Source organism: Enhydra lutris, unplaced genomic scaffold (assembly GCF_002288905.1).
Source record: "Enhydra lutris kenyoni isolate GAN:26980312 unplaced genomic scaffold, ASM228890v2 scaffoldscaffold54, whole genome shotgun sequence".
In the NCBI taxonomy this organism is placed as follows: Eukaryota; Metazoa; Chordata; class Mammalia; order Carnivora; family Mustelidae; genus Enhydra; species Enhydra lutris.
In genome coordinates this window covers 3,316,625-3,388,552 of record NW_019154138.1, presented here as the reverse complement: position 1 = coordinate 3,388,552, position 71,928 = coordinate 3,316,625, and the positions used below count along the sequence as shown (strand labels likewise).

Below are 71,928 nucleotides of genomic sequence, written 5' to 3'. Positions count from 1 at the left end.
TATTTATTTATTTGACAGAGAGAGATCACAAGCAGGCAGAGAGGCAGGTAGAGAGAGAGGAGGAAGCAGGCTCCCTGCTGAGCAGAGAGCCCGATGCGGGGCTCGATCCCAGGACCCTGAGATCATGACCCGAGCCGAAGGCAGCGGCTTAACCCACTGAGCCACCCAGGCGCCCCAGAAGAGAGCATTTCTATTTAGCTTTTTAAATCATAATTAGGGCTGTGTGTGTGTGTGTATGTGTGTGTGTGTATGTAAAACGTTATAATCTCACGGGTGACACTAAGGTTGCATCAGCTTGATGAATCTGTTCAAGCCACACATCTTGCCACCGTGGCTCCAAGGTCATGACTTTGACTCCTATGAAGATCAAAAGCAGAACTCATCCTCTTGGCCAAAATAACATCCTTCCCAGGAAACATTTGGATGCTTAACCAGCTGGAGTCTTTGCCATTCATTCATACATTCGTTCATTCATTCCACCATCATTTAATACTGGGGCACAGAGGGGATTAAGTAAGGGGACCTGGTCACAATCCAGTGGTCCATGGCTGTGTGCTTGTGTTTCTAGTTAATATATGTCATCATGGTCAAATCTTTTTCCCTCTGGCTGAAATGCAAGCACCTGGAGGACAGGCTGGAAGGATGTATAACTCAAATGGTGCACCTGGGACCCCCTAGAGCAGAGTGTCCTGGTGGCACATCTTTGGACTTCCAACTGGTAAGAGGGAGGAACGAAGAATGATCTGGGAGAATCTAGCTCAACAGATTTCAAGAAACAAAGTGCGCAATCCCCTCCTTTCCCTACTTATAATGGTGCTGTGGACACATGTGCTAAGCACCCCTGTTCTAAAATTGTTCAAATCCATTTTATTGTGACCAAGCAGTTGAGAAAATTTGACTGTAGTAGAAGACTGTGTTCATCTAGAATACTGTATCACCCATGGCTCATTTCCCCAAATCACTTTGAATTAAATATCTATCAAGTATGAGAGACCCCAAAATAATGTTCTCTTATTTTCATTTCTTTTGTAGCCCTTCCAACTCATAAAACATGCAAGAAGCACAAAAATATGGAAAGTACACAAGAAAATTTCTTGAGGGGCGCCTGGGTGGCTCAGTCAAGTGGCTGACTCTTGATTTTGGCTCAGGGTTGTGAGACTGAGTCCCACATTGGGCTCCATGCTGGGCGCGGAGCCAGCTTAAGATTCTCTCTCTCCCTCTGCCTCTGCCCCCCACCCCTAAAAAGAAAAAGAAAGAACGTTTCTTGAAAGGTCCCTGTGGAGTTGGACCAGCTTTTTTTCTTTTTTAAGATTTTATTTATTTATTTATTTGACAGAGATCACAAGTGGGCAGAGGGGCAGGCAGGGAGAGAGAGGGGGAAGCAGGCTCCCGCTGAGCAGAGATCCCAGTGTGGGGCTCGATCCCAGGACCATGGGATCATGACCTGAGGCAGAGGCTTTAACCCACTGAACCACCCAGGCGCCCCTTGGACCAGCTTTTATGTAATACTGAATAATGGGCTTTCAGGGATGGAGAAGGAAGATAAAAAATCCACTCATTAAAAGTCACACACACATTTGGAAAAAATCTCAACATCAAGCGTCCATTTGAATTATAATACACTAAAATCTGTGTTTCTCAGACTGATAAATGTGAAACAGTATAATGATCCCCGGTCCTGGTGAGGGAATGAGAGAAACTAGTCTTGTTCACGGTCTATGGAAGGATAAAGCAGAGAAAAAGCTTTGGAGGACTATTTTGGTCCTATCTACCAAACTTATGTGTATATCCTTTGACCCAGTATATTAGTCAGCTCCAGCTGTCATAACAGAAAACCACAGACTCCGTGGCTTGCACAACAGAAATGTAATCTCGTTCTGGAGGCTAGAAGTCCAAGACCAAGGCACAATCAAGTTTGGTTTCCGATGAAACCTCTCTTCCTGGCTTGAAGGGGCATCTTTTTCCTGTGTGCTTACATGTGCACATGCAGAAAGAGAAATCAGGTGTCTCTTCCCCTTCTTATAAGAACAGCAGTCATAGGGGCACCTGGGTGGCTTAGACGGTTAAGCCTCTGCCTTTGGGCTCGGGTCATGATCTCAGAGTCCTAGGATTGAGCCCGCATCAGGCTCTCTGCACAGCGGGGAGCCTGCTTCTCCTCCCACTCCCTCTGCTTGTGTTCCCTTTCTCTCTGTCTCTCTATCAAATAAATAAATAACATCTTAAAAAAAAAAGTATTTAAAGTTGCTTTGTCTATAGTAGCCAACATAAGCACCCACCCAGAAGGAGGCAGTTACACAAATTAAGGTACCTTCCTTCGGTCAATAAAATACTACTATGCACCTGTTAAAATGAATGAACCAGCACTAAACATGTTGACATAGAGAAATCACTAAAATGTTATCATTAAGTGGAAAAAGCAAGGTGAAGAGAAGTGTGTGGGATATGATCCAATTTCTATTAAAAAAAAAAAAAAAACTTAAGTACCAGTATTTTCTCTAACGGTTTGTAAGAAACCATTGACAGTCATTAGCTCAGAGGAGTGGACTGGGAGCACGGAGGAAGCATTTGTTTCCTCCAGCCTTCCCCACTGTCTGTACTTAGGCCGCCCTCCCTGCTGTGTGGAGGCATGTTACTTTTGTTTAAAAGTTGAGGTAAATTTCACAGAGCAAAAACTTCACCATTGTAACCATTGGAAAGTGTATGATTAGCGGTACTTAGCACTTTCACAGTGTTACCCAAGGATCTATCTCTATAGAGTTGCAAACATTTTCATCACCCCAGGTGGGCAGCTCAGTCCTCATTCTCCTCTCCCACAGCCCTTGACAACCACTAATCTGCTTTCTGTTTCTACAGATTTACCTATCGGGATGTTTTATAGAAATAGAATCATATAATACGTGGGATTTGTTTCTGGCTTCTTCTGCTTAGGGTAATGTTTTCTTTTCCTTTTTTTTTTTTTTTTTTTTAGATTTATTTATTTGGGGCGCCTGGGTGGCTCAGTGGGTTAAGCCTCTGCCTTTGGCTCAGGTCATGATCTCAGGGTCCTGGGATCGAGCCCCACATCAGGCTCTCTGCTCAGCAGGGAGCCTGTTCCCCCTCTCTCTCTGCCTGCCTCTCTGCCAACTTGTGCTCTCTTTCTCTCTCTGTCAAATAAATAAATATCTTTTTATTTTATTTTATTTGAGAGAGAGCACATGAGTGAATGAGGGGCAGAGAGAAAGGGAGAGTGAGAATCTCAAGCAGACTCCCTGCCGAGCACAGAACCTGGGGTTGATCCCATGACCCCAAGATCACAACCCTGAGATCACGACCTGAGCCGAAACCTGAGTCAGATGCTCAACTGACTGAGCCACCCAGGCCCCCCACCTTTTTTTTTTTAAGTAGTCTCCATGCCCAACTTGGGGATTAAACACAGGACCCTGAGATCAAGAGTCTAACTCTACGAACGGAGTCAGCCAGATTTGATGTTCATCTGTGTTGTAGCATGTAACCCTTTCTATGGCTGTATGAATAGATCACATTTAGTTTTTTCATTCATCCGTTAATGAACATTTGGGTTGTTTCCTTGGGGCTATCGTGAATAATGCTGCTCGGAACATTCATGTACAAGTTATTTATTTATTTATTTATTTTTAAAGATTTTTTTTTTTTAATTTATTTGACAGACAGAGAGATCACAAGTAGGCAGAGAGGCAGGCAGAGAGAGAGAGGAGGAGGAGGCAGGCTCCCTGCCGAGCAGAGAGCCTGATGTGAGGCTCCATCCCAGGACCCTGGGATCATGACCTGAGCCGAAGGCAGAGGCCCCAACCACTGAGCCACCCAGGCGCCCCTTTATTTATTTATTTAATTTTAAATATTTTATTTATTTGTCAGAGAGACAGAAAGAGAGCACAAGCCGGGGGAGTGTCAGGCAGAGGGAGATGGAGAAGCAGACTCCCTGTCAAACAGGGAGCCTGATGTGGGACTCGATCCCAGGACCCTGGGATCATGACCTGAGCCAAAGGCAGACACCTAACCAACTGAGCCACCCAGGCGTTCTCATGTACAAGTTTTCAAATACCTGTTTTTGGTTTTTCTGGGTATATACCTGGGAGTGGAATTGCTGGCTTGTTGGGTAATTCTATGTGTAATTTTTTGAGGATGAGTGTTGGTTTTTCCTGTGTAAATATTTAATTTCATGCCATAAAGGAAATGGTATGGGAAAGGATCTTGAAAGATCTTTTAGTACATCTTAGAATTAATGGACATTGACAATGGACATTATATTATCTAAATTAAAATAGTAACTTGGATTTAACAATATATTTTGCTTTAGGGCCTGTTAGATGTCTTGTAGAAAGTGGACACTCGAGTGTTCTTGCTATTGAAAACAGTGTATCTCAAAAGCATATAAGCATTCTTTGATAACACTAGTATCCTTAGACAAAATACAATGCAATAAATAGTAATTATTCTAATTTTAGCAATACTGTTGATTCATTAAAAAAATGACTGTTGGGCGCCTGGGTGGCTCAGTGGGTTAAGCCGCTGCCTTCGGCTCAGGTCATGATCTCAGGGTCCTGGGATCGAGTCCCGCATCGGGCTCTCTGCTCGGCAGGGAGCCTGCTTCCCTCCCTCTCTCTCTCTCTCTCTCTCTCTCTGCCTGCCTGTCTACTTGTGATCTCTCTCTGTCAAATAAATAAATAAAATCTTAAAAAAAAAAATGACTGTTGACCAGTTCTCACCCATTAGGATCACTATTATAAAGAACACTGAAGATAACAAAATGTCAAGGATGTGAAGAGATTGCAACTTTTGTGCACTGCTGGTGGGAACAGGATGCTGAGCTGCTGTGGAAAACAGTATGGTAGTTCCTCAAGAAATTAAAAATAGAACTACCATAGATCCTGCAGTCCCATTTCTGGGTATCTACCCAAAAGAATTGCAATCAGAGATTTGATGATACATATATGTGTTCATAGCACCATAATTCACAGCCAAGAGGTAGAAGCAACCCAAGTGTCCATCAACAGGTGAATCAATAAACAAAATATGGTATGTATCTCTCTATAGATAGATAGAGATTGAGATAGTTATATGGGAAAATATACATTCACACACACACACACACACACACACACACACACACACACACACACAGTGGAATAATATTCTGCCTTAAAAAGGAAGGAAACTCTGGGGTGCCTGGGTGGCTCAGCTGGTTAAGCATCTGACTCTTGTTTTTGGCGCAGATCATGATCTCAGGATCATGAGATCAAAGCCCGTGACCAGCTGCACACTCACTGGGGAGTCTGTTTTGGATTCTCTTCCATTCCCTCCGCCCCTCCCACTGTGCTCTCTCTTTCCCCCCCACCCCACCGTCTCTAAAATAAATAAATAAATTTAAAAAAAAAAAAAGGGAAGGAAACTCTGATCCATGCTAAGACATGAATGAACCTTGAAGACATGATGTTAAATGAAATAAGCCAGTCACAAAAACAACAATATTATATAACTATATGATTCCACTTATACGAGATACCTGGAGTAGTTAAATTCATAGAGACAGAGAATAGAATGGTAGTTGCCAGGGGTGGGGGGGTGAGGGGAGGAGGCAGGTAATGTTTAATGGGGACAGAGTTTCGATGGATGATGGGGACGCACAACAGCGTGAATTTCCTTGATGCCATTGGACCATACACTTTAAAAAGGTTAAAATGGCAAATCTATGTTATGTATATTTCACTACAGAGAAAGGAACATACACACAAAAGTAAATAAAAATAACTATTGAAAAAAATTAACTACTAAGCCTCTGTATAGCAATGAACAAAACATAGAAAACATAGTCTCTTTATAGAGCTTACTATCTAGTAGGGGAGACAATGACAAATAAAAATTCAATACACGGCGGCTCCCAGGTGACTCAGTCAGTTGAGCGATGGACTCCTGATTTCAGCTCAGGTCATGATCTCGAGGTCGTGAGATCGAGCCCTGCGTGGGGCTTTGCACTCAGCATGGAGTCTGCTTCTCCCTCTCCCTCTGCTCCTCCTCACTGCTTGTGCTCTCTCTCTCTCAAATAAATAAAATGTTTTAAAAAATCAATACATACACACACACACATATACACACTTAGATTCACATACATATGTATCTTTATAAAATCAGTTTCTTTCTGAAATATAGATGTGCATTTTTTTCTGTAACTTTTCTTTTCACTCCACCATCTTAGACATCTCTCAGTGTTAGTCCATGCAACTACTTGCCTCCCGTTTCAACTCTGTAGAGAATTGCACACGAAACCACACCGTAGTGACTTAGCCACACCGCAGTGAGAGGGACATTTATGTGCTTTGCAATCTTTTGCTGGTATAAACACTGCTCTGAGCAAGATCTTCAGAAAAGCTCACGTCATTCTACCTCTTAAAAGGTCTTCTCAGTTATCATATGATCTCCCTGACACGGAGAAGTTGAGAGGCAACATGGGGATTTGGGGGGTAGGAAAAGAATAAATGAAACAAGATGGGATGGGGGGAGACAAACCGTAAGAGACTCTTAATCTCACAAAACAAACTGAGGGTTGCCGGGGGGAGGGGGGTAGGGAGAGGTGGTGGGGTTATGGACATTGGGGAAAGTATGTGCTATGGTGAGTGCTGTGAAGTGTGTAAACCTGGCGATTCACAGACCTGTACCCCTGGGGCTAATAACACATAGTGTGTTAATTTAAAAAATTTTAAAGAATAAATAAATTTAAAATAAATTTTAAAATTTAATAAAGAGAAGTAAGTTTAAAAAAAAAAGGCAGGTCTTTTGATAACAACTCTATTTCTACTTTTTAAATTAACTCCCAGACCTATCCAAGCATTCATCAAGGTGATCCCCCTCCACAGATAGAAATGGGGGCACAGTTTGGATAAGAGAGTTCTTATATATATATTTTTTAAATGCCTGTTGTCGCTCCTAAATGAATACATTGTTTTTCAAGGCAAGGTGTATTACTCTGATTTTCCAGTGTCTCATTTCATCTCATTCCTCTTCAGTAAGAACTTAGCAATTCCCTTATCAGCTGCACTTTCACACTTGCTTCAGCAAGAATTTTCATCCACACACCCACAGATTAGATCTTGAAACTTAGCCTTGAAGATGCCCGGGCATCTGCAAGTTTTGAGTTTTAGGGTGAAAGACCTCCCTCTTGAATTCACTTCCCATGTAACCAGCAATGACATGGCAAAGGGGGGGGATTTTCCCAATAGAAATTTTTTAACATGTCGCTTTCCAAGTTCAAACAACTGTATGGTTCCGATCCTGAGGAGACCGAAATATCATTTAATCTAGCATCAAATTAATTTCTCCTAAATAGACATGTAAACTGACTTAAGCAATTTTTGATATCTGCAGACGGAAATTGGTTTGATAAATGGAAATGAGAATTCTCTTCTATCCTAAGGCGAGAAATCGAAGATAATCGCCTTGCCCATTAACTAACAGTATTCCACCAGTATGGCTAATGCACAAAGCTATTGTACACCCAGAATATAAATTTATGAATTTACAAATCTTACGCACATGCACAATCCCCTCCTCCTTCCCAAAACACAACTCTAATACGTCTTGTGTTGCTTTGGGTTCTCAGGGAAGCAGACACTGAGCCAAGGTGTCAAGGACAAGCAGTTTATGTCAGTGATCCCAGGAGATGCCAGTGGGGGAGGGGAAATCAGATAGGGAGGGGAGGACAGCAACAAAGGTTTTCTTCAAGCAGGGTCCCAGCATGATTAACTAAGACTTAATCCTGCTGGAGAACTCTGGGACCTCAGAGGCTCCCCATGGATGGGGTAAGAGAGCTGGGTATTTCTTTCTTCCTATTTCTTCTTCCTGCCAGTCTTTGATGGAGGGATTTTGGTGGGGTGGGGTTGGAGGATCATTTCATCCATTCCTTATATTTCTGAGCTGTCATGCTAGGGCCAATGGGGACCTAGGGGTCAAAGAGAGTCCTCAGGCAAGGAAATTTGGGGATTGGCAGCTGGAAGTCCGGCTGACATGCACTGAAGTGGTGAGAATGAGGGTAGATCGCCACATCTTTCGTCCTGAAACTTACAATAAAATGAATAGCATCTCTTCTCTTCCCCCCAGAATTTATTCGGCTGTGCGTGTCATTACACATATCACAGACACTCACAGGTCTTCCATTGTTGGCAGGGACTCTGCAAGCCCCCCTCTCCCCCCCAATACACATACACACCTCCCACACACAGTGAGTCCCTCACCTGTCATCTCCTGCAGGAAAGAGCATGGTGAGCACTACAGATGCCCGGTTCTTTCGAAAGCCCTCTTCAAAAATCTAGAATGCAGGAGGTTTCTCAGGTTTCTGGTTGTCATCTTTCTTTCCAAATGTTAAGAGAAGAAATCTGGGCCAATTTATGGAATTAAAAATACAATGTTCTAAATGTATATGTCAAATGGTGTTAAGTACCAAAGAAGAAAAATACAGCAGAGAAAGGGGATATATATATATATACACATTTATGTGTGTATATATATATATATATATATATATATACACATTTATGTGTGTATATATATATATATATATATATATATATATATTTCTTCCTTTTTACCCTTTAGTGATTCAGACTCTAGCTAGGGTCTTGTGCACAGTCACACAAGTCCTCAAATATTCAAATTTGCCTGTAGCAGAAAAAGACTAGCAACATTCTAGACATCCGTTTACATAAGAAACATCTGTGTGTCTCATAAACATTAACTCACGTTAAGACTCAACAACACACTTGCCAGTGGCATGGTCATTATTCATGATTCCCTTTTTCAGATACGAAACCGAGGCATAGAAATTAAGTCATTTGTCCAAGTTTATGCAGTGAGGAAGGGGGGAGCGTCAGGATTTGAACCCGCACTATCTGGCTCTAGGGGAAAACTAATCGAATTATGGTTCCAGCCCTTCAATGGAATTCTATGGAGTTGATTTAGAGAATGGGGGTAGTTCTGTGGATGTGGGTATGGAAAGACTCCTAAGATATTAACTACCAACATCAAGGTATAGAACAGTACAGAGAGTAAACAATCATTTGCATCCCAGATGGGAGAAGAACACATATATGTGCTTTGTTATGAAAAGAGCATTGCTGGAAGGACGCATGCAAAACCAGTAGGGGTACTTTTCCGGGAGGAAAGGGAAGACACAAAAACTTTTCATGGACTTTTTCTGGCATTGTTTTAACTGTTTATCATACACGTGTAATACCTGTTTCATAATATATAAGTTAAATGTAACTTCAAAAAGTTGGAAGGAACTATAACTTCTTTTAAGATTTTATTTATTTAGGGGCGCCTGGGTGGCTCAGTGGGTTAAGCCGCTGCCTTCGGCTCAGGTCATGATCTCAGGGTCCTGGGATCGAGTCCCACATCGGGCTCTCTGCTCAGCAGGGAGCCTGCTTCCCTCTCTCTCTCTCTCTCTCTCTGCCTGCCTCTCTGTCTACTTGTGATCTCTCTCTGTCAAATAAATAAATAAAAAATCTTTAAAAAAAAAAAAAAAAAAAAGATTTTATTTATTTATTTAAGAGAGAGAGAGCGCAGGGGCAGGAGGGAGGGAGAAGCAGGCTCCCCGCTGAGCAGGGAGCCTGACTCCCAGACCCTGAAATCATGACCTGACCAACCCTGAGATCATGACCTGACTGAGCCACCCAGGTGCCCCAAAACTTCTTTTAATAGAACAATGGAAGGGGCGCCTGGGTGGCTCAGTCAGTTAAGTGCCTGCCTTCTGCTCCGGTCATGGTCCCGAGGTCCTGGGATCGAGCCCCACATTGGGCTCCTTGCGCAGCGGGGAGCCTGCTTCTCCCTCCCCTCTGCCTGCCTGCCACTTCCCCTGCTTGTGCTCTGTCTCCCACTATCTCTCTCTGTGTGTCAAATAAATAAATAAATAAATAAAAGCTTTAAAAAATTGTTTAAAAAATAGAGCAATGGAAAATGTCATGTTTTGAATTTTGCAGAACTTACCTTATAATTCAAGGTGAAAGACCAAAAGTGATTAAGTTCTTTATCTTTCACGTGGCTTTAAACTGGGGGGAAGGAGAGAGCTTATCAGGCTATTTTCTTTTCTTTTCTTTTGAAGATTTTATTTATTCATTTGATAGAGAGATCACAAGTAGGCAGAGAAGCAAGAAGTGGGGGTGGGGAGCAGGCTCCCTGCTGAGCAGAGAGCTTGATGTGGGGCTCGATCCCAGGACCCTGAGATCATGACCTGAGCCGAAGGCAGAGGCTTAATCCACTGAGCCACCCAGGCGCCCCATCAGGCTATTTTATCAAAATGTGAAAAGCATTAAATTCATGTGCAAATTTTAATGGAAATAATTGCATAATATGGTTGATTTCATTGGAGTGTGTAATGTTTTAAAGAGTGTGACAGGGACGCCTGGATGGCTCAGTGAGTTAAGCATCTGCTTTGGCCCAGGTCATGATCTCATGGTCCTGGGATTGAGTCCCACATCGGGATCCCTGCTCAGCAAAGAGCCTGCTTCCCCCTCTGCCTGCTGCTCTCTCTACTTGTGTTCTCTTGTCTCTCTGTCTCTCTCTGACAAATATAACCTTTAAAAATAAATAATTAAAAATTTTTAAAAAGACTGTGACAATTTTATGGGGGACTCCAGGAAGCTCAGTCAGTTGAGTGTCCAACTCTTGATTTTGGCGTGAGATCAAGCCCTACATCAGGCTCCACACTCAGCGTTGAGTCCACTTGAAGTTCTCTCTCTCCTTCTACCTATCCCCCTACTTGCGCTATCGCTAAAATAAATAAAATCTTTTTAAAAATGTGATTTTAAACACTTTCTGACTTTGTACACTAATCTTTGAAATAAAAAAGGAAAAAAAAGCAGGCAACAATTTCAAATAGCTTTGTGAAATCATTTTGGCTTTATGTCTTATACCCGTTCCACTGTCTGCAATTTAAAATCTGATGGCCTGGGGCGCCTGGGTGGCTCAGTGGGTTAAAGCCTCTGCCTTCAGTTCAGGTCATGATCCTAGGGTCCCGGGATCGAGCCCCACATCGGGCTCTCTGCTTGGCGGGGAGCCTGCTTCCTCCTCTCTCTCTGCCTGCCTCTCTGCCTACTTGTGATCTCTGCCTGTCAAATAAATAATGAAAAATAAAATCTTAAAAAAAAAAAGTTCTCATTAAGAGAGAAAAAAATTAAAAACAAAAATGAAATAAAATAAAATCTGATGGCCCTAAAAATGACCCATTGGTCCTATTAACATTTATTGTGAAAAATCTTCATTTCGGGATGCTTGGGTGGCTCAGTCAGTTAAGCCTCTGCCTTCGGCTCAGGTCATGATCCCAGGGTCCTGGGATCGAGTCCTGCGTCGGGCTCTCTGCTCAGCAGGGAGCCTGCTTCTCCCTCCGCCTCTGCCTGCCTCTCTGACTGCTTGTGCTCTCTGACAAATAAATAAAATCTTTAAAAAAATAAAAAAAATTTAAAAATCTTCATTCCTTCCTGTTTTACTTGAATTACTTTGTCTTTTATGTTAAATAAACTCAAGAAATTGGTCCCTACAAATGAGAGTAGCAAATGTGTTTTTCCTGATTTCATACTAAATGGAAGTAATTAAAGGAGCTCCTTTATTCAAAAAGAATTTGTTCTTTTTATGGACAGGCATACATCACTGAAAACGTTAAAATTTGAGGGCAGCTGTGTTCTCAAAATTAGGATTCCTATATAAGATTAGGGAGGATAAAAATATACTTAAGCAAATACTGGAAACCACTTGCTTATAATTTCTCACTCTACATAGAAAAAGGATATCTCAAGTTAATTCTGTTCATTAAAATAAGAAAATGCTCAATTAAGTGGGCCAGAATAGTTTCAATTAAAGATATAAATTTTTCCAATAGGGCAAAATTTGAGAATCTTCTACTACATAAAGACATTACATATATGTATTTTTTTGGTTAGAGAGTACTAAGGTGAACTTGTTTTTCTATTTATTTACTTTTTTAAAGATTTTATTTAGGGGCACCTGGGTGGCTGTCGGTTAAAGGATCTGCCTTCCGCTCAGGTCATGATCTCAGGGTCTTGGGATTGAGACCCACAACGGGCTCCCTGCTCAGTGGGGAGTCTGCTTCTCTCTCTCCCACTGCTACCCCCAACTTGTGTTCTCTCTCTCTCACATAAATAAAACGAAAAATCTTTAAAAAAAAAAAAAAGATTTTACTTATTTGTTTGAGACAGAATGGGAGAGAATGACCAGGGGTAAGGGCAGAGAGAGAAGCAGGCTCCTGAGAACCCTGGGATCATGACTTGAGCTGAAGGCAGATGGTTAACTGACCAAGCCACCCAGGTGCCCTGTAAGGTGATTTTTTTTTTTTTTTAAACAAAGGTGAACTTTTAACTGGAAAAGAGGACAAGATAAAAAAGCCCAAGACACAAGACCTGGAAACTCTCAATGCTTCTTACCAACAGAAATCGTAAATGGGCATCAAGGTATAGGAGGGAAAAAAAAAAAAAAACCCCAATATCTTTAAAAAGGAAATTAGAATTTCTTAGGGAAATGCTTCCTCAACTCAAACTACAGGTATGTTCCACCTAGCTTGGTCCTGACTTTCCCATATCAAGAAATAGACCATTATTTGATTTGCTCCAGAAGCTTTAAAGCAGATGTGCTCCTGGGATTTTCTTTTGCTCTCTTCTCCACATCGAAGGCATGACTCAGTCACTCATCTGTTCGCTGAAAGTAAATGAGCAACCCTAACCCTAAGCCTAACTCCATCCCTCAGCTGCTCTTGTCTCTTTTTGCCCTTAACAAATTCCCCAAGGTCTCTCTCCCTAGCAGCTTCCCTTCCCCACCTTGCACACTCCTATCCTTGTCCCTAAACCAGTGGAACTTCTTCATGTCTCTTCTTAGTGGATCTTAACCCGTATTCCACACGATTGGCCCCGTCCATCTTCTGAAAGCATTCCCTGACCTTTCATTTTTCTGGATTTTCTTCGACCTCCCAGGGTCAATCCTTCTGTGTTTCCCTTCAGGTTCATCCTCCAGCCAGGCCACCAAATACTAGATTTCTCCAAGGCTTGGTCTCACTCCTCCCTCCTTTCTCTTTTTACTTCTTTCTAGACAAATAGTTCCCAAAGTGTGTTCCACACATCCTTTTGGGGGTCCCACAAGGTCAAAACTATTTTTGTAATAATACTAAAATGTGACTTGCTTTTTTCGCTGTGTTGACACATTGCCTGTGGGCACAAAAGCAATGGCTCATCAAACTGCTGATGGTTCCTATGAATCAAGGCACTGACCCCAAACTGTACCAATAGTTATTGTATTCGTCCCTATCACCCACTTACAGAAAAAAGAGCTGCACTTAAGAAGGTGCTTGATGGGGACGCCTGGGTGGCTCAGTTGGTTAAGCATCTGCCTTTGGCTTAGGTCATGATCCCAGGGTCCTAGGATGGAGCCTCGCATTGGATCTCTGCATCTGCTCAGCAGGGTCTGCTTCTCTGTCTGCCTGACCCCACTCTCTCTCTCTCTCTCAAATAAGTAAACCTTGGGGTACCTGGGTGGCTCAGCTGGTTAAGCAGCTGCCTTCAGCTTGGGTAGTGATTCAAGAGTCCTAGGATGGAGGCCCACGTCCGGCTCACTGCTCAGCAGAGAGCCTGCTTCTCCCTCCCTCTCTGTGCCTCTCCCTGCTTATGCACTCACTCTCTCTCTCTGTCAGATAAAGTCTTTAAAAATAAATAAATAAATAAAAATGATAATAAATATTTTAAAAAATAAATTCATCTTTTTAAAAAAGATTTTATTTATTTATTTGGCAGAGACAGACACAGCGAGAGAGGGAACACAAGCAGGGAGAGTGGGAGAGGGAGAAGCAGGCTCCCCACTGAGCAAGGAGCCCAATGCGGAGCTCCATCCCAGGACCCCGGGATCATGACCTGAGCTGAAGGCAGAGGCTTAACGACTGAGCCACCCAAGTGCCCCTAATAAATAAATCTTAAAAAAAAAAAAATGTGCTTGATGTTGTATGTTAAGTATACTGAAATTTTTAAAAAATGCACTTGATGAATTAGTAAAAATATTTTCATTAAACCTTTTATTAAACCTTGACTCTTGAACATACCTCTTTCCATACAGGTATGTTATACTAGTACATTCAATAAAAAGACCGTATTTCCTTATTGAATTAATTTGGCAACTCAGTGGAAGAGCAATTGGCCATATAATTATGGCTCTATTTCTGGACTTTCGATTTTGTTCTTCTGATCTCTATGTCTTGCCTCAATAACTATAGTTTTACAGTACATCTTAAAATCAGGTTGTATAAATTCTCCAAATTTGTTCACCTTTCAGAATGCTGTTTTGAGGGCGCCTGGGTGGCTCAGTGGGTTAAGCCGCTGCCTTCGGCTCGGGTCATGATCTCAGAGTCCTGGGATCGAGCCCCATATCGGGCTTTCTGCTCGGCAGGGAGCCTGCTTCCTCCTCTCTCTCTGCCTGCCTCTCTGCCTGCTTGTGATCTCTCTCTGTCAAATAAATAAATAAAATCTTTAAAAAAAAAAAAAAAAAGAATGCTGTTTTGAGGAAGCCTGGGTGGCTCAGTCAGTTAAGCATCTGCCTTCGGTTCAGGTCATGATCGCAGGACTGAGTCTTGCACTGGGCTCCTTGCTAAGCAGCAGGCTGATTCTCCCTCTCCCTCTGCTGCTCCCACTGCTTGTGTTCTCTCTCTCTCCCCCTCTCTCTGACAAATAAATACAATCTTAAAAATAAATAAAATAAAACAAAATAAAACAAAAGGCTGTTTTGGATATTCTAAATCCTTTGCATTTACACATAAATTTTATTTTTTTTAAAGATTTTATTTATTTATTTGACAGACAGGGATCACAAGTAGGCAGAGAGGCAGGCAGGGGGCGGGGGGGAAGCAGGTTCCTCACTGAGCAGAGAACCCGACTCAGGGCTCGATTCCAGGACCCTGGGATTATGACTTGAGCCAAAGGCAGAGGCTTTAACCCACTGAGCTACCCAGGTGCCCCTCCACATAAATTTTAGACTCAGCTTATCAATTTCTACAGAAACACTTGCTGAGATTTTAATTGGAATTGCCTTGAATCTATAGACCAATTTAGGGAGAAATGTCATCTTCCAATCCATGCACACGGTATATTTCTCCATTCATGTAGGTTTTAATTTCTCTCAACAATGTTTTGTAGTTTTCAATGTACATGTACTGTATTGTTTTTTTAAGACTTATTTATTTTAGAGAGTGGGGGAGAGGGGCAGAGGGAGAGAGAGAATCAAAAAGCAAACTCCCCACTGAGCACGGAGCCCAAGACAAGGCTGTGGTGCGGGAGTCGGGGGTGGTTGGGATGCTGATCCCAGGACCCTGAGATCACGACCTGCGCCCAAATCAAGAAATCAAGAGCCAGACACTTAACCAACTAAGCTACCCAGGCACCCGTATACTGTGTATCTTCTCTAAATTTATTCCTACGTACATTTTTGAATGCTAACATAAATATGATGGTTATCTGAATTTCTTTTTGGATTCTTCATGGCTAATATGTAGAAATATAACTGACTTTGGTATAATAATCTGGAATCCTGTGATCTTGCTAAATTTACTAATTCTCGTAGCCTTTCTGTATGCTTTTAAGGACTTTCTACATACGTAACGCTGCAAATAAAGGCAGTCTCACTTCTTCCTTTCTGGTACATATATTACCTTTTTTTTTTTTTTTACTTTCTTACAATGGCTAGGAATTCCAATATGATACTGGGTAAAAGTAGTCAGACTGGAAGTCCTTGCCATGCTTCTGATCTTAAGCAAAAACAATTCAGTCTTTCACCATTAAGTACAATGTTAGCTATAGGTTTTTTTGTAGATGTTCTTTAAAAGTTTGAAAAAATCTCTTTCTATTCCTAGTTTGCTAAGAATGTTGGATTTTTGTCAAATGTTTTTTCTGCATCTATTAAGAGGGTCATACAGTTTCCACGTCCATTCTGTACAAATAACAGAAAATGTGAATCAACTGGTTTAAACCGTAATGACTTTATCTCATAAAAAATCCAATGAAGGGGGTGGTTAGCTCCCTTCTGTGGCTGCAAGATGACTCCAGTAGTGCTGTTTTTGCCTTCAATCTGTTGCAATATGTTGTTATGATTGAAGTATAGAAGGAAAATCTAGACTCACACAGATATGACTAATAGTAGCCAATCCCGGTAATTCCATTCCCCTTATTAGTGGCAGAAGGAAGGTATTTGACCTAATTCTGGCCGCTGATAATGTGAGGATACAGCAGACTGGCTGCATGGTGACCGACCCCAGCTCCTCTTTTGGGGCACAGACTAAGACTACATCCCCCAGCCTCTTATGCTGTGAGGGTAGTGTGGGAACCAGTTTTGGCCAACGGAATGTGGGCAGAAATAAGAGCTGCCACTTTGGAGCTTCGCCCTAAAATTTCAAGTGAGATCCTTGGGTCTCTCTCTTCTACTCACCCATGAGGCTAAAAGGACTGGACTCCAATATCATGGAATCATGTAAAAGAAGGATCCTAGATCCTCAAGAGAGCCACCCAACTTGCATGGAACTGTGATGGGAGTGGGAAATAAATTTTTATTGTGTTAAGTCACTTGGTCATTGAGATTGTTACAGCATATAGCATTAAATACTATGACTGATACAGAGAGATATGCTGTGAGGGCTTCTGGGACAGGTATTCAGCTCCTAAAGAGACAGAAGAGGAGAGTGCCTGGGTGGCTCAGTCAGTTAAGTGTCTGCCTTTGGCTCAGGTCGTGATCCCCAGGGTCTTGGGATCGAGCCCCATGTGGGGCTCCCTGCCCAGCAGGGAGTCTGCTTCTCCCTCTCCCACTGCCACTGCCCCCACTCATGCTCTCTCTCTCTCTCTCTCACAAAGAAATATTTAAATAAATAAAATAAATATTTAAAAAGAGAGAGAGAGAGAGGAAGAGAAAGTCCTCTTTCTGGCTCTGGACCCTAATGTCTCTAGCCATCTTCCAACCACAAAAGGAAGCTAGCCTGTGTTCTGAACAAGGCAGAGCAAAAATGTGGGTAGAGATGGGATTTTTTTTTTTAAGATTTTATTTATTTATTTGACAGAGATCACAAGTAGGCAGAGAGGCAGGCAGGGTGGGGGGAGCAGGCTCCCTGCTGAGCAGAGATGTGGGGCTTGATCCCAGGACCCTGAGATCACTACACTTGAGCCACCCAGGCACCCCAAGATGGGATATTTGATACCACTGGGCTGCTGAATCAACCAGCCCTCTCACCAGATTTTATGTGAGGTAGTAAGTTCATTACAATTTAAGACGGTGGATCCACATTTTCTGTTGTTTGCACTCAAAAACAACTTATGTGATACTTAACAAATCAAAAACTCATCAGTCCCCCCACCACCCCACCCCGCCGCCTGCTCCTCTTCTGGTGTTTCCTATTTTGGTAAATGGTAACACCATCCAACAACTTATGTAAGCCAGAAACCTGACTCAACCCTGACACTTCCCTCCATCTTGCTGTTTTCCCCCCGTGTCGAACCCATCACCACCTGCTTTTGTATCTTTTTACTTTATCAACACCACACTGATCAGAACCAACACCATCTATCTCCCAAACCACCCCAGTAACCTCCTGGCTGGTCCACCTGCTTCTCCTCTGACTCACCTCCAACAGCAAAGGTTTCCAAAATTTTCGTCTGATCATATCATCCCTCCTCTCTATCCCTCCCTGTTAAAAAAACACTTAAGGGACTTCATTTTCCCATTGCTTGCAGGATAAAGACGTAACATCTTAAAAAACCCTGGTGGTCTGCCCCCACCTGCCTCACTGGTCACACCTTGCAATGAACACCCACCACACGGGAGCTTCCATTGGTCCCTCATCCTTGTCTCACTCTCTCTGGCCCAGGATCTTTGTATATGATATTCTTTCCTCCTGGAAATGATCTGTCCTGCTTCTTCTCCTAGTTAACTGCTTCTATCACTTCTCCAAGAAGTCTTTCCTGGTCTCCAGTGTGGCCTCACAGATTCATCTACCCTCTTTGTAGCATTTGTCACTTGTAATTTTACATAGATTCTGTCTCCTACCAGCTCCTAAGCTATGTAAGACAAGGACTATATTTGCTTACCTTGGTGTCCTCAATAGCTAACAGAATGCTCAGCACACAGGAACTTCAATAAATCTGATCAAGAATGAAGTGCTGGGGCACCTGGGTGGTTCAGTGGGTTAAGCCTCTGCCTTCCGCTCAGGTCGTGATCCCAAAGTCCTGGGATTGAGCCCCGCATCAGGCTCTCTGCTCAGCAAGGAGCCTGCTTCCTCCTCCCTCTCTCTCTGCCTACTTGTGATCTCTGTCAAATAAATAAATAGAATCTTTAAAAAAAAAAAAAAAGAATGCAGTGCTATATAAAGAAAGTGTAAATATATGGTACAAGATGCTTGAGTGTCTAGGACACTGACCCCTGATCTTGTCTAAATGGTTACAGGAAGTTTCCCTATGGGAATTACTGATTGAATTGTGGGGTTCATTTTTGTTGTTGTTGTTGTTGTTTTAAGATTTTATTTGACAGAGACAGACTCGGTGAGAGAGGGAACACAAGCAGGGGGAGGGGGAGAGGGAGAAGCAGGCTTCCCACTGAGGAGGGAGCCCGATGTGGCACCTGATACCAGGACCCCAGGATCATGACCTGAGCCAAAGACAGATGCTTAATGACTGAGCCATCCAGGCGCCCCCCCCGCCTATTTTTTTTTTAGGATTTTATTTTTAAGTAATCTCTATACCCTAGATAGGGTTTGAACTTATAACTCCAAGATCAAGACTCACATGCTCTACTGAGCCAGCCATATACCCCTGAACTGAGTTTTGAAGGATGAATAGGAGTTCACTAGATGAGTGGGAAAAGAAGCGCAGCAATGGGTATGCACATACATGTGATGCAAAGAGCATGGCATGCTCAAGCCATGAATAAAGGGCAGAACGGACGATGCTTACTGAGTGAGGCAGACAGCAGAGTGGGAGACCAGAGGGCCAAGCAGAGCCAGAGGACACAAAGGAGTCGTGGGTTGGATAACGGTATCATTCCATCTCGAAACTGGAGCACTGGCTTTTTCAGCCTTTTACATATTAGTTTCCTAAGTTTTCATTTTCATATCATTTCAAACAATGAGATGTTGTGAGAGTAGTTCAGAGAAGCGCCATGTGTCCTTTCTCAATTTACTATTTGTTTACCTTTTGCTCTACTTGCTTCATTCTTCTTTCTCTCTACATTTATATACAAATGGGTTTTGTTTTGTTTTTTCTGAATCATTGGAGAGAAAGCCAGAGACCTCTTGTCCCTATAGTCTCTTCCATAAATAGTGATCAAATTGGGGATGGAAAATTGATGAATCAGTTATCTAGTGCACTTTGCAGATTCGACTTGGTCAGTTGTCTGTTTTGTCCATTACAGCTGTTTCTATCCTGGTCCCACACCCAGTCCTGGATCTCACACTGTCCCATCAACTCATTTTGATACTCATCCAGGGTTGTCTTGGCAGTCAGAGTACTGCCGATAATTATGCTCTATCAGGACTCTATCAGGCAAACCTGGCCCAGGGGTCATGCTGCTTGTAGGATATGGCGAGGATTTTAAACTTTCTTTCTTTTTTTTTTTTTTTAAGATTTTTTTTATTTATTTGAGAGAGAGAGTGAGAGAACATGAGAGGGGAGAAGGTCTGAGGGAGAAGCAGACTCCCCGTGGAGCTGGGAGCCCGATGCAGGACTTGATATTGGGACTCCAGGATCATGCCCTGAGCTGAAGGCAGTCGCTTAACCAACTGAGCCACCCAGGCGCCCAATTTTAAACTTTCTATCTTGTGGGTAATGGGAACCACTGAAGTGACTGAGCATAAAAGCAAGGAAGAAACTTGAGTAAGTTCATGTTTCAAAAAGGCTACTTTCACTCCATTGTGAAGAGAAAATAACATGTGGGCAATATTTGTATAATAAATAAATATTGAGTGCATAAAGACATTTATTAAGGAACAGCTGCATCTAGAATTCCTCAGAATACTTTCTGACTCAAATCTTGAAGAGTAACCAGTGCAATACAAAATTGCAATTCTCAACCTGATGTCCATGCATGAATCAAAAAAATCCATAAACATTCTGAACTCCGATGCAGGTACACATGGTTTCAAAACATCTACCAGGGTGCCTGGTTGGCTTGGCCTGTAGAGCATGCAACTCTTTTTTCTTTAAGTATTTTATTTATTTGAGAGACAGAGCACTGGCAGGGTGAGGGGCAGAAGGAGAAGCAGGCTCCCCACTGCGCAGGGAGCCCAACATGGGGCTCAATCCCAGAACCCCGGGATCATGACCTAAGCTAAAGGCAGACGCTTAACCGACTCAGCCACCCAGCCGCCCTGAGTATGCGACTCGTGATCTTGGAGTTCTAAGTTCGAGCCCCACATCAGGTGTAGAGATTACTTAAATATAAAATCTTGGGGCACCTGGGTGGCCCAGTCAGTTAAACGTCTGCCTTCGGCTCAGGTCATAATCTCAGGGTCCTGGGATCGAGCCCTGCTTTGGGTTCCCTCCTCAGCAGGGCGTCTGCTTCTCCCTTTGCCTCTCCCTCATGCTTACTCTCTCGCAAATAAATAAAATCTTGAAAAAAAAAAAAAAAGAAAATCTTAAAAATAATTATATACATATTTATGTACATGTATACCAATTATTTGATACTCCTCCCTTCAAGAAGTGGAACTTAATTTCCCTCCGTCAGTATGAACTGGACTCAGTGACTTACAACAAATAAAATTCAGCAGAAGTGATGGCGCATCACCTCTGAAACTAGCTTTCTCTTCTCTCTCGGATGCTGACTCTGGGGGCAGCCAGGTGCTATGTCATGATGACACGCACACGGAGGAACCAAGGCCTCCTGCCAACAGCCATGTGAGCGAGCCACCTTGGAAGAAACCTTCCGGCCCCAGTCAAGACTTCAGTTGACTGCAACTGTGGCCAATATCTTTACTGTGACCTTGTGAGATCCTAAGGAAGAACCACCCAGCTAAGCTGCTCTTCAACTTCTCACCCAAAAGAATGGAGAGAAAATAAATTCTGTTATTTTAAACTACCAATTTTAGGGTAATTTGTTACACAAAAGATAACGAATGCGGTGCATTTAGTGGAAGAGTCTATGATTCTCAGTAAAATTAATGACCTGAAAAAGGGTAAAAATTACTACTGTAAAACCAGTATTAGATTTTTAAAAATCTTTGGTTTTCATCCTATAGTTTCCATGGATCTATTTTTTATACAAGTTTGGGATTAGGTTCAACAAATGAGAATATTCTATTCTCCAAACCATTGGAAGACTCAAAAGAAAAATGCTGTCATGGGGTGCCTGGGTGGCTCAGGGGGTTAAGCCTCTGCCTTTGGCTCCTGTCATGATCTCAGGGTCCTGGAATTGAGACCCACTTCCAGCTCTCTGCTCAGCAGGGAGCCTGCTTCCCCCCCACCTCTGTCTGCCTGCCTTTCTGCCTACTTGTAATCTCTCTCTCTGCCAAATAAATAAATAAAATCTTTTAAAAATATATAAAAATGCTGTCATGGGGCGCCTGGGTGGCTTAGCCAGTTAAGCATCCGACTCTTGGTTTCAGGCTCAGGTCAACTCAGCGTTGTGAGATCGAGCCTCACATCAGGCTCCACACTCAGCAGGGAGTCTACTGGAGATTCTCTCTTTCCCCCTTTCCTTTTGTCCCTCCCCCGACTCGAGCACTCTCTCTTGCTCTAAAATAATAAATCTAAAAAAAAAAAAAAAAAAAGAAAAAAAAGGCACCAAGCCGAGAAAAGCAAACTTTACCCGAACCTATCAAACTAAGATCTAAGAGAGTACCTAGTAGAAATTAAGCATGTTTTCATTTTCTGAGAAGAAACATCTACCATTAGACTGAACTATAATTCTGACATGACAATACATCCAGAAATTACTGTTAAAGAAAAAATCCAAGTTACAGAACGTGATGTTCCCATTATAGAAACAGTATATTCACATATGTATAGATGGAGATGTCCAGAAAAACTTCTACAAAGACAATGGCATTAATCAGGGATTTTTTTAGCGATAAACAGCAAAAATTCATCATGGCTACCAAAAAATGAAGTTTATTATAAAATTCTAGAGAAGGTCACAAAATGGGTGACGGGAGGACAATCAGGTTCTGCAAGTGGACAGGAAATGCAGACAGAGGGCACCAGGGACCCAGCGCAGCCATAGGAAAGCTCTGCAAAGCTGCCCCAGAAAACACCCTTTGGCCCCAGGCCTCTCAATGCCACCACGAATATGTCAACTAACCCTTGACATGTGTTGGTTCCACAATGTTCTAAGTCCTCTGGCAGAAGCATCCTAGAAACCAAGCATTTCTTTGGTAATAGACAATCTGTTGGTATCATGGTCTACTTAGAAAACTGAAATCAGAGCAAAAATAAGAGACGATGATAGACGTTCTTCTGAAGGGGACAGAATGTATGGATTAGATGAGTACAAGAAATCCATAATTTATAAAAATATAATGGCAGAGAAAGGGAGTCTTCTGCCAAAAGTGGATGTTTAAAAAACTATAGAGCAATTTTACTATTGTTGCTGAAAAGAAAGAATTTCTGGATACTGTGAAATGAGTTCTGAAACGGCTCATGTCCTATATATTCGTTAAACATAATCAGATATTGGTCCATGCAATTTGAAAAAGGCAGGAAGCCAGCCTACAACAGAAGTAGGTAAACAGGACTGCTGAAGAGATAAGGCCTCTTCCCTATCTTGACAACTCAAAAGGTATTTCTTTGAAAGGCTAAATAAAAGCAAAAGATAAAATTGCAAATAAAGAAATATAATCAAATGACTGATATTTCAAAATCAACTCTATTTTAAAATGAGTTTCGGGGCGCCTGGGTGGCTCAGTGGGTTAAAGCCTCTGCCTTCGGCTCGGGTCGTGATCCCAGGCTCCTGGGATCGAGCCCCGCATCGGGCTCTCTGCTCAGCAGGGAGCCTGCTTCCCTTCCTCTCTCTGCCTGCCTCTCTGCCTACCTGTGATCTCTGTCTGTCAAATAAATAAATAAAATCTTTAAAAAAAATAAATAAATAAAATGAGTTTCCATCTTAAAGAGCCCTCCCCCCCCAATTTTTTTTTTTTTAAAGACTTTATTTATTTATTTGACACAGAGAGACCAAACAGGCAGAGAGGCAGGCAGAGAGAAAGAGAGGAGGAAGCAGGCTCCCTGCCAAGCAGAGAGCCCGATGCGGGACTCGATCCCAGGACCCTGAGATCATGACCTGAGCCAAAGGCAGAGGCTTAACCCACTGAGCCACCCAGGCGCCCCTCAAAATTTTTTTTTTAAATCAGAAGCAAAGCAGTGATTTTTATTTTTTTGGGCAAATATGCCATGGTTGGTTGAATACTTAAAAATACCTCCTAAAACAAAGGATCTCACATGAGTTCATACTTCAACACTTAAAATAGTGCATATTCCTACTGGAGTATTCTGATGATTTATAAATAAACACATTTTAAAGTACATTTTCTCCTACAGTCATACAGGAAAAAAGTTTCTATTATACCATGCCATGAATAATATTCACATGATCCACTAAGCTATTATGTAAACAAAGCCATAAAGTATATTTAACCTTTTCCTATCTTTCCCTGTTGTTTGAACAGCAAAATTAAATGTAGCAATATAAGCCAAACTATCAATGGCTCAGAGTCTAAAATTTCTGGATTTCTGGATGGCATATTTTCTTCTTTTTTTTAAGGGAGGCAGGGGGAGGGGCAAAAGGAGCAGGAGAAAGAGAATCTGTGGGAGCCTAGCACAGCACAGATGCTGGCGCAAGGCCTGACCCCACAACTCTTGAGATCACGACCTGAGCTGAAATCAAGAAAGGGACACTTAACCAAACGAGCCACCCAGGCACCCCTGGATGGCACACTTTCTTTTTCTTTTTTTTTTTTTTTTAATAATTTTAAGATTTGATTTATTTATTTATTTATTTATTTGACAGAGATCACAAGTAGGCAGAGGCAGGCAGAGAGAGAGAGAGGCAGGCTCCCTGCTGAGCAGAGAGCCCGATGTGGAGCTGGATCCCAGGACCCTGGGATCATGACCTGAGCCGGAGGCAGAGGCTTTAACCCACTGAGCCACCCAGTGCCCCAGATGGCACACTTTCAATGTAAGAATTCATCTTCACTATTCAATAGGATGATTCTGAATTCAACAACTGCTTTAGAGGTTGCTTAATAAAACAGAAACTCACTAACATTTATTCATTCAACAAATATTTATCAAGAGCCTACTAGCCTGGGCACCTGGGTGGCTCAGTTGTTAAGCATCTGCCTTAGGCTCAGGTCATGATCCCAGGGTCCTGGGATCGAGCCCCGCACTGGGCTCCCTGCTCAATGGGAAGCCTGCTTCTCCCTCTCCCACTCCTCCTGCTTGTGTTCCTTCTCTGGCTATGTCTCTGTCATATGAATAAATAAAATCTTTAAAAAAAAAAAAAAGAGCCTACTAGCCTGTGCTAAACTGGAAATTTTATTCTCCTTGAAAACAATTATATTCTCTAAAAATCTGAAGTAGGGAGAACTCTGAAACTTTTCTTCATTGGAAGAATCCTTCTCTCAAAACCACAATGAGATACCACTTCACACCTAGTGAAAATCACTACTATCCAAAAGACAAGAGGTAACATGCAAGGATGTGGGAATGTAAGTTGGTACAGCCACTGGTGAAAACAGTACGGACATTCCTCAAAAATTAAAAATAGAACTACCACATGACCCAGCAATTCTATTTTTGCTTATATACCCAAAGGAAACTAAAACTCTACCTCAAAAATGTATCTGTACCCCTCATGTTCGTCACAGCACTTATGACAACCAAGACACAGAAACAACCCAAGTGCCCATCAGTGGATGATGAATAAAGAATACATAGTGTCTGTACACACACACACACACACACACACACACACGTGCGTGCGCGCACACACAATGAAGTACTATTCAGCCACAAAGAGAAGGAAATCCTGCAAATAATTTACGACACTATGTATGGACCTTGAGGACATTATGCTAATGAAATAACTTAGAGAAAATAAAATTGTGTATGATCTCACACATATGGGGAATCAACAGAAGAAACCAAGCTCCTAGATCCAAAGAACACATTGGTGGTTGCCTGAGGTGTGTGTGGGGCAGGTGGAGGGAGATGACAATATGGGGAAAGGGAGACAAAAGACACGAACTTTCAGTTGTAAGAAGTAATGGCTGTGATAAACACATGGTGACGTCAGCAATATCGTATTGTACGTCTGAAAGTTACTAAGAGAGTGAATCTTGAAAGTTCTCATCACAAGAAAAAAAACATTGAACTGTGTGAGGTGATGGATTGAACTAGATGAGAAAGGAAAGTCCCCTGGGTACTAGGCCTTTCAACAGGACAACTGAGATCAGCTGTGGGAGGATTTTCAAACCTTCATCGACACCTCTTCTTATCAGGCAAATGCACGGACAATGGAGCTGGTCCAAGGCCCCCCAACTCCTCCTGCCTCTCAGAGGATGAGGTCTGCTGAAACTCCCCGACCCCTCGCTCTAGCTGTCACATATTAACACAAGGACATTGAGAGTAATGCTGGAGATTCCTGCTGTAAGTCTTGTTTTAAATATTTCACATATAGTCGAAGTGATACCCATTACCAAGCAAAAAACCCAGGACCAGGGCTATCTGGTATTTTTAAAAAGACCGTGTAAGACACAAAGCTTTCAATTAAAAAGTTATTTATTTAAAAATATTTCCTCCTGATTCCGATTCTGTATCCACTTAAACATGGAGTGATGTTACAAAGCAGTAAGTGATCAGCTCCGTTTGTATAGAGGCTGACAATGACCTCATTAATTCCTTAGTATATTCTACTGAAGAGTGGAATGCAAATTCAGCTCATTCACTTCTGCACAAAAGGGAAACACAATTGGCTTACTTCATAACCAAAAAACTTTTATGACGTTTGTCTTCGTATTTCAGTTTATAGAGACTTAGCTAATACAAAACGATGCTTGCTCGCTTTGGCGGCATCTATAAAATGACACTTGCTTAAAAGAGCGTCCAAGCAATGCTCTGGATTTTCCTTTCCTGCAAAATTCCAGGAAAACATGATCATCTGGAAGGTTCTTTGCAGCTCATGAAGAACCATCTGAGATTCCTGTTTCTACTCTTCCACTCCTTGGGTTTCCAGTGATTAAAACGTGCTGGAAACATAATTTAGAGAATACTAAAAATGCCACAGAGATCCCAAGGCTTAAAAGAGCTTCTGACCGGTTTTGAAGTTCTTATAAACTTCAACTTAATGGACAGGATATGGGCATTGAGAAATGATTTTTAGAAACACATACACTCCAAGGAAATACGTTAGTACTCTTTAGCACTGAACGCTTGGGGCGAGAACTGGTCTCTCTTTCAGTGGTTCAAGTAGTCAGTCTTTTCTCAACAGTTTCTTGATAAGCGACAAACCTCCTCAAATTCATCTTCACATTGTCGAGAACACACAGCTGGTCTGGACTGTATTTACCTCTCCCTTCTTTTCGTATCTGCCAAAAAAATCATATGTGATTCGGTATGTGTTCCGAATTCCTTCAGATAAGAAAGCACGTGACCTGGGGCGTGTTCTTTTCAGAACGAAGAGCCGCCAGAATTTGGTGAAAGATTTTCGCTTTCCAAGGCAAAAGAATACGGTGTGTGAGCCCAAAGGAGAAATTAAGATTATGCACTTTTAAAATATGATAGTTACAAGAACGGCTGAATTGCAGACTTTAAAAGAGTAAGTTTTATGGGATGTGAACCAGACTTCACCTCTGGAGAGCGGACCTCAAATTTTAGTGTGCAACAGAATCACCTAGAAGGCTTGTTAAAAAAGCAGGTTGGTGGGGCGCCTGGGTGGCTCAGTGGGTTGGGCCGCTGCCTTCGGCTCAGGTCGTGATCTCGGGGTCCTGGGATCGAGCCCCGCATCGGGCTCTCTGCTCTCTAGGGGAGCCTGCTTCCTCCTCTCTCTCTGCCTGCCTCTCTGCCTGCTTGTGATCTCTCTGTCAAATAAATAAATAAAATCTTTAAAAAAAAAAAAAAAAAAAAAAAAAGCAGGTTGGTGGGCCCACCTGCCGTTTCTGATTTTCAGTAGGTCTGGGGTTGGGCCTGGGCATCTGCATTTGTAACACGTTACCAGTGAGTCTGCTCACGGGACAACTCTGAGAGCCAGCCCTTTAGGGAAATTCTTCGGTAAAGTGCATTGTATCATACTGCAATGCAACTTGGGGTCAAACATATACCCGACAGTCTTCAATGCAACTGTGGCTTTGTTCACAGAAGCACTTCGTATGAAAAACTACAAGCTGCTCTTCTGGCTAACAAAGAAATTTCATTAGGGCTTTATACCTCTGAGAAAAGAAAAACACTTAATTAAACATCATTACCATAGCACTGCATAGCAAGTAGGAATCTCAATCAGAACAGCCCTCCCAGTGGTTAGGGGTTGTTTTGCTGGTTCATAGTTTACATAACTCCTCTCCGAGCATTGGCTTCTGCAGTCTGAATTCTCAACTACATCTGCTTTCCGTACAGCTGCAGGGAAATAGGGGGTATTTTCTCCTCACCATGCAGACTCCTTTTTCAGATGTTTCAAGGGCCTGCTGGCGCCCTTTAAGAACACTGTGGATACCCACCACGTACTGGTATGGAAATATCTCTAGGACACCGTGTTAAGAGAAAACACAAAGTGCAGGTTTGTGAATAGGTTGGGCTACCTTCTGGATAACGAAGGGGGAAAATACTAAGGCACATTTTGTCTTTATGTGGAGAAACATCACTCAATTTGGTTACCGATGAGGCAGAAAATAAAGGGAATAAAACCTCTCACTGCTTAAAGAACAGACAAGTATGGGTGAACAGAAGGTCAAAAGACACAAACTTCCAGTTATAAACTAAATAAGTCATGGGGATATAACGCTCAGCATGGTGACTCTGATTGTATATTTGGAAATTACTGTAAGAGTAGAGCTTAAAAGTTCTCATCACAAGAAAAAAATTTTCCAACTATGTGTGATGATGTTTGATTTAACTAAATTTATTATAGTAGTTATTTCCCAGTATGTACATGCATCAAATCTCTACACTGTACACCTAAAACTAATACAATGTTATATGTGAACTGTATCTCAATTTTAAAAAATAGCAAAAAAACAAAACAAAACAAAAACCCAAACAAAAAATCCTACAGGCTTGAACAAAGGGTAATTAAGAATAAATGATTCAGGGCGCCTGGGTGGCTCAGTGGGTTAAAGCCTCTGCCTTCGGCTCAGGTCATGATCCCAGGGTCCTGGGATCGAGCCCCACATCGGGCTCTCTGCTCAGCGGGGAGCCTGCTTCCTCCTCTCTCTCTGCCTGTCTCTCTACCTACTTGTGATCTCTGTCTGTCAAATGAATAAATAAAAAAATCTTTAAAAAAAAAAAAAAGAATAAATGATTCAATTGTTTCCGCCAGACTTAAGTTACCTACTGGTGAATCTTAGCTCAATAAATGTCAGTCACTATGATCACATTTTTAAATAGAACATGCCAAAACATGAAAACATTAAAAACAAACCAATTCTGATGTCCTTAAACCAACACTGACTTAGATGTAACTATGACACAGAATGTACATGGTGTGTGCTGCTACTTTTCTAAAGAAAACTATTTCCTATTCCTTAAAAAAAAAAACTTCAGAAAATCTAAATTATAAGACATACAATCATATTCTCCTAAAAAACATCACAGAGTTCTCTCCTTGAGAAATCAATTCTGCATCAGAAGCCTGAAATTGGGGGCGGCTAGGTGGCTCAGTCAGCTAAACTTCCGACTCTTGGTTTCAGCTCAGGTCATGATCTTAGGATTGTGAGTTCGAGTCCCACGTCTGGCTCCACACTGGCAGAGTCTGCTTGTCCCTCTCCCTCTGCTCATCCCCCTGCCCTCTCTCCCTCTCTCTAAAATAAAAAAATAAAAATAAAAGAAATACATATCGGAAAACAACAGAAGTAAGCTAATTTTTCATCCAAACCTCTATTTTCTTGACAAAGATTTAAAAGCAAATATTTAATCTGAAATCTAAAAGCAAAAAATATGAATATTTTTATTTCTCAAAATGACATTGTTTAGAAATGGAAATTTTGTTTGTTTTTTAAGTAAACTCTGTGCCCAAGGTGGGACTTAAACTCATGACCCTGAGATCAAGAGTCACATCCTCCACTGACTGAGCCAGCCAGGTGCCCTGGAAAGGGAGGTTTAGATCACTGGAGAATGGTAAACTTCAACTTGTGGACATAGGATTCAAGGCTGTTTTTAAAATTCCTGGTTGCCTTTCCCTGGTCACCAAGTTTCTGAAAATTACTCTTTGACTCAAAGTTAGCTTTGATGCTTCTAGTGAAACAAAAAATAAATAAAAGGGTAAATGAAGGTAGCTACATTCTCCGACAGAGACCAGCCTGGAGTTTGCCCTTTTTTTTCAGAGCACCAAAAGGAAATAGTCATAACATTGGAATCAAGCTGGGATATATTACCGGTAATGACATAAAATAAATTTACAACACCTATGAAAGTGCTTTGTAGGCTAAAGACTGTAGTGCTTCTCCAGGAGCACTGTGAGCATTACTGAACTCATCTAGAAAGGGAACAGTGCCCACACCATTCTGGCCCAAGTCACAGTGATTCAACAGCAAGGCCTGAGCTCTGACTCAGGCAACAAGCATCCTCCAGTTCCAGGGAGGCAGCGTTCTATGAATCACAGAGAGTGCAAGGAGGGAACTACAGACACCCATTCTCGGAGGAGGGCTGAGACCTAAGCATTTCAACACAACACGGCTCCATACCTTCATTTTGAAGACTGGCTGGAATTCTTTCAGAGCAGATAACAATTTAATCTGAACTGAGGCCCTTTCGGCTTCTTTACCATCTGCGAAAACATCGAAGAGAGCATCCAAGGCTTCTCCTGCCACCACGAGGGAGGGATCTTTGGTGGCGACCTCAAGCAGAAAGCACCCAATGGTCTGGAGACAACAAGGCACACTGTTGATTGTCCAATATTCTAACACCGATTTCCAAAATAAGTACTAACTTTAAATGTGGTAACAATTCACGGATGGTATTTTAAAATTTAGAAATGCCAGAGACAAATTAAAACTTGGAAAGAACTAAAGATTAAAGACTTCACCTATATTTATAAATACACCAAGTATAATATCAACAAGATAACTTAAGTATATTAGAGTTTCTATTTCTAAATTAAATCAATAAAAATTTCCCCTCTATCTCCCCCAAAAAGGCTTTCCCCATGGTGTCAAAAATACAGATATATATCTGCAACAAAAAACATGCTTCTAAAACTATATGAAAAAGTAAAATTATATGAAAAACACTCTAGGACAACTAAAAAAATGAAACTTCATCTCTTTCTGACTCCTGTGATGATCTTTAACACCCATCCATCCTTTGAGGATTAGCTAGCTGATGCACAGGGCATTCCCAATCTGTGAGGAACTGTTCGAGAGTGAACTTACTTTGTTTTTGGCTGTTCTGCTTCACCCTTTATGTCTCAAGGGTGATGTGCACATCTGGTATTATCGGTGGGAGAGTGGAAATGCTAAGAACAGCGAGTCCAAACTCCAGCTGTGACATAAATAACAGACTGACCCTTAGAAAGTCCATTATCCACTCTGGACCTCAGTCTTATCTGAATTTAAGTACTCGAGATAACCTCTAGGATAGTATTTAGAGTTAATAACCTATAATAAAGTATGAAGCACATACGATCACCTATGAAGTAGTCTTATTAAAAAGATCAACATAAATCTGAATGGGATCCAGGTTTAGATCTAACTTGTAGTCTGCAGAAAATACAGAGGATAAAGGAACAAGCTTAACACCACATGGAAGCAATCAGACAAATCCAGAAGGTTGGAGGCTGTGAGACAACTGACCCCAGGATTTGAGGAATAAACAGGTGGTAGTAGAGGTGCCCGGCTGGCTCAGTCAACAGAGCATGTGACTCCTGATCTCAGGGTCATGAGTTCAAGCCCCATGTTGCGCACAGAGCTTACTTAAGAAAGAAAGAAAGAAAAAACAAAAAGCAGGTGATGAGAGGTAGTGCCAGGGTAATGGCAGGGAGAGAAGTTTCTAGATTGAGAGAAGCTTAGATGATCCAAAGCCAAACATAACATGTAGACTTGACTTAGATCCTCATTTAAACAAACTATCTATAAATAGATGTTTGTGGAACAACTGGAAACATGTGAGGATGGACCATGCTGAAGACATTAAACAGTGAACGGGCTCCTGGGTGGCTCAGTTGGTTAAGTGCCTGCCTTCAGCTCAGGTCTTGAGCTCAGGGTCCTGGGATGAGGCCCCATATCAGACTCCCTGCTTAGTGGGGAGTCTGCTTCTCTCTCTCCCTCTGCTGCGTGCCCTTGCCCCGCTCTTCCCCTCACCGAACCCTCCACCGGTGCTCTCTCTCAAATAAATAAATAAAATCTTAAAAAAAAAATTTTTTTTTTAAATCACATGTTATGCCTGAGAAAAACTTGCTGCTCCTCCTAAGTGGATCTTGGAAATTATAGTCGTAGGGGACAGGAAGTGAGGAAACATGCACATGCTCATCTGTATCTGCGTACACATACACAGCCACATGGCTACCTTCTCTCTCACTAATGTGTCTATATATCAAAATTCCCTAGAATAAACAGAAGAATGGAGTAACCGTGGCTGTCTCTCTAGAGTCAAACTGGGGGGGCTGGAAAGTTAGTAATGGAAAGGGGTCTTTCATTATATATTCTTTTCTACTTTTCTGAATGTTTTGTTACATGCATGTATCATCTTTTAAAAATAGGTTCTAAAAAATATCAGTCACTGGGGTCCCTGGGTGGCCCAGTCTAGTTAAGCATCCAGTTCTTTTTTTTTTTTTTTTTTTTTGAGAGAGAGAAAGAAAGAGCAGGGGGAGGGGCACAGGGAGACAGGGAGAGAGAAGCAGACTCTATGCTGAGCCAACGCAGGGCTCGATCTCATCACCCTGAGATCATGACTTGAGCCAAAATCGAGAGTCAGATGCTCAAAAGACTAAGACACCCAGCTGCCCCAAGCGTTCAGCTCTTGATCTCTACTCTGTTCTCAACCTCAGTGCTGTGAGTTCAAGCCCTGCATCGGGCTCCACGCTGGGCATGGAGCCTACTTAAAAATAAAACAAAAACAAAAACCAGTCGTTGTTGTAAAGTTCTCAGGAAGTCTAATAGTTTATTACCCATTAATTAGTAATCAATATTTCAGCAATTATTATTAGCACAAAGAGGGGCAATTTTACTACCACAGTCCTTTTAGTTCCTAGGGATGCTGTGTCTCTAGCAGTGTAGTTCCCCAGCAACTGTGCTGAGATAAAATGCTGTAAGCAAATATGCTGAGTGAGTTCCTAATGCGCTTCCCACTTAAAACTTACACAGTGATAGTAGAGTGGACCGTGCGGTATTGTTCAGAATGTGCTTTAGTCTGGCATGCTAAGGCAACTGGGGAGTTGTTCCTTCATTAGTACGAGAATATAATATGCATACATTTTATGCAACAGCAAAGGCAGAGGCACCTGGGACAATTCTCAACTGGGCCTTTCACTAAAAACAAATTTATTTCTGAAAAAGTATCTCAGGAATAAAGTTAAAAGTGGCCAAATGCAACTCAGTTTTTCAAGTGCCTACCTAATTCACATAGGCAAATCAAACCAAGGGGAATATTTTAATAATGTACCTTAGTAAGCAACTTCTCGATAGGATTTCTTCTCATGATGTCCATAAAAGTTTTTAAAAATCCCACACCAACAGTTTACTCTTCCCCCTCTTTCTAACGATTTAATGCTTTACGTTGGGAGCATATAGTTTTACCTTAAGAGTTTCTAGTGTTCCATCTTCTTTGGCGAGGACGCTGCCCGTGATTCCTAAAATACTAACAACGTTTACTCTAACCCCGGTGTTACCACTGTGAATGCCGGCTGTGCATAGTGTCATCAACTGATTGGGAGTCATACACTGTTGAAAAGGAAAGAGAATATTCACAGTGTTAAACTCAACCAATGCCAACAGCATGTGCAACAACAGTGACAGGAATGACAACAGAAAAGTTATTACATATCTAATCAGTGCCCAGTACAGCTGGTAATTCTGAATGAATATGAGGCCTGTTCACGTCACTGTCATTATTCAATCTACCACAGCTGTAAGCCCAGAAGAGGGACTTCGTTTCCCATTAGTTTTACTTGAAGAAGACTTTTGGGGGGCATCTGGGTGGCTCAGTTAGCCAAGTATCTGCCTTCAGCTCAGGTCATGATCCTGGGGCCCTGGGATTAAGGCCCGTGTCGGGTTTCCTGCTCATTGGGGAATCTGCTTCTCCCTCTCCCTCTCCCTCTCCCTCTGCCTCCTCTCCTACCCTGCTTGTGCTCTCTCTCCCTCAAATAAATAAATAAGATCTTTAAAAAAAAAAAAAAAGACAACTTTCAGTCAGATGTACACAAACCTATTTAAAGAAATCCTAATTTCTGGGGCACCTGGGTGGCTCAGTGGGTTAAAGCCTCTGCCTTCGGCTCGGGTCATGATCCCAGGGTACTGGGATCGAGCCCCGCATCAGGCTCTCTGCTCAGTGGGGAGCCTGCTTCCTCCTCTCTCTCTCTGCCTGACTCTCTGCCTGCTTGTGATCTCTCTCTGTCAAATAAATAAACAAAATCTTTATAAAAAAAGAAAAAAAAATAAAGAGATCCTAATTTCTTTTAAACATTGATCCAAAAAAATGTTTCAAAAGTGTACATAGAATATGTAGCTTTAATAAAAATTGGCTGAAGCCATACAAGTTGAGAAATAACCCTGAGATGTGTGTTGTTACAGGAAATTATTAGAGATTGTAGAAACCATTAAATTATACAGTGCTTCTACCACGTAGTGATAATTTTCATTTAAGCTAATCTGAACACACCCATGGATGCAGATATCACCAGAGAACTCAAGTTGTCGTGTTGCCAAACCATCACCTGTGAGCACCAGCACAGTGTGGTGACTAAGGGCTTGGGATCAGACATCCTGGGTTCATATCCTGGCTCCTCTCTCTCCCCTCCCCAACTAAGGTCTCCATTTCCCCGTCAGGGACACGGGGACAGTGGTCACCCTGCAGAGTTGCTTTAAGAATTAAATAATGCACATCAAGAACTCACTAACTGTTAGATATTATTATATATAAACACACTGAACAGTTCTAAATCAAACTCATTTCTGAATCATCTGCAGTGCTTCTGCCAAACCTAAAGGTAACAGCTAATATGCCCCAGTTTCTTAGGAAATAATCTAATGGAAACAATCTCGCCAACCCTGGGATGCCTCCCAGCTGAACAAGGCTGCTGGGAATGCCGGAGGCGTGCTGCTTTACTACCAGCCCGAGTCACAAAGGCAAGCTGCCCCATGTGCACAAGCCAACAAGGGAGAAAAATGGACAGGGAGCCGGACAGTTGTACTGCACTCTCAGTGCTGTTACTCAGCTACTCTGGTCCCTGGTTTTCCTCTCCTTGCAAAGCACAAGAGCCAGGCTCCTTCTAGTCCTCGAATTCCATGCTCGTGCCCAATGTACAGTCAACCTGAGGATTTATGGTCTTAATATACATGAATGCCCAGACATTAACTGAGCATGAGCTGGAAGGAATTCTCTTTAAGCGTCAGGCTGGTCCAGTTAACTACTGCTGAAGATCATGGAACATCAATAAAAAGACTTTATATTCCCATGGCCCTACAGTATAGGGTTTTCTAATCCTCTCTCCATTATTACCATTCCCATGTCAAAGAAATTGAGGGTCAAAAGTTATGTTCTTGAAAAAAATTCTCAAATATACAAAGAAAAAAACTGAAAAAGTTTAGACTAGATGCCAACGGCACATACCGTATTTAACAGTAAAGCACCAGAGACGTTCTCATTAAACTGTGGACCAAGATAAAGTTTGGGAAGCACGGCTCCAGGGTGTGGCCATGGAATGACTAAGGTAGGGAAGGAAGACCAGACCGCCGGAGAAAGGGAGGTCCAAGAACTTCGAAGCCAGGTGATGGGGGGACATCTATGTGGATCTTGAAGTCACCCAGAATCATGACAGGACTAGCAAAGAGTAACAAACCCCAACAGCAGGAATCTTCAAGGAACAAAGGGTGGCCCAGGGCATAGTAGGTGGCTGTAAGCAAGAGAAGTGGGTGGTATGGCCTAATGACATGTTAATCAAAACTGGAAGATTTTACTTTATTTATTTATTTTTTAAAGATTTTATTTATTTGACAGAGAGAGATCACAAGTAGGCAGAGAGGCAGGCAGAGAGAGTGAGAGGGAAGCAGGCTCCCCGCCGAGCAGAGAGCCCGATGCGGGGCTCAATCCAAGGACCCTGAGATCATGACCTGAGCCAAAGGCAGCGGCTTAACCCACTGAGCCACCCAGGTGCCCCCAAACTGGAAGATTTTAGAAAAGGGGCAGGGATGGTTTAGCACACTGGTCCCCAAACTTTGTGTGCAAGCCAATCACCCAGAGAACCGTTAAAATATAGATCACTGGGCCCCTCCTCAAAGTTTCTGCTTCAGTGGATTGGGGGCGAGGCCCTAGTATTTGCCCTTATATTCCAAGAAGAAAAAGACACCGACCCAATAGCAAAACTGGCAAAAGACAGGAGCGGTTACAGAAAAAAAATGCAAAGGCCCTTGAAGCACATAAAGAGACATCCAATCTCCTACCGTAAGACAAATGCAAATTTAAATTGCTATATAATGTCTCAACTATCAAACTGGTAAAAAAATCTAATGTTCTGACATTACTCTGTTTCTGAGGCTACAGCAAAACAGGCATTCTCCAGCTCTGCTGTAGGAAATCCAAAACGCCTCAATCTCAGAGGAGGAGACTAGAGCAATAATCAGCAAAATCACCAATGCATCTCTCCTCCAACTCAGCAAGCCCACTTCTCCGCGGAATCCATCTCCAAGACACCAGGGCAAAAACACAAAATAACATCTGTAAAAAGGCTCTTCCCTGCTGTTCTAGTCGTAATAACAACGGACTGGAACGAGAACCCCCATCAACAGCAGGCCGGCTGAATGAGTAGGGACACCAACACGATGGAGTAACAGAATGTGGAACTGTGAGGAAGGCACGAGGAAGGTGTCTGTACACAGTGATCGAGAAGGAAGAAAAGGCAAAGCAGGGTGCAGCAGCAAGACTCTTAACAGAACAGTGTCTGCGTATTTGCTTATGTTTCCCAATTAAGAACAATGGAATGATAAATCAAAACCTGAAAAGGACAGGGGCAAAGGGACAGAAGCGAGACTAAATAAAAATAAGTAAGTCGGATTGTTTTAAAACATACATAACATAAAACTTGCCACTTTAACCTTTTAAAAAAAGATTTATTTATTTGAGAGAGAGAGAGAGAGAAAGCGAACACGAGTGGGGGGCAGGATGTGCAGAGGAAGCGGGAGCAGCTGACTCCCGGGTGAGCAGAGAGCCCAGGACTCTGGGATCATGACCTGAGCCGAAGGCAAAGCAGATGCCTAAATGACTGAGCCACCCAGGTGCCCCTAACCATTTTTCAGTGCATAGTTCAGTGGCAGTAAATACCTTCAGACTGTTGTACCACTAGCCAACACCACCATTCACATCCAGGGCTTCGTCACTCCATACTGAAACCGTCCCATTAAACAGTATGTCCCTACATTCCCTCCCTTCCCCCAATCCCTGGTGGACACTGTTCCACATACCGTCCTAATGAATTTGACTATTCTAGGTCCCTAATATATGGAATCATACAATAAGTGTCTTTTTGTGTTTGGTTTATTTCACTTAATGTCATGTTTTCAAAGTTCATCCATGTTGTAATATGTATAAGAATTTCTTTCCTGGGGCACCTGGGTGGCTCAGTGGGTGAAAGCCTCTGCCTTCGGCTCAGGTCATGATCCCAGGGTCCTGGGATCGAGCCCCACATCGGGCTCTCTGCTCAGCGGGGAGCCTGCTTCCTCCTCTCTCTCTGCCTGCCTCTCTGCCTACTTGTGATCTCTGTCTGTCAAATAAATAAATACAATCTTTAAAAAAAAAAAAAAAAAAAAGAATTTCTTTCCTTTTTCAAAGATGAAGAATATTCCATTGTATGCATCTACCATATATTTCTCTGAATATATCTTGGTTCAGTTTTAACTCTGAAACTGTGTAAATATTTTATATAATTAAAAATTAGGGGCACCTGGGTGGTTCAGTGGGTTAAAGCCTCTGCCTTTGGCTCAGGTCATGATCTCAGGGTCCTGGGATCAAGTCCCGCATCAGGCTCTCTGCTCAGCAGGGAGCCTGCTCCCCCCACCCCTCTCTGCCTACCTCTCTGCCTACTTGCGATCTGTCAAATAAATAAATAAATCTTTAAAAAAAAAAAATTAAGTCTCTTAAAAATAGGAAAGCTAAAAAGAAAGAAAGAAAGAAAGAAAGCTAAAACAACTGAAGCTAACTTTACAACAAGCCAGAAAGAGAATATTGTCAAATAACTTGAAAATACAGCAATCTGACTATACAGTCTCAGAGGGGTTATGAGATCAAGCCCCAAGTGGGGCTCTGTGTTCAGCAGGGAATCTGCTTAGGATTCTCTCTCCCTCCCCCTCTGCCCCTTCTACTCGTGCTACTCTCTCTCCCTAAAATAAATAAATAAATAAATAAATGAATGAATAAATAAATAAATAAATAGGACACTTAGGTGGCTCAGTGGGTTGGGTGTCTGCCTTTGTCTGGGGTCGTGATTCCAGGGTCCTGGAATCCAGTCCCACATCAGGCTCCTTGCTCTGCAGGGAGCCTGCTTCTCCCTCTGCCTGCCTCTCCCCCTGCTTGTGCTGTATCTGACACTCTTTCTCTGACAAATAAATAAAATCCTTAATAAATAAATAAATCTTAAAAACAAAACAAACAAAAAAGTCCCATGAGTTCATAATGATATTTAAAAAAAAAAAACAAACCTCACTCACCACTTTTAGAAACTGCTAAGGGCACTAATTCATTATTTTGGAAAAATCCTATCTTTTTGGTATGAGCTTTGTTTCAAAGTTACCAAATGACTGATGAGACAGAAAGTTCTTATAGAAGAATCACAGCTGGGCTGCGTGGGTGGCTCAGTTGGTTAAGCAACCGCCTTCGGCTCAGGTCATGATCCCAGAGTCCCAGGATCCAGTCCCGAATCAGGCTCCCAGCTCCGTGGGGAGTCTGCTTCTCCTTCTGACCTTCTCCCCTCTCATTCTCTCTCTCTCTCTTTCAAATAAATAAATAAAATCTTAAAAAAAAAAAAAAAGAAGAAGAAGAAGAATCACAGCTGGGGCACCTGGGTAGCTCAGTGGTTAAAGCCTCTGCCTTTGGCTCAGGTCGTGATCCCAGGGTCCTGGGATTGAGCCCTGAATCAGGCTTTCTGCTCAGCAGGGAGCCTGCTTCCTCCCCTCTCTCTCTCTGTCTGCCTCTCTGCCTACCTGTCTATCAAATAAACAAAATCTTTAAAAAAAAAAAAAGAAGAAGAATCACAGGTAATAAATGTAAAAGAAATGACAAAATTAAGATGTCTCCATTTTGCAACCACTGATAAATAATAGATCTAGACAATATTAATCACTGCTGGCTACAACCATTAAATGAATCCACTGATTAATCCTTTATTAAAGAGAGAGGAAGGGCGTCTGGTGGCTCAGTGGGTTAAAGCCTCCGCCTTCGGCTCAGATCTCGGTCCTAGGGATTGAGCCCCACATGGGGCTCCCTGCTCAGCAGGGGGCCTGCTTCCCTTCCTCTCTGTCTGCCTGCCTCTCTGCCTACCTGTGACCTCTGTCTGTCAGATTAAAAAAAAAAAATTTTTTTTTTTAAATAGAGAGAGAGGAAGAGAATGAATGAGTCAGGGGAGGGGCAGAAGGAGAGGGAGAAGCAGACTCCCTGCTGAGCACAGAGCCTGATGACAGGCTCAATCCCAGGACCCCAAGATGATGACTTGAGTCCAAGGCAGCCGCTTTGCCAACTGGGCCACCCAGGTGCCCCGAATCCACTGATTAATCTTAACATCACCAATTTATGAAAATATATAATTTGTGATATAAAAGTAGAAAATACATACAGCACTATGAATTATTCTTCCCAAAAAATCTGATCCTGAATCTAATTAAGACTCTAGATCTAGTTCCCAGTTTATAGGATACATGAACAAGAGAGAGACATGTCAACAACACCATCGTGAGAAACCAGCCAAATCTTGTAATGGGAAAAATTCTATAGGACAAATGATAGTTTGTCAATGAATAGTTGACAAGTTCAACTATTCTTGATAGTTCTTCAATGAATAAATAATATAGGGAGGGGGAGTTGGTAGGAAAAATGTTTTAAACTAAGAGATTTAATAATCTGTGAATATATTAAAACCACTGAATTGTGCACTTACTTATTTTTTAAAGATTTTATTTTTTTGAGAGTGAGTGAGTAAGAGAGAACAGAAGCGGGGTGAGGGACAGAGGAAGAAGCAGACTCCCCACTGAGCAGGGAACCCAACTCGGGGCTCGATCCCAGGACTGAGAATCAGAACCCGAGCCAAAGGCAAAAGCTTAACTGACTGAGCAACCCAGTTGCCCCTGAACTGTGCACTTTATTTATTTTTTTAAGATTTTGTTTATTTACGTGACAGAGAGAGAGAGAGAGAGAGAGACAGCAAGAGAGAGAGCACAAGCAAAGGAATAGGAGAGGGAGAGGGAGAAGCAGGTTTCCCCCGGAGCAGGGAGCCCCATGTGGGGCTCGATCCCAGGGCCCTGGGATCATGACCTGAGCTAAAGGCAGATGCTTAACGAATGAGCCACCCAGGCACCCCTGAACTGTGCACTTTAAATGGGTGAATTGTATGGCTGGTATGTGAAATAAATCCTCACTAAAGCCATTAAAAAAAAATTTTTTTTTAAACCAAAGTATCAACCAAAAGCAGTAAGTGGATCTTGTTTGGATTCTGATTTAAACAAAAACAACTGAAAAAGACATTTTTGTGGAAATCAGAAAAAAGTGAACTCAGGCTGATATCAACTGATAATTAAGCAATGCCATTAATTTGGGGGTATGGTACTGTGCTTGAGGTTTTTAGAAGTCCATTTTCTGTCACAGACACGTAATGAAGCACGTAATAAAATACTTATGGGTGAAGGAACATGACTTGCTTTAAAGCAGTCCAGAAAAAGCCACACGTGTAAGGGAGAGGAAAGTAACGAGAACGCCAGGACACTGCCAACTCTGTGACCCCTGCAGCTCATATGACACTATTCTCTCTGCTTTTAGAGATGTCTGAAAATTTCCTTAATAAAAAAGCGAAGAATAAAAGTGGGAGAGCAGCTATCACAGAGATGCTGCTGGATTACTATGGAGGGTCAGCAGGCAGGCATGAAAATTTCTGTAAAATGTTAAAGAAGACAAATGACATTCATAGAAGATATTTGTGACAGGTATGTCAACCAAGTTACATCAGTAAAAAAATCTGTGTGTGTGTGTGTTGGGAGCAGTGGTGGGAAGAAACAAAATACATCACTTTCTATTTTAAGGATTTTTGCTTTCTTTTTATAAGGATCATATACTCTTCTTCTAATAGGAATACTTAAAAAAAAAAAAAAAAAAATTAAGGGGCACCGGGGTGGCTCAGTGGGTTAAGCCTCTGCCTTCCGTTCAAGTCATGGTCTCAGAGTCCTGGGATTGAGCCCTGCATCGGGCTCTCTGCTCAGCAGGAAGCCTGCTTCCCCCTCCCCCTCTGCCTGCCTCTCTACTTGTGATCTCTCTCTGTCAAATAAATAAATAAAAATCTTTAAAAAAAAAACAGTTAAGTCATTAAGTTTGCTTCCATAATACAGAATCTTTGTGGGTTTCATATAAAATTTTTTTAAAAATCTTACCTGAGAAATGTTCTTGGAGGCCATTGTTTGCAAAAGGGCCCTCAAGGCACTACTTATGGCTTCTAGAAAGTCAACGTGCTCAGCAAAATCTAAAACACAAAAGTGAAATATAAATTTGTCTTCTCTAAGTTACTTTGTAAAAAAAAAAAAAAAATAGAATCAAAACACCACATGTTAAATGTTAATATATGCTATTATAATTAAAACATTTTTGATGTTAAGCCCAAACTTCTAGTTAAGAGCCCCCTGTGAACTCTATACTTGACTTTGAAAGACATCCACAATTGAAATAACCATAATAAGGGAGCATTCTATAGACAGTCCTTGCCTTCTAGGTGCTGGATTATCATTTACTCTGGGCTTTAGCCCATGATACACCTAAGCTAGCTTTCATAGACGCAATTCAGCTTTTCATAGATTGCCATCACGGTGCTGGGCAGACCTCGCACAGAGAGGTCCCCCAAATCAGAGTGCTTCCTAGGCAGCCCAAACCTACTGCCTAGCCAAGAACTATTGCTTGCGCAAGGCTGGGCCACTATACCTCCGTGGTTTCAGTGGCTTCTGTGGTTTTTACCGACCCAACTTCCCCTTCCCATTCCTGTTCATTTTTACTCTTTTCTTTCTTACTCCTGTGATGGGAAGGGGAAGCGATGGACTTGCTGTGGTAGATTATACTGTCTGAAAATAATCACGACGGTCTATTTCCCCTTCCCTTGTGGGGGTGGGGGACTTTGTGATGTCAACCAACAGGACACATGAACGTGACAGGCCAGGTCGTGAAAGGCAACATGACCCGCACCTGACTCACTTGTGTTTGCTCTCTCCATTCTCTCTCTCAACTCTTGCTCTTGGAACCCAGCCACCATGCTGTAAGGAAGCCTAGGTCACATGGCAAGGTCATCTTGCTCTGACAGCCACCGCGAACCAACCATCAACATGAACGAGACTTCAGACGATTCTGGCTCCTTGTTCTCCAGCAGAAGCCCTAGGGTAGTCTTCTCAACCCCAGCACTGGATATTCCGCACAGATAATTCCTACATACCCTAGGATATTAAGCAACATCCCTGACCTCTGTCCTCTAGACAACAGCAGCAACCCCCAAGTTGTAACAACAACAAAAAATGCCTCTAGACATTGCCAAATGGCCCCTGGCGTGGGGAGGACACGGGTGGGGAAGGGAGCTGCCCCTAGTTGAGAACCCCTGGCCTAAACATTGTGGAGTGGAGACAAACCATCTCCACTGTGCGCTAAATTCCTGACCTATAGAAACCATGAGGAAACACATGATTATTGCTGTTTTAAGCCACAAAGTTTTGGGATGCGATAAATACCGTGGCTTTCTGCGCTCTGGTGCCTGGAGCCCTATAAAGATTCCAATGCCCCTTTGGGGGCTGCCTGCATGAGAATGAGGCAGCTTCCACACAAATCTGAATCAGAATCAGAGCTTATAATATTTTTTTTGAGAGCACAATCAGAGATATACATTATGTACTGAATTAGGAAATTCCTGTACGTTTCACAGAACGGACACTAGGATAGCTTTAGGATCAGACAAGCTTGGGATGGAATCCTACCTCTGACATTATGTGACCCTCCTTTTGGCCTCTGGTCAAATGTCACCTCCTCAGACAGCCCTTTCCACACGAACCCATCTAATAGGCCCTTGGAACCCAGCCACCATGTCAACCAATTCTGCTTTTATTTTTTTCTTCCGCGACGAAATTACATTTAAATCTTTATTCATCTGAGATTGTAAGCTCCATGAGCATCATGGTCTTGCCTATCTCATTCATGCCTGTATCCCTTGGATCTAGAATGGTGTGTGGCATAGAGGGTTCAATAAGTAAGGGCTAGGGGTGCCTGGGTGGCTCAGTCAGTTAAGCATTGGCCTTTAGCTCAGGTCATGATCCCAGGGTCCTGGGATCAAGTGCACATCGGGGTCCCTACTCAGCTGAGAGACTGCATCCTTCTCTCCCTCTGCCTGCCATTCCCCCTGCTTGAGCTCTCTCCTTCTCTGTCAAATAAATAAATAAAATTTTAAGGGGTGCCTGGGTGGCTCAGTTAGTTAAGTGTCTGCATTCAGCTCAGGTCATGATCCCAGGGTCCTGGGATCGAGCCCCATGCTGGGCTCCATGCTCAGTGGGGAGCCTGCTGCTCCCTCTCCCACCACTCATGCTCTCTCTCATTCTTGTGCTCTCTCAAATAAATAAATAAATAAAAATCTTAAAAAAAAAAAAAAAGCATGTGCAAAAGGAGTGAGTGCCCCTTCAGGGGTTCCTCAGCCTCCCGAAATCCCAGCTTCCTTACCAGGAAGGTGGGGTAACAATGCCTCGCTCATAAAGCCTAGTACCCAAAAGGCACTCAAAACTTGCTGTGAAGTTGTTACTACTAAAATTCAAAAAGTTGCCATGGCTCTAAAAGCAGGGTATATTTATATCTGATCACAGCTATGAAGTGTAGCCCTAGAAATTCATGAACTGCACATAAAACAACGAATCTGTATCATGAGGAAATCATTCAATATGAGCTAGAACACATTCAGAAACAATTTTTCCTGTCTTGCATTCTTAGAAAAATAACCATGACCTTAGATTCAAAACCCTAATGTAAACCACATTACTGTTTTACATTATGTGTAATTCATACTCTCCCTAAATTAAGGAAACATTCGGGTGATTTTTATTAAATTCACATTTCTGGTCATTTATCCAAATTTGGGAAAGGAGCTTCAAACTACCCTACCTTTCCGACAAATTCTCAGTGAGGGTCAACACATGTGGTATTGTTAAAGAAATTAAGTAAATGTCAACAGAAGTTAAACAGAAGGGGTGACCGAGGACGTCTTTCCCCTCGACAACTTTGTACAGCATCTAACCATCTCTAGCACACCTTGATGTACGTAAATAGTCAAGCCACAAGTAACTAAGCAGCAAATTTTTATTTAGGTGACTTTTTCAGACTGGTTTTCAATGTTCTGATATAGAATAGGAAACATATCCCAGAATGGGTGCTATTACCATTTTAATTATAACGAAAAAGAAAGCTCTCCGCTTTCCCAAATGTGGGAAAACAGGGAACCCTAAATGATTATAGAATTCATGTAATGGAGCAAGTGATAAGACTGACCCAACCTGAAAACACAACATTGCTAAAATGTTCTTGATGTTCTGGAGATCCATAGCTTTTAATGAAGGAGACAAAGATGTTAATGTACTGAATGCAAGGACCAGAACCTGAATTTAATTAGCATTAAAATACATTAGCATTAAAAGTAAAGCAAGGTAGGCAGAGCTGTACGATCATCATACATTTAATATTCAAACATGGTAACACAAAAGCTAGAGAAATATGGCCCATACTCCCCAGAAAATTCTCCCATAATGGTTGATACTATCCACATAGAACCCACGAGACTTCATTATTTAATAAATCTCAATGTTCCAAAGGAATTTTAGAATACCATCTCCAAATATGAGCAATTCTTTATCAAAAATTTCATTCTTTTATTTTTTTATTTTTTTTTTTTAAAGATTTTATTTATTTATTTGACAGAGAGATCACAAGCAGGCAGAGAGGCAGGCAGAGAGAGAGGGGGAAGCAGGCTCCCTGCTGAGCAGAGAGCCCAATGCGGGGCTCGATCCCAGGACCCTGAGATCATGACCTGAGCCAAAGGCGAGGCTTAACCCACTGAGCCACCCGGGCGCCCCTCGAAAATTTCATTCTGATAAGGAAAGGTTCTGTCAACAATACCCATGAACTTGGAATTTATGTAAAGTATTTAATTCTATGTTCCCACAATTCAGAAACTTTCCATTATTTCTCCAAAGCCGAGCTTGGTATCGTTTTCCTGTGATCTTCCAGGTAATAAATGTGTAAGCATCAGTGACCACAAATAGCCAGGTGAACTGAGAGAAACACACCCACGTGTTTTCTGTGCAGCAGAGGCACAGAATGTGCGTGCTCTCCTGCCAGTGGAACAAGCTCTTTATACTGGCTGGAGATGGAGCTTCTGGTACCTTGACTGGGACTCCCACCGAAAAATGGCAATTTGTTCTGCCAGTCAGGCAGACACGATTTCCTTGGGGTAGGCAGATCTTGGAAGCTGTGATAGGCTAGGCCTTCTTGCCTGGGGCCTGGCTGTGTACAACCCCATGTGGCCCAGCTCCCTACAGGGAGCCCATGTGAAGGGGTGGATGGGAGTGGGCCTGAGCAATAGCATCCCTCCCCGTCTTCCACTACGGGACATTTGGCTGGGCTGGAGGCAGCCAGAATATCAGCAGGAGTCAGATAAAACATCCCCTCTCCAGTAACCAACCCCCCCCCCCCGACCCAACCATCCAGATCTCTGCCTGGTTTATAATGCTGGGAGACAAACACAAAGCTATAGTTATCCAGCCAGCCACACCAACAAGCCACCTCTGTAGCCAGAGCCTGCCCAGTCTTGTCTCTGTCCTGTGTTAGGTGTGGCCAGGCATGGTTTTCACATGATCACACCAGCTAAAGAATGCGTAGCCTGAGATCACTGGAAAACTACATCCGCTGACTGACTGATGCTGGTCCGTAGAGACAGAACAATAACTATATACGGGTTTCTGAACATTTACTTTATTTTTAAAAACTGACCTAGAACTTCTGAAATGTGCACTACTAAATGCACAGCACCTTGTATTGACTTGATGGTATGCAAAATAGGGACACCTGGGTGGTTCAGTCGGTTGAGCGTCTGCCTTTGCTTCAGGTCATAACCCCAGAGTCCGGGGATGAAGAGCCCCTTGTTGAGCTCCCTGCTCAGTGGGGAGCCTGCTTCTCCCTCTCCCTCTGCCCCATCCCCTGCTCGTGCACACTCTTTAAATTAAAAAAAAAAAAAAAAAAAAATGTATAAGAGCTGGGGAGTGGGGTACCTGGCTGGCTCAGTTAAAAGAATGTGCAAGTCTTGGGGCGCCTGGGTGGCTCAGTGGGTTAAAGCCTCTGCCTTCAGCTCAGGTCATGATCCCAAGGTCCTGGGATCGAGTCCCGCATCGGGCTCTCTGCTCAGCAGGGAGCCTGCTTCCTCCTCTCTCTCTGCCTGCCTCTCTGCCTACTTGTGATCTCTGTCTGTCAAATAAATAAATAAAATCTTTAAAAAAAAAAAAAATGTGCAAGTCTTGATCTCAGGGTCACTGAGTCTGAGCCCCACATTGGATATAGAAATTACTTAAAAATTAAAAAAAACTTAAGAAAAAAAGGCGGGGGGCACCTGGGTGGCTCAGTCATTAAGCGTCTGCCTTTGGCTCAGGTCATGATTCCGGGGTCCTGGGATCGAGCCCTGTGTCGGCCTCCCTGCTCAGCGGGAAGCCTGCTTCTCCCACTCCCACTCCCCCTGCTTGTGTTCTCTCTCTCGCTGTGTCTCTCTCTGTCAACTAGATAAAATCTTAAAAAGCAAACAAAGAGGGGCGCCTGGGTGGCTCAGAGGGTTAAAGCCTCTGTCTTCGGCTCAGGTCGTGATCCCGGGGTCCTGGGGTCGAGCCCCACATCGGGCTCTTTCCTTGGTGGGGAGCCTGCTTCCTCCTCTCTCTCTCTGCCTGCCTCTCTGCCTACTTGTGATCTCTCTCTGTCCAATAAACAAATAAAATCTTAAAAAAAAAAAAAAAAAAAAAAGCAAACAAAGAAACACACACATACTTTTTATATTAAGAATGGAAAAATACCCAAGAAAATTGGTAGCGCAATGGACACTGGGAGAGGAACTGGATGGTATGAGGAAAAGGAGAGAGGCTTTCCGCTTTATGTCCTCTAGTAACCTGTAAATTCTGTAACACAAGCACGGATTGCCTGATCAAATGTAACTCAAATGGTTTTATGTTTAAGAAAAAAAATAAAGGGCCGCTGGGTGACTCAGTTGTTAAAGCTCTGCCTTCGGCTCAGGTCATGATCCTGGGGTCCTGGGATTGACGCCCGCATCAGGTTCCCTGCTCAGCGGGAAGCCTGCTTCCCCCTCTCCCACTCCCCATGCTTGTGTTCCCTCTCTCGTTGTCTCTCTCTGTCAAGTAAGTAAATAAAATCTTAAAAAAAAAAAAAGAAGAAGAAGAAGATGATGAAGAAGAAAAATAAAGACTAGAGAATTACCCAAATATCTTCATGGGGCCTAATATTTATATGTGTGATTCAGCCTTATCGGCCTGATATAACTGGATGCAACTAATTTTAATAAAAAATAACAGTATAACCCAAAGACCAGCTTACAAATGTTGTTTGGACTCAACGCCACTGGCAACTACAACTTTGTGCTTGGAAAAAAGTTTTCTGCAGGTTGGAGGACAGGCACGGCACAATACCAAGTCCACGTTCCTCACCCTTCAAAACTCTGCTTGATCCAAATAGTCTTTCACGGTGAGGCCTGACTATTTACCTGGCTGAGAAAAAAGCAGCTGGGACAGATGTTGCGCAAGTGTCTGCAAGGCTGCAGGTCCCCCGAGGTGGTCCACATCCAGGAGGGATACAAGACTCTGGAGACACACGAGGGCTCTGCACTGGATAGTGTTCATTCTGGAAAGGAAGGCAAAGAATGCGGTCAGTTCCTCCAGTAGTTACCCAACAGAATTCAGTATTCCCTTGTAACCTAAGCTTCAGACTCTGACTGGGAATACCCGTACGCAGTGTGTGTGACTATTAACAAAGAATCTTAAGGTGAACTGATTATCTGCCTCATCAAATTGCTTGAGCACCCGGGGCCTGAGGCACAACTCCCTTTATGAGTCATAAGGAATTTGCTTTGGAAGAATTTCTACACATGGCGGCATCAGCAAAACGATTCTGAATTGTGAAACAGGACAAACATAAAGTGCTCAACACACATACAGAGTTTAACAGTTTATAGAGCGAACACCATGCCCCTAGATAAGAAACCTGGCTCACACCCTCACAGGGCATCTATCCCTTCCCTCTCTGACCCATGAAGGTCAGCACTATCTGCACTCTCTTGGTCTCCTTTTGGGGTTTACCACCTAGGTATGTATCCTAAAACAGAACAGTCAAGTGTTGCCAGTTACTGAACTTTGTAAAAACGGAATCGCAATGTGTCTATTTTGGGGGGCCTTACTTTCTTGTTCAATGTTCTAGTTCAGCTTTTTTTCTTTCTTTCCTTCTTTTTTTAACTGCTGTATATATTTTACTGGGTGATTCTGTCAAAATTTATTTTTTTCTCCTGCCGCTGCCGGACACGGAGGTTGTTTCCTGGTTGGGGCAGCTGGAGCCACACTGCTATGCACGTTTCCATGGCTTAGGGCACAAATGCACACATTTTTCTAGGGAATGGTCACAGGAACGGGGCTCTTCAATCTGGGGGGGGTCAGCTTCTTCTAGTTAGTGGTTCATCCTTTCACGTAATAACATAAGGACAAAGAGTTTTGAAAACAGAAAAGCTCTTACTTTCTAATCAAAGATTTCCAAGTGGGACTCCTAGAACACAGGTCAACGGCAGTGCTGTTTGGAAAGGCAGTTTTCTCAAAAATCTAGATTTAAGAAAGGCAGCAAAGCAAAGGTTAAAGAGTAGCATCGGTTTACACATGATCCCTTTATCAAGTCCCAACCGACTACCTCCAGGCTTCAGAAGGATCTACTTTCCAGCGTCCTCCCACTACCGTTACTTCTAGCTTCTTTCTTACTAGCTGCCCACAGTCTGGAAGTGCAAGCAAACCTCTTTTGCATACATGGTGAAGAGCTCTCGTAAGCCCTTCCTTCCCGTGCTCCACAATGAGGCTGGACTTGAAACAGACTACCTTCTTTGGGATGAGGTAGTTGGTGAAAGCCGTGTGAACCTCGTGGGAGAGGCAGAGGGGAGACAGCAGCCGCCCACCGCACTCACTGAAGGAATTCTCCATAAATGCATCGCTCTCATCACTGCTAGAGAGCTCTTCCCACTCATCATCGGAGGGATCTGGGAAGAGTGCAAACCACACGTAACTGGAGCGTCTAAGACAGTCCTCATGGAAGCTGCCCTTTCAGTCCAGGGAAGAATGTCTGAGCTTTGTAAACGGGGAACAAACCTTCCGTGCAGCACATGTTGACGATTATTTCCAGAGCAGTCTGCTGGGCCGTCAACAATGCTATGGTCTCTCTCAGTTCCTTGTCGGTGGACTAAAGGGAGAAAAAAAAAAAAAAAAATCCAACAACCAACTCTCTATGTTTGGGAAAAGATTTTCACACGAATGTCCTTAGTTGGAGCCTATTAGATGATTTTTTTTTTTACCCCTTTAATAGAGTGCAGGGGGCATGGGGCAGCCAGAAGAACAGTGATAACGTGCTGAAGTACAAGCAAGCATTAGGACTGCTCCTGCCCTGAGCAGCAGGTGGCTGTTAACTGGGCTGCCATCTATCTGCACGGTTATTCTCTAGGTGTTGCTTAGTTAGCTGGAGAGAAGAGAAAAATATTCAGGAATTCTGAACTGAATTCACCCTGAAACTTAATCTCATGTGTTAAGAAGTAGCTCAGCATGCTACGATTAAAACAAGAGCTCATTTCAGAGACCAGGCACTTACCCACAATAAACCAGCTTTCAGATGCTTAGATGCTCCTTGGAAAACACTGTGTTACCAAGAACTACTAACGAGCCCTTGTGTGACCAACAGGGCCTGGCTAAGGTGCAGACAGGCTTGCTTCCTGGGTTTCCCTGAAGCGGGCGAGAAAGCATCCTAAACACTTCAGGGCACCTGGGTGGCTCGGTTGGTTAAGTGTCTGCCTTTGGCTTAGGTTATGATCTCGGGGTCCTGGGACTGAGCCCCCGCTCAGCAGGGAGACTGCTTCTCCCTCTCCTCCCAGCTTGTGCTCTATCTCTAACAAATAAATAAAATCTTAAAAAAAAAAAAAAGCATTCCTTCAAGACTGAAGAAAGGGAAGAACTTTCTTCTCTGGAAATAATTAACATGAACTTATCAATTACCATACCTAAAATGGGCTGTATAAATTTATGCAACCTTAATTCTCAAGTTACCTATGAAAAGTGAAATAGCTACAGTGATATTGCAGAACAGTGCATAGGCTAAAAATACGGTATATTTTATTGTCTGAATGTTTCCCCCTTTCAACAAGCTTCTAATTGTCTTTTAATGCCTGTACAATATTCCAGTAAATGGATACATTATCATTTAATTTGGCATATTTCAGATTACTTGGATATCTCATTTCCTTAGATTTACTGGGTCAAAGGGTCAACTATAGAGCCTGTGACATGTTTCTATTTTCTTTTCCAGAAAGTTCACACTGATTTATAATCCTCCAGCAACTTCTTGTGCAACAGTTTGACTGCAATTTTGAACCATATTCAAAGTTATTATTAAAAAATAATAAATAGGGGGCACCTAGCTGGCTCAGTCAGAGAGCATGCAACTCTTGATCTCGGGGTTGTGAGTTCAAGGCCCGCATTGGGCATAGAGATTACTTACATCAAAATCTGTAAAATAATAAAAATAAGCTTGGAATAAAATTATTATTAAAATATAATTATTTAACTTATTTTTTATAAAAATTATTTTTAAAAGCAAAGTGCTCATTTAAAAGATGTAGCTTAGGGGGCGCCTGGATGGCTCAGTCAGTTAAGCGTCTACCTTCGGCTCAGGTCATGATCCCAGAGTCCTGGGATTGAGCCCCGCATTGGGCTCCCTGCTCAGTGGAGAGCCTGCTTCTCCCTTTCCCTCTGTCTGCCGCTCTGCCTACTTGTGCTCTCTCTGTCAAATAAATAAATAAAATCTTTAAAAGATGAAGCTTAGGAATCCCTGTATTTGTTTTTTTTTTTTTTTTTAAAGTTTTTTTTTATTTATTTGACAGATAGAGACCACAGGTAGGCAGCGAGACAGGCAGAGAGAGAGAGGAGGAAGCAGGCTCCCCGCTGAGCAGAGAGCCCGATGTGGGTTTCGATCCCAGGACCCTGGGATCATGACCCGAGCCGAAGGCAGAGGCTTTAACCCACTGAGCCAGCCAGGCGCCCCTGTTTTTTTTTAAAGATTTTATTTATTTATTTGACAGACAGAGATCACAAGTAGGCAGAGAGGCAGGCAGAGAGGGAGAAGCAGGCTCCCCACTGTGCAGAGAGCCTGATGCGGGGCTCGATCCCAGGACCCTGAGATCATGACCTGAGCCGAAGGCAGAGGCTTAACCACTGAGACACCCAGGCGCTCCACAGGAATCCCTGTATTTATATTCCTTTTATTGTTGGGAAGAACATATATAAAAATTATCCCTATCTGCTTCATGTGTGTATGATATTCAAGTAAGCAAACGTCTATTACAGTTGACTCAGAGCTAAATAAGACATGTTGCTGTGCTCCCATCCCCTTAGAGGAACCCTGAAGTTAAGTTCTACTTCTTTATAGAATTCTCCTGCTCAGAACCATTCTCTGCTTTTTACTGTCATCAAATGAACATAAAGAACCAGTCTCGACAAAATGTTATGACATCTGAGATTTGCTCCAAAATATGCGAAGTGGGGAAACAGAAGAACAGACTATGATTTGATCACTGAGAACCGGGGAAGCTGGGCAAGTAGAACTCTTCTACTTCTGCACCTATTAAAATGACAGATTGGGTTGGTTCTCTTTACCTATTTGTGTTATACTTTCTTACGTTAAATGATGCAAATCAAAGGTTTTGATTCCGAAGGCCTCCTGCACTAGCCACCAGGCAGTGGGAAAGACCAGAGCTGTCCGGACAGTCCTTATTCCAGACACATATCAGCAGGACGCCCAGCACCCTACTGGCACTTAAACACTGGCTGACTGACCAGCATGTTAATCACCCGGTCTACTCAGTTAGGTTAACAGACTGTAAAAAGCAAGCTTTCCTTATAAGAAAACATTGCATTTTATAAGCACTGTTCTACTTTTAAATAATACGAACATGGGTGCCTGAGTGGCTCAGTGGGTTAAGCCTCTGCCTTCGGCTCAGGTCATGATCTCAGGGTCCTGGGATTGAGCCCCGCATCAGGCTCTCTGCTCAGTGGGGAGCGTGCTTCCCCCCTCTCTCTGCATGCCTCTCTGCCTACTTGTGATCTCTCTCCCTCTGTCAAATAAATAAAATCTTTTTAAAATAAATAAATAAATAATACAAAGGAAAGCAAATGCCTAAATAATGGTTAATTTCCAGTACTTTTTACGCCGTGGCACTGAATCTTGGTAGACATGCATCTCAGTCCCCACCTTGCTGCTACAGGAGTCACCGGGAAGCAAGGCTGGAAGGTGGAAGGATGCAAGAGCGCCGCTCTCCCGCCCCCGGACAAGGGATTTCAGATACTTGAGTGCACAGACAGCCCCGCTGTACTCCCTGCTCCCGCTGATGGGGAGCCGGTATGGTCAAACAGGGTACCTGTGTTACTCGTCGGGCCGCTCTGTGCAATACCACAACTGTAGAGCCTCCAAGCCCTGACCCGGCACATCTTGACCTTCCCTGAGGGGGCTGGGGGGAGCGGGAACGTCTGTCCCAGATCTGTAACCCCCTTCCCATGACAACTGCAGAGAAAATGCGGCTAGGGTTCCCTAGAAACACCTCTTTGGGAGGACACAGCACATGGTTCTGCCTCTATCTTGTTTTACTGATTGAAAATTCTAATCAGACTACAGAACAAGGAGTAAACCGGGGGTTCAAATACGTGCCCGCCCACACCAAAAGCGGTGCTATGATTCTAAAGCAACTTTACGACTTGCAAGCAGCTCAAGGGCTTAACAGGATGCTGTGAACAGAAGGGCGACCCACCCATGGGGACTGGGAAAGTCGTTCTCCTGAAAACACTTCAATTTCATTAAAACACCCCCAACTCAGGCTCTATAAGTCTCTGCGAATCCAGGAAAGTAGGATACTGTTCTATTTATTTTCAGGTATATTCCGCTTAAAGATCTCTTATGTTGGGCATAAACGTCTCAAAACCCAAAGACTCTGACTGAAGACAGCTCTGTTTCAGTTCACTCGAGGTGCATCAGGAGAGGCCACACCTGGAACCACAGAAAGCCTGAGGACAGGACTAGGGCTCCTCCCGCTCAGCCTCCGCCATCTTTCTTCAGAACTCGGCCAACAGCGGGCTAACCCATCTCCCTGCCCCCAGGCCCCCTGACGACACTAACCTGCTTGTGCCACGCTGTTCCCATCCCGTCCCTTAAGACAGCTAGGTGTTCCGTCCAAAAAGCCTTCTCCAACAACCTCTTCATCTCCTCTCCCATCAGGGCCGTCCATCCAGCATGCCTCGCTGTACAAACTACCCCCTCGGAAATCTGTGCGCAGCCCTATCCCTGCTCTTAGCACGAGCTCTGCCACGTGTCCTAACTATGTTTTCCCAAGTTGGAAAAGGTCCCTGGAAGCAAAAGAATGTCTCAGTCATCTTTCTAGCATTAGTATTCGCACCGTGCCGGGCACGCAGCAGGAGCATAAGAAAATGCGTACCTGAGCGAATAAAGGCAAGCCACTGTGCTCCCTGCCTTCCCAACAACATCTTCCCAAACCATGGCCCCGTCTCTGCTGATGGGCTCCGCTGACCTGCTCCCTGCCCGAGTGCGATCACTCGTACTCCAGCACTGTGTGCTGGCAAAGGAAACCACGAGTTCTCCCAAGCACCCAGCCACCTCTGCTTAGCTGTGGTGGGCGAATGCAGACTGGGCCTGCTATTTTGGTAAGGATAACTATGAAAACAAGAGAGACAAGAATGCAGGGCACATTCCAAAGTAAAAACTCCTTCGCTACGAAGACAATCTGGTGGAGAGGGTAACTGAAGGGGGGAGACACAGGAGTTGGGAAGAGGACTGCACACTTCTAACAAAAGCTCTGACTTGGGTCGCTCCCCTCTTGGAAATCCTCAGTATAGAAAAGTTTCATTCTGTGGGGCGCCTGGGTGGCTCAGTGGGTTAAAGCCTCTGCCTTTAACTCAGGTCATGATCCCAGGGTCCTGGGATCGAACCCTGCATCGGGCTCTCTGCTCAGCGGGGAGCCTGTTTCCTCCTCTCTCTCTGCCTGCCTCTCTGCCTACTTGTGATCTCTGTCTGTCAAATAAATAAATAAAATCTTTAAAAAAAAAAAAAAAAGAAAAGTTTCATTCTAGACAGATGTTTTCTCCCCCTTTGGGAGCAGATTTCTAACGCTGCAATGACAGCCAACGGGGAAACATGACAGACTGCTACTAATAGTCACTTTATAGCTAACTGACCCGCGACAGCCTTCTACAGAGCTCAGAATACCTATCAGAAGAAAGCCGCTGCATGAATCCAGGCTTGCGCACATCCAATGGACTTACTGGAAGCAAATCTGAAACGAAGGTTTTCCTTCTGACTTTCCTTTTGTGCGGAATCTCTTCCATTTCATCATCTTCCATCAGAGCGTCACGGCTGGTGCTCTCCAGCACGTCCTCCGTCTCTGCAGCGGATTCTAACCTCTGCTTTTCGGCCTCCTGCATTCGAATTACCGTCTCACCAGTGTCCAGGTCCAGAACGTCAGACAAGACCTTCAGTATGGCATTTATGATTTCTGCCTGACTCTTGGATGGAATAATGTCCTTTAGGTTCCAAATGGTACCTGGGGGGAAAATGCGTGTAAGGACAAAGGACTCGCCTGTGAAAGCTCTTATTAAATACAGTCTCCACAAGATTGGTTCTTTTAAGCTCAGGTGTAATTAAAAAAAAAAAAAACAAAAAAACTCAAACCCTCTGCCTGTGTTTTTTTGTGAAATGTAAAAAAAAAAAACTTTGCACAGAGGCAGCAGCAGCTCCCTACAGTCCGGCATGATCCTCTCTCTTCCTTGGCACACGATGCCTCTCTCGGACACACCGCACAGCAACAGATCCAGAGAACACCGATCAAGTTTCACTTGAAATGACAAATGAAGCTGCCTCGCTCTTTTTCATCTTAGCCTGAGCTGCCCTCCTAAGCAGCTTCTTCTATTCCAAGAGAGGAATGAAATGCACTAAAATTCCAAGGTCTCATGGACAAACCAGACAGCAGGTTCTTGGTTTTTTGCTTATCAAAAAAGAACGGGGTGGGGGGAGACACCTGGGTGGCTCAGTGTGTTAAGCCTCTGCCTTTGGCTCAGGTCATGATCCCAGGGTCCTGGGATCAAGCCCCACATTGGGCTCTCTGCTCAGCGGGTAGCCTGCTTCCCCCGCTCTCTCTGCCTGCCTCTCTGCCTACTTGTGCTCTCTGTCTGTCAAATGAACGAATAAAAATCTTTAATAAAAAAAAACAAAAAAACAGAAGCTACCATTAAGAAGGCAGACAGACTAACTGAAAAAAAAAAAAAAACCTGGAAAATAATAATAATAATAACATATATTATATACAATATATAATATATAATAATAAATAATAAGTAATAAATAAGTAATAAATAAAATTAATTAAATCAAATTAAAATAAATAATAATTAATTAACTAATTAGTAGTAATAATAATAATAAACAAGTCACTGCTCAAATCAAAATACATCCTGGATATGGACCCAAAAGATTTGAAAGCAGGGACTCAAACAGATACGTTGCCCACCCATATTCACAGCAGTATTACTCAACAGCCACCTCAGCCCAAGTGCCCAACTCCTGATGAACGGTTAAATAAAATATATACATATAGTGGAATGTTATTCAGCCTTAAAAAGGGAGGAAATTCTGACACACACTACAACATGGAAGAACTCTGAGGACATTATATCAAATGAATTAGTCATAGTTGGTACAGCATACAACTCTTGATCTCAAGGTTATGAGTTCAAGCCCCACACTGGGTGCAGAGCTTACTTTAAAAAAAAAAAAGATTAAAAAAATAAAATAAATGAAATTAGCCAGTCACAAAAAGAAAAACACTGCATAATTCCACTTCTATGAGGCACCTAAAAATTCAGATTCATAGAGATAGAAAGTAGGATGATGGCTGCTGGGGGTGGGAGGGTGGGAAAATAGGAAAATAGGAAGTTGTTCAATGTATACGGAGTTTCACTTTTGCAAATGAAGAGTCCTGGAGACTGGCTGCACAACAGTGTGAATGTGCACTCAACAATGGTCAAGATGGTAAAGTCTATGTTACATATATTTCACTACTTTAAAAAACAACACCTCTCAGGATAAAATTACCGCTGCAAGGGCAAGACAAAGATACATACAGAAGATATATAAACTACCCGCTCCTCAACAGACCGCCAGATTATTTCTTATCTCTACACTTAGAAATCCCAAGGGAAAGGGAGCTGGGAATAAAGAATTTATAGAAAAGTGAGTGGTCATGTCCTACATGGCCACAGACTATCTCTGAACTCCCTGGTTCATAACAGGAGAAGAGCCTGACAATAGCACTTCTTCATACAAAGACGTAGCTTGTTAAATTGAGGAGAAACCTAAGGCTCCGCAACTATCATAACCTCTTTCATTTATTTATTTATTTATTTGACAGAGAGAGTCACAGCAGGAGAGGAACACAAGCAGCAGGAGTGAGAGATGGAGAAGCAGACTTCCCGCTGAGCAGGAAGCCCAATGCAGGGCTCGATCCCAGGATCCTGGGATCATGACCTGAGCCAAAGGCAGACACCTTTTTTTTTTTTTTTTTAAAGATTTTACTTATTTATTTGACAGACAGAGATCACAGGTAGGCAGAGAGGCAGGCAGAGAGAGAGAGAGGGAAGCAGGCTCCCTGCGGAGCAGAGAGCCCGATGCGGGGCTCCATCCCAGGACCCTGGGATCATGACCTGAGCCGAAGGCAGAGGCTTTAACCCACTGAGCCACCCAGGTGCCCCCAAAGGCAGACACTTAACTACTGAGCCAGCCAGGCGCCCCATAACTTTTTTTTTTTTTTAAGATTTTATTTATTTATTCGACAGAGAGAGAGATCACAAGTAGGCAGAGAGGCAGGCAGAGAGGGGGAAGCAGGCTCCCTGCCCAACAGAGAGCCCAATGAAGGGCTCGATCTCAGGACCCTGAGATCATGACCTGAGCCAAAGGCAGATGGTTAACCCACTAAGCCACCCAGGCACCCCCCATAACTGCTTGAATTAAGGATCGCCACTTAAGTATTACGATTTTCAGAACAGACATAAATAAGCACAGGAGGTCACTATGTGGTGAAAATGAATGAATGACTGATTCTGGCTTCCATCTCGACCCTTACAAATGACTAATGAAGCACATTGTCACCTATGGCTAAATTTTACCTGCCACCAATGTCTTTAATAGAATGTACTCCATGGAACTGACAGGAGAAAGCATTGCTGACTCCAGTACGTGCAATCCTGGGGCACTGAAAGATTTCAGCAGCTCTGGGTTATCTTCGGTCACTGTCTGCAAACAATATGCTAGAAAGATAAAAATTAAGTATTAAAACACAAACGAATTCTGCTAGGATAATTTACACCAATCTAACTCATCAGAAAACATTTGCATCTTTTTTAATTTCGTATTTAAATTCAATTTAGTTAACATATACTGCATTATCAGTTTTAGCAGTAAAATTCAGTGATTCAGCAGTTGCGTACAATATACCCAACCCAGTGCTTATTCGATCAAGTGCCCCCCTCAACGTCCATCACCCAATTACCCCATCCTCCCACCCGCCTCCCCTCCAGCAAACCCTCAGTTTGTTCCCCCGAATAAACAGTCTCTAATGGCGTGCTTCCCTCTTTTTTTTTCCCTTATTTTCTATTTCCTTCTCTTCTTCTATGTTCATCCTTTTTGTTTCTTTAAATTTCACATGTAAGTGAAATCATATGGTATCGGTCTTCCTCTGACTTATTTCACTTAGCATTATCCTCTCCAGTTCCATCTGACATCGGCATCTTTATAACTTCTTCAGACACAGAGAGCTTTAGTAAAGTAAGTATACTTCAAGGATGGTAGGTGCAAATGGGGCTTCTCAAATGGTCAGTGCAATGAAAGATTTTTTTTCCTCTTCTTTTTAATTCTTAATTCCTTACAAAATACAATTTAAAAGGCTCTTAAATATTTTGACAATGTAGGGGCGCCTGGGTGGCTCAGTGGATTAAAGCCTCTGCCTTCAGCTCAGGTCATAATCCCAGGGTCCTGGGATCAAGCCCCGCATCAGGCTCTCTGCTCCGCGGAGAGCCTGCTTCCTCCTCTCTCTGACTGCCTCTCTGCCTACTTGTAATCTCTGTCTGTCAAATAAATAAATAAAATCTTAAAAAAAAATATTTTGACAATGTAGAATTACTATGAACATTTATTAAGATTTTTCCTCAATTTCTGTACGTGTCGGGGACCAGTAGCAAACAGCCTACAGGAGAGAGATCACTTTTAGCAGTCCTGTTATTGAGAGTAAGCCCTGGGCTTGGGAATATTCTGGCTTCCTTTAAATTCAGCATGACCTTGGGGCACCTGGGTGGCTCAGTGGGTTAAAGCCTCTGCCTTTGACTCAGGTCATGATCCCAGGGTCCTGGGATCGAGCCCCACATCAGGCTCTCTGCTCGGAAGGGAGCCTGCTTCCCACCTCTCTCTCTGCCTGCCTCTCTGCCTACTTGTGATCTCTGTCTGTAAAAAAAAAAAAAAAAATCTTAAAAAAAAAAAAAAAAAAGAAAGAAAAAAAACTATAAATTCAGCATGACCTCAAAAGCTAGGGCTATTTCTGGTGAAACAATATTTAAGGGGAAAAAAAGTGTTTTATATAAAAATATGAGTAAATTGGGGCGCCTGGGTGGCTCAGTGGGTTGAGGCCTCTGCCTTTGGCTCGGGTTGTGATCCCAGGGTCCTGGGATCAGGCCCCCCATCGGGCTCTCTGCTCAGCAGGGAGCCTGCTTCCCCCTCTCTCTGCCTGCCTCTCTGCATGCTTGTGATCTCTGTCAGTCAAATAAAAAAATCTTAAAAAAAAAAAATGAGTAAATTAAGAGATGGCTATCATATTACAAGACATCTGACCCCTTTAGTGCTTAACTCCTCCCTTGCGTTAAACAAGACAATGGATTACAAATAGCAAATCAGAAATAATTAAATGAAAGTATCAGAACAGCTGGGATTGCCTGACAGGTTTGACAGAAGAACCTCTGAAGCACAAAAGAGGAAGCAAACCCAAATGTGTTTTTCTTAGTGCATTCCAAACAAATCCATTTCTTTCCAGGTCTCAAAATTTCAGTTGATCACGCCCATCAAAATTAGTCAAAATATATACTACTGCTGGGATCTAGTTTGGTTCCCCAAATACCTTTGTATACAAATCTACATATACACATATATCCAAATGTAATTTTTTTTCATTAAGAGACTAATTAAATTCACTTTAGCAAAAAGCCAAGAGAAACTGTGGTTGCTACCATAAAGTCAATACAAGATCAAAGAAAGCCATGTTAATACACAGGATGGAATCTCAGAAGTTCACTTTACTGTATGTAAACCCTGCTTGATTTTCAAACGAAAGTAATTTGACATTTGTTTAAAAAATCATGAATCTAGGGGCGCTTGGGTGGCTCAGTGGGTTAAAGCCTCTGCCTTCGGCTCAGGTTATGATATCAGGGTCTTGGGATCAAACCCCACATCACGCTGCCTGCTTCCTCCTCTCTCTCTCTCTCTGCCTGCCTCTCTGCCTACTTGTGATCTCTGTCTGTCAAATAAATTAAAAAAAAAAAAATCTTTAAAAAAATTAAAAAATAAAAAAATCATGAATCTAGCTAAATGCAGAAGGAAAACATTATTATACAATGCAAAATTACTTTATTCTGATCCTTTTTTTATAGTTTATTAGAGAACAAAAATTAAAAATAACTAAATCTACAAGACGAAAGATACAAAAATAGAAGTGAAGTTTTTCTTTTAAAAGCTGTTAACTAACTTTTGTGAATTTCCCTAATTGTGAGGAAAAGCTGTCCTGAGATTAAAAGCCACCTGCCAATTTCCTAGTTCAACTGTTTTTAAAATCCACATTTAGGGGTGCCTGGGTGGCTCAGTGGGTTAAAGCCTCTGCCTTCGGCTCAGGTCATGATCTCAGGGTCCTGGGATCGAGCCCCACGTCGGGCTCTCTGCTCTGCGGGGAGCCTGTTTCCTCCTCTCTCTCTGCCTGCTTCTCTGCCTACTTGTGATCTCTGTCTGTCAAATAAATAAATAAATTCTTTAAAAAATAATAATAAAAAAATAAAATAAAATCCACATTTACACATAAATCACCCTTCTGCCAAAGATTCCATTTTGAGAAACTGATTTTTTATTTCTCCCCAGTAGTATTTATTTCACTGTTTTTTTCTATTCTCTTTAAAGTATCCATTAGAGCCAAGAGAAGCATCAGGAAGGGGAATACATTTAATCCGTGCCAGGAGAAATGCACAGTTAAATAGAAGGACAGCTTGATGCCTGGTCATTATAATAGGTAGAAAAGAAATGCTTTTCATCAATTATTTCTCCACTCCCCAGGGTTCAGTTGGGCCACCCACCCTCCAGTCTGTCTCTCCAAACGGACAAGGACTCCCCACTATGGCTCTCTAACCACACAGAGAGAACATAAGGGAGTCAAGACAGCTGAAGCTGCTGGGCTCTGCTTTCCCTTTCCCACAGAAAGGAAGCAGGCCTTACATGAAATTTCAATCACTTATTTTCCTCTCTCAAAAAAAGCACAGGTTATCAGTTTTCTGCTGGGAGTATGAGATAGTGGTACCAGACATTTAAATAAGTCTAGATTCCAATTAACTTGGGCTCAGAGGCTTGGTAGTTGTGGGTTACTGTTTCTCAGCAAAGGGGAGATAAAAGCATCAAGAATTGATAAAGTGTTCCAAGAATGGTAATATACTAGAAACCACACCTGCTCACATAATTACCTTTCTCCCTTTCAGAGTGAAGAGCAGGAAAATTGTATGAGTAAGCAAAGTATTAATCACAGATTTCAAGAGATTCAGAACAAATACAACTGAGTTACACATTTATATATAAAATGAGAAAAAAAAAATCACTCCTATAGAGGAAACATGCTATGTTGGAATAAATCAGGCCACACATACTTAATAAATCATCACTTTTTCTTCACTTACCTACTGAAATAGCCAGGTCAACATTGGTGGGAAACCTACTTAAAAACTTTAATACAATCTCCAAACACCCTTCTTTGTTGAATATAGATACTGCTCTACTACTGCATTCACTAAATTGAAGGGGGGAAAAAAAAAGTTTTACTATTCACATTTTAACATTAAGAAATCAACCACAGAAATTCATGAAAAGATAAATTAGGCTTTATTAAAAAAAACCCAAGAATTGAAGTCAAACACCCCCCATTTTTACAGATGAAGAAACTAATGCCCATTTTTATTTACTGTACATAAACAAAACTGACTATCTGTATTCTTATTTCTATCACAGTAGGACACTGTAGCCAATCTCTTTACCTGCATGCCAGTTTCCTTATCTGAGGCTGGAGCTGGGAGAGATCTTAGAAATTTTCTAATTTACTTCTATTCCTCATCTTATACGTAAGAACACCTAGGCCCCAAAAGGTGAAGTGATCTATCCAAAGATTGCACACTTTTGGGCACCTGGGTGGCTCAGTGGGTTAGAGCCTCTGCCTTCGGCTCAGGTCATGATCCCAGGGTCCTGGGATCGAGCCCCGCATTGGGCTCTCTGCTCAGCAGGGAGCCTGCTTCCCCCTCTCTCTCTGCCTGCCTCTCTGCCTACTTGTCATCTCTGTCTGTCAAATAAATAAATAAAATATTTTTTAAATAAATAAATAACAAAGATCGCACATTTTGTTAGTGGTGGTTCCTTGGGCCCAGCCTATTATTCCTTCCACTACATAATATAAGTTAAAGTAAGGATAAAAGGCCTCTATACTTATACAAAAGGCACTAATTTCAAAGAAAACAAAACTAATTTTATTTATTTCCTCTAGACTGCTATTATAATTTCAACAAGCAGAATCTGCAGTTGACAAAAGAGAAATTACATGATACATTTGAACGTATGCTACCTTTAAAAAAAAAGGTCAGAATTAATGTTAAGAATGTTCTTAATAAACATACACACTAAATACAGGGTAAACAGAGCTGATTTCAACAATCTGATCCCTGTTTCCAGAGAAGAGTACTGCTCCAGCTTATCACACATACGCGATAAATGAGAGTGGACCAGAGTATTAAACAGAGTTGACTCAATTATGAAACTCAATCCTGTTATCTAAAGATAAACTATTTTCTGCCCTGCCTGCCTGCCTGTCTACCTATCCAGTTACCACAACACCGCTATGAGCCTGCCCACAAGAGTCAGGTATAGTAAAGTCCGGTATAACCAGCAAGATAAGGCATACATGCGTTAAAGTAATTGCAGATGTGTACATGTGTATGCAACTTAAATATATACAACTTAGAACACGAAGTATAAAACAGAAATGGGAAGAGCTAGGACAACTGGAAATGATATAGATAGGGCTCACAGGCATTCAGGAAATAGAGTACAGAGAGTACTTTTTCAGGTCCTTTCCAAAGAAAGGAAGGAGGGCTAATGCTCCCACGAAGCACTGACAGCAGCGATTCACACCAAGGAAAACAGAGACTGCAGTTTAACAGAAAATGCCTGAGCCGTGTTTGCAAAGGAGGCTATGTTTGCAAAGATTCTTACCATATATTCCACAGCACATTCATGGCCTCATTGGCTATGTTCTCAATAGAATTTCTGTTCTGATCTTTTTTTTCTTGTGGAGACATCTCATTTGAATCCAGGCCAGCGCTACACTGTAACCAAATATCATGATTAGTACCCTGGTTCAAAAGAATAATTAAACAAAAAGGCTAATGATAGTGAAGAATAGCAAAAACTAAACATCAGAAATTATAGTGCTTAACGAGCTCATCAAATTCTCATAAGCAGTACCCTTCCCACAATCCTGATCCCTTCTGGCAAGAAATACAGGCAAGGAAAGATCACAAGTCATTGTACAAACTGGATACAAAGCACTTGACATTTTAAAATGTAAAATCAATACAAAGTATTTCATCTCATGCAATAAAGAGAGTAAATCAGGCACAGAACGGTAACACGCATTAAGGCCGCTGTCCATACAGTGCCTTCTATGTGCAAGGTACCACTCTAAGCACTGTCCATTAAGTCACTGAATCCTGACCACACACCAGTGAAGCAGATCAGCTACTTCAAAGAGGAAACTGAGCTACTGGGAGATTGCTGAAGCTGTAGTTAGTACCCTGCAGAGCTGGGATTCAGACCCAGGTATGCTGGCTGCAAAGCTGGTGCCCGGTACCACTGTGGTCTTGCCCCCTCTAGCATAATACAGGGCTTGCTCTCAAGCAGGGCTTCTCGATCCCAGCACCACTGACACTTTGGACTGGCTGATTCTTTGTTGTGGGGGCTGACATGTGCATTGCAGGATGTGTAGCAGCACTATGGTCCTCCACCCACTGCACACCAGTAGCAACACCTACCCTCAAATCAAAAACGTCTCCAGACCCTGCCCAATGTCCCCTGTGGGACAAATCACCACCAGTTCAGAACCAGAGTTTTACTCTAAACAGAGTAAAACTGATGCCACTCAACAAAATTGGATATTCTTTATAAAGACCTAAGTAAAAATTATCCATCAAGGGGCCCCTGGGTGGCTCAGTTGGTTGGACATCTGCCTTAGGCTCAGGTCAGACCTGGGATTGAGTCCCACATTGGGTTCACTGCTCAGCGGGAAGCCTGCTTCTCCCTCTTCTTCTGCCTCTCCCCATCCTTGTGCTCTCCGCTCTCTATCAAATAAATAAATAAAATCTTAAAAAAAAAATCATCCACCAATACAGAAGAGTGGACCAGAAGCACCTTAGAGAGGGGGCCTCTTCTATTATTTTTTTTTAAGATTTTATTTATTTATTTGACAGAGAGAAAGGGAGATCACAAGTAGGCAGAGAGTCAGGCAGAGGGGGAGGAGGAGGCAGGCTCCCTGCTGAGCAGAGAGCCTGATGCGAGGCTCGATCCCAGGACCTGAGACCATGACCCGACCCGAAGGCAGAAGCCCAACCACTGAGCCACCCAGGTGCCCCTATTTATTTTACTTTATTTTTTTAATGTAGTAGCCCACACCAGGTACGGAGCCCAGCGTGGAGCCCAATGTGGGGCTTGAACTTACGACTCTGAGATCAAGACCTGAGCTGAGATCAAGACTCAGTCACTTAACTGACTGAGTCACCCAGGTACCCTGATAAAGAGCTGCTTAATACCTGAACTTAATAACTGAACTATCATGTAATAAAGTTGGCATGATACTAAATTGGAAAACGTAATCTTTGTAGCAAATCATGCCTCAGCTTTCTCAGCTGTAAAACAGGAAAACCACCTTCCAAAATGGCCTGCTGCAAGGATTAAATAATACATAAAACACCACCTGACACAAAAATAAGCACTCCATAAAGATTAATTATTTTTATTTACAAAATTTAAGGTCTAAAGGAAACAGCCTATAGTTTTAGGAAGGTCTTTTCCAACTAGCATATAAATAAAGAGAGTAGGGACAACATAATAGAGATTGGTATCAATGATGAGAGATCAAAGTTTCTAGGAAAAGAAACAAAATTCCCATAGAATGTTTTAAGAGAAGACAAAATAATACCAAAGTGCTAAAAACAAACAAACAAAAAAACCAAATAAAAAAAAAACCACTAAGTGTGTATACAAAAAGCGACAGTTAAAAGCTACCATGTAGATATTTTAACCAGCACCTACCTCTTTCAGCAGTGCAACCAGAGGAGTCATGATATCCTTAGTCACCATGTCATCACAAACTTCAAAACCTCCACAAGCACTGAGGTTTCTACACACAAAGTTTAAAATGTTTTACTTTCTCTGAGCACATGTCACAAAACCCTTTTAAGCTCTCAAATTTAATCTCTACCCACATTTAACTTTCCCAGATGAAAGTGCTTATGATTTCTGCAAGATGCTGAAGAACCAATCCCCAGATTTCCATCTGTTCTGATCCTTGTTCCACGTAACAACTTAATTTTGAAGTCTGAGACAATGCACGGGTGCATGGCAACAGAGAAGGGAGAGGGGAGAAGACTTCCTATTTAATGCAAACAAATCACAGCATGATCTGATATGAAGGGATCTTTTCTTGGGATGAAGACTCCAAGGCAAGCAAGGGTGAAGCTGAATGAGAGCCCCCGAAGGAACCCTGGCAAAACTGAATTCTAATTGGGAAGACACTGCTTGTCTTCTGTGTGCACAGCAGCGCAGGCACTGAGGACATGGAGATGAAGCAGAAGATGTCCCCACAAACTTCCAGATGCTCCCAGGACGTGCAAGCCTCAGAGATAGGGTAGGGCTTCCTACACGCAGTTTCCTCCAGCATGTGGTTAATCCCCATCCCCCCCCTTAGGGTTTTCTTCTGTGAGCCCCCAGTTACATCCTCTCATAGCACCCTGTGTAATTACCACTGGTTGTAATTATACACTTGTGTGATTAATTTACTTAATGCCCATCTCCCTCAATACTGCAAGATCCATTAAGGACAGAAATTATGTCTGTCTTTTTCACTAACATGTGTCCACAGCCTACCTAGCCCATTGCCTGGTGCTAGGAGGCACACAAAACACACTTGTTAAATCAATGAATGAAACATAATGTAACAGAGTGGCAAGAACTGCAAATATTAACTTCTACTCTTGCCCCCTCTACAGTCCATTCTCTGTACAGCCACCAGAGTAGCCTTTTTAAAAGGTAAAATTAGATCAGGCCACTCCCGCTCACAAATAGGCCCTTTAGCCCTACTCCACAGACTCTGTCCATCACTCCAACCTCATCTCCTATGATACCCACCCCACTCTGTTCAACCACACTAACTTTTTTTTTTTTTAATTTTATTTATTCATTTGTCAGAGAGAGAACATGCAGGGGACCACAAGCAGGGGGAGCAGAACGCAGAGAGAAGCAGGCTCCCTGCTGAGCAAGGAGCCCGATGCAGGACTCGATCTCAGGATGCTGGGATCATGACCTGAGCTGAGCTGAAGGCAGACGCTCAACCAATTGAGACACCCAGGCATCCCAACCTTTCTGTTCTTTAACCATGCCAAGTCCTTTGCTACCTCAATGCTTTGCTGTTCCCTCCGCGGGGAATGCTCTTTCCCTGGATTTTCATGCCTGGCTCTGATGTATCAGGTTAAGTGTCACCTACGGATCTGAATTTAAAGTAACTTCCCGCCTCCGGCTCATCATCCTCCTGCTACTCTCCATAGTACTTCTCACTATCTACTATTACCCGTTTTACCAGTTTCCTAGTCTCCTGCCTCCTCATCAGCATGGGTTCTGTGGGGGTAGGGACCTGGGCGGGGGCAGGGACCTGGGCGCTCTTGCTCAACGCTGTCTGCTCAACCCCCCCTGCACCTAGAACACCTGCCACACGCACTGGAAGAGCTCACGAAACCTCGGGACTTTGGAAGGTTCTTGGAGAGCGCGGGAACTATGTTAGGCCTTGCGGGCAGGCTCCCTGACAGATAGCTGCTGCAGCTCAAGCAGCCAGCTGGACAGATGGAATGTGTGTGGCCCGGGAGGGGTGGGCTCCCCTGGAGTCTGCAGCCTGAGTTCACATCCCCCGCTCTGCAAATGGGAGACCCTGGGCAGTCGTGGGTGTCCCGAGCTGCCGCAGGCAAGTGCACGGTGCTAAGCGACGGTCCGTGGCACATACGCGCGCTGGCTGGCCGCCGCAGCCCCCTCTCCCGGCTCACCTCAGCGCGCCGGCCGCCGTCTCCCTCACCGCCAGGCTGGGGTCTAGCAGCAGCGGCCCGAGGCGGCGCACGGCATCCCGACGTGCCAGGCCCGGCAGCGCCGGCCGCTGCTGCACCAGCCGGGCCAACCCCGCGCAGGCGCACTCGCGCACCTCCGCGCTCGGGTGCTGAAGCTGCGGGAGGGGAACAAGTGTCAGAGGCGGCGCAGAGCGCAGGCGCGGAGACCACGGCAGGGGTGAGCAGAGCGGCCCCGGGGCTCCGCGCGAGCCCCGCCCCTCGCGGCCCCCGCGAGCCCCCGCCTCACCTTTTCTAGCAGCTCCGCCGCCGGCCCGTCGTCCTCCTCTCCCTCGGTCCCGTTCGCCGCCGCTACCGCTTCGGCCTGACAGTCGCCCGTAGGGGAGAACTGAGGTCGTTTGAAGCGCTTCGTCCGGCTCTTGCCCATGGCGATGTGCGCTGCGGGGGAAAGACCGAGAGAGGAGGGCAACAGCAGGACGGTGGATGCTGCTGAGCTGGTGTTAAGGTCCTGTGACCGATGGGGTCTCGCGGCCAGTGCTCAGCCGGCCCCGCTGACGGCCCGAGCCCACATGGGGAAGCAGTACGCAGGCGCGCCGCGTGTCGGCGGGGAGGAGGTGCTGGCGCGGGGATTACGCAGGCGCAATGGAGGATGGGCGGAGCCAGACCTGGACGAGGGTTGGACTTGTTTCCGCCGGGAAGGAAGCGGCTAGACATTAAACGGGACTCCCACCAGCAGCTTGGAGCGCGCGTCTCACCAGCCGCTGACGTTTATTGTCACTGAACCTTGTCACAAACCTTTATTTCCATAGTAACCAAAGGCGACTAAGGATACCTAACTTGCAAGGTTATTGTGAAGCTTACCTAAAATTGTGTAAAGCGCCTAACACCAAATCTGACGTATTTAATTTATAGGTGCTAAAAATTATTAACCACGATTTTGTGTGTGTGTGTGTGTGTGTGTGTGTGTGTGTATGTGTTTTCCCAGGACCTAGCACAACTGCTGTCATAGAAGTCCAGTTAATGTTTTAGAATGAATGCACATATATTTTTTATTTTTACTTTATTTTTTAAGATTTTATTTATTTGAGAGAAAATGAGTGAGAGAGAACATGAGAGAGGAGGTCAGAGGGAGAAGCGGCCTCCCCAAGAGCTAGGAGCCCCATGCGGGACTCGATCCTGCAAGTCCGGGATCATGACCTGAGCCGAAGGCAGTCGCTCATCCAACTGAGCCACCCAGGGGCCCTGCACACCTATTTTTTAAAAAGATTTATTTATTTGGGGGGAAGAGCAGAGGGAGAGAGAGTCTTAAGCAGACTCTGCTGTAACCACCGGGAGCTGGATCTCACTACTGGAGATCAGGACCTAGCGCAAACCAGGAGTCATTGCAACCGACTGAGCCACCCAGGTTCCCAAATGTATATCAGCATTTGATAAGATGGACTCCCTTAAGTTAATCTTCCTGCCTCGGTTTCCTCATTTGTAAAAATGAGAAAACCAATAATAAATACCTAACGGAGTCGGTATAAGGATTAAATGTGTTAAGTGTGTTTAAGGTGCTAAGAACATTCACTGGCACACAGTAAGTATTACTACATGGTTTTGGTTTAAACGTTTAACAGCAAAATGATTCTTGAACAAATTATTGAACTCCAGGTACAGTGCTGGGCAATGGAATAAAGCAATAACCAAAGCAGATTTGGTCCCTGTCCTTTGTCCTTGTCCTTAGGGGGTTTACAATTTAGAGAGAGTTGTGTTAAATGCATAATTACATAATAGTTGAATAGTTCTAGTATAGCACTAAGAAAGAAGGAATTACACAAGAGGATCTTCTGTAGTCTTTACAATTAAACATGTACATATTGAGCACCCCCAAAATTCATAGCTTCCAGGTCAATATTGTATGGGAGAAAAGTTCTACCCCGTGGCAACCCTCCCCTCAAGGAGTGGACTGTCCAGTATGGGAAATACCATTAGTTACTATAGCATATTTTGGAAAATAGTAACGGAAGTGTAGCTAAGCATGTACAAATTTTCTAGCTTATCAAAGACCACTATAAGTACAAGGACAACGTGGAGCACCAAATGTATATTGGTAGGTTTTACTTCCTACATCTGTTTGGTCGGTTTTATCCTGCCACCTCCCCAGTCTGAGCTACTGTCTTCTCTTGCCTTGACCACAGGGCCTTCTGGTCTCTCTTTTCCTACCTTGCCTAACCATAAGAGTAGCTAGAGTGATTTTTTTTCTTCCATCCTTCTTATATTCACTCCCTTGACTAAAACCTTTCAGTGGGGGGCGCCTGGGTGGCTCAGTGGGTTAAAGCCTCTGCCTTCAGCTCAGGTCATGATCCCAGGGTCCTGGGATCGAGCCCCACGTTGGGCTCTCTGCTCCGCGGGGAGCCCGCTTCCCTTTCTCTCCCTCTGCCTGCCTCTCTGCCTACTTGTGATCTCTGTCTGTCAAATAAATACGTAAAATCTTAAAAAAACAAACAACAACAACAACAACAACAACAACAAAAACCTTTCAGTGGTTTCCCCTTCTCTGAGAATGAAGATCAGAATCTTACCAGGCAGCAGGTAGGAAGCAGCAAGGCCAGATTCCACCTTCATCTCACGTTACCTCCTACACTCTGGCCCTTAGCCACCTCCACAGGGCCAAGACCTCCTCTGCCTAAAGACCTTAAAAAGGCCCAGTCCCCATCCTTGTCCTGGTGAATGCCATGTGTCACTTCTTCATAGGTAGCTCCTGTGATTTCAAAGTCTGAGACAGAGCTCTCTTGAGACTGCACTTGTCTTGTTCCCTTGCTTCAAAGAACAGCTCAAAATTAATTACGATTTCATCTTTTTAAAGATTTATTTATTTGAGAAAGAGCGAGCATGGGGGAGGGGCAGAGGGAGAGGTAGATAGAGTCTTTTTTTTTTTTTAAGTTTTTATTTATTTATTTGAGAGAGACAGTATGAGCAGGGGTAGCGGCAGAGGCAGAGGAGAAGCAGGCTCCCCGCTGAGCAGGGAGCCCTGTGCGGGGCTCCATCCTAGGAACCTGAGACCATGACCTGACCTGAAGGCAGGTGCTTAAACGACTGAGCCACCCAGGCGCCCCGGGGAGAGGGAGTCTTAATTAGACTCTGTGCTGAGCACAGAGCCCACCGTGGGGCTCTATCTCACCACCCTGAGAACCTGACCTGAGCCGAAACTAAGAGTCGGATGCTCAGCTGACTACGCGCACCACCCAGGCGCCCCTTAAATTCATTGCGTATAACACTCAGACACACCCCCACACAGTGTCTCCAACTGCGCACTAAACCCAGTGAGGACAAGACTGCCTATTTACACACATCATGTACTCCCAGCACTGGCCCAACAAGGCCTCTCTGGCACAGAATAGACATGTAATTTCTCGAATGAATAGAGATCACATAGTCAGGAAAGAGTTGGGCATGCCATCCAGACAGAACAGGAGGAGGTTTAAAAAAAAAAAAAAATTCTGCTGTTTCTCTGACTGTGGGGATGAGCAAGAAAAAATGGTCCAAAACATTAGCCAGGGACAACCCTGTGATCTGTTTTCATTAGTTACTCTTTCCTGGGAGAAATGAGCATTTGTGTTAAAATGAATGATAAACTTTATTTAATGAACATAAGATCCCTTCTGGGAACTAGAAAGACAGCAGTTTTAGGAGGAGCCTGGTGACCTTTAACTGGTCTAATAATCTGTAACCAGTCACTTTTTAAAAATCCAGTCAAGCAATGATTATCCAACCATCCCTTTTTCCTACAAATTATCTCTGTTGAAAGGGAATTTTTGAATTAGACTGCATGGAGCCTCTTTCCTTGATACAATAAAAATGTTTATAGGGGCGCCTGGGTGGTTCAGTCATTAAGCGTCTGCCTTCAGCTCAGGTCATGATCCCAGGGTCCTGGGACCGAGCCCCACATTGGGATCCCTGCTCAGTGGGAAGCCTGCTTCTCCCTCTCTCACTCCCCTTGCTTGTGTTCCCTCTCTCTCTCTCTCTCTCTCATAAATAAATAAAATCTTTTTTTAAAAATGCTTATACTCAATTATTGGTCACATACATTTTAAATAGGAGCTCGCTGTTCTCACAGATTCCTGTTTCTCTCCCTTCGTATAAATGTAAAGTAATCTTTCTGAAAAAACACTCTGATCAGGGTGCCTGGGTAGCTCAGCCAGTTAAGCATCTGCCTTTGTCTCAGGTCATGATCTTAGGGTCTTGGGACCTTGCTCAGCGGAGCCTGCTTCCCCCTCTCCCCCTGCCCCTCCCCACTGCTCACGCTCTCTTGCTCCTGTTCTCTCTCCCTCTCTCTCGCACAAATAAATAGAATCTTACAAAAAAAAGAAAGAAAGAAAGAAAAGAAAACACTCTGATCTCTATTTCTTAAAAATCGTTGACAGTCTTGGGTAGGTACATGACTGAACCACGTAGAATCAGGTTCAAATCTTTACATAACATACCCCATGTCAACAGAGCCAACACATCATTTCCCAGGAGCCTCCCTAGGCATCTCAGAATCTCCCTTGGACTTTCCGTTACCTGGGCCTGGGGGAACTGTATGGCTCAGCAAGTTTCCCCGTACAGCCTGTCATGAATCATCTCAGTTTTCCTGGTACGCAGTCTCCCATCTGTTTATACCTCTTAGGAGTTTTAGGGCCCAAGAAATGTACTTTTGTTGAGTGACTGCTTACGTATGGGCCTAGCCCCTTTGAAGTTAAAAACTGAATTATAGATTAATAAATTGTAAATAATTTTGTCCACTTAAGATACAAATTATTTCTGGGACGCCTGGGTGGCTCAGTTGGTTAAGCAGCTGCCTTCGGCTCGGGTCATGATCCCAGCGTCCTGGGATCGAGTCCCGCATCGGGCTCCTTGCTCGGCAGGGAGCCTGCTTCTCCCTCTGCCTCTGCCTGCCATTCTGTCTGCCTGTGCTTGCTCTCTCTCCCTCTCTCTCTGACAAATAAATAAAATCTTAAAAAAAAAAAAAGATAAATTATTTCTGTTGAATAGAAAATATAACCTCAAAGGATACAATTCCATTGCCTTGGAGAACATTGCTAATTTGATGTCTAATCTTAGCTAAGCAACTGTTTCCTCACTGACTATACATTTCTGTTTCTCTTTTAAACCAGCTTTCCCATCCTCCTGGTTCCTTCGTTAAGGAACTGGCACATAGTTACTATGTTCATATGAGTCAATTTTTTAACTTGTTGCACATAATCCTTTGTTTATGCATGTAGTAAGGTGTTCACCAGGTACTATGAAGTGAAGAGGCAGGTCATAGA

The 71,928-nt window shown here is 43.2% G+C and overlaps 1 protein-coding gene across 4 annotated transcripts; it reads right to left on the bottom strand.

Annotated features, from left to right (window-relative positions):
- Positions 1-25,791: 25,791 nt before the first annotated feature.
- Positions 25,792-67,155, bottom strand: LOC111157391 (HEAT repeat containing 3). Of its 4 annotated transcripts, none has more exons than XM_022518755.1 (15): positions 66,927-67,155; positions 66,623-66,795; positions 64,623-64,710; positions 62,529-62,641; positions 60,950-61,059; positions 57,143-57,283; positions 54,248-54,525; positions 49,025-49,115; positions 48,758-48,915; positions 48,408-48,490; positions 47,389-47,525; positions 41,000-41,088; positions 32,957-33,100; positions 29,909-30,085; positions 25,792-26,602 (listed from the first exon to the last, which is right to left on the bottom strand). In XM_022518755.1, exons 1-15 carry the CDS (start codon positions 67,062-67,064, stop codon positions 26,480-26,482), a joined length of 2,043 nt encoding a protein of 680 aa, XP_022374463.1. In that variant the 5' UTR covers positions 67,065-67,155; the 3' UTR covers positions 25,792-26,479. The 4 variants fall into 4 exon arrangements, with proteins under 4 accessions (XP_022374463.1, XP_022374465.1, XP_022374466.1 ...); XM_022518756.1 differs by lacking the exon at positions 25,792-26,602 and adding an exon at positions 30,596-30,704 and having other exon boundaries at positions 30,031-30,085; XM_022518757.1 differs by lacking the exons at positions 64,623-64,710; positions 66,623-66,795 and having other exon boundaries at positions 66,927-66,932.
- Positions 67,156-71,928: the final 4,773 nt, after the last annotated feature.

Excerpts from the sequence above, each read along its gene's own strand:
- LOC111157391 (XM_022518755.1), bottom strand. The coding sequence starts at position 67,064 with ATGGGCAAGAGCCGGACGAAGCGCTTCAAACGACCTCAGTTCTCCCCT. Across the intron at positions 48,491-48,757 it reads ACTACCTCATCCCAAAGAAG|ATTTTTGAGAAAACTGCCTT; the intron begins GTAGTCTGTTTC and ends TCTTAAATCTAG. Across the intron at positions 41,089-47,388 it reads GCTGCTTTTTTCTCAGCCAG|ATTTTGCTGAGCACGTTGAC; the intron begins GTAAATAGTCAG and ends TTTGTGTTTTAG.